Source organism: Meles meles, chromosome 17 (assembly GCF_922984935.1).
Source record: "Meles meles chromosome 17, mMelMel3.1 paternal haplotype, whole genome shotgun sequence".
In the NCBI taxonomy this organism is placed as follows: domain Eukaryota; kingdom Metazoa; phylum Chordata; class Mammalia; order Carnivora; family Mustelidae; genus Meles; species Meles meles.
This window is the reverse complement of record NC_060082.1, coordinates 13,168,725-13,240,813: the sequence shown is the minus strand read 5'-3', so window position 1 is coordinate 13,240,813 and position 72,089 is coordinate 13,168,725.

The window sequence follows — 72,089 nt, the reverse complement described above, 5'->3', positions numbered from 1 at the left end:
AGTAAATCCTCTCCCAGAGACTGAGAAAACCAGGAAAACAGCTTTCACTGCTAGATCCCCTAACCACGAAGAGAATTCTAATAAGTTTCCATGAAAAGGCACTTTGGCCTAAGATATTCAAAAGGAAGAAGCACTGTGAGAGAGTGCTGGCAAGAGTGTACACTTGAATGTGGAAAGACCTGCATTTAAATTCGAACTCTTTGGCCCTCAGTTATCCAAAAAGGAGGAAGACATTCACATTCTGTCCTCTGAAAAGGAAAATATTGTGGGTATTGAAATAAAGTGTCACTATCTTTTGTTGTTTTTGTCGTTAAAGATTTTATTTTATTTATTTGACAGAGAGAGCGCACAAGCAGGGGGAAATGCAGGCAGAGGGACAGGGAGAAACAGACTCCCTGCTGAGCAGAGAGCCCCACACAGGGCTCAATCCCAGGAACCCAGGATCATGACCTGAGCCGAAGACAGACCCTTAACTGACTGAGCCACCCAGGCACCCAATTTCTGATATTTCTAAACTGCTCATCTAAAAGTGTTATGGAGACTTTCTGTTCCTGTCAAGAGGTTTCTCCCCTTCCTCAAATCCAATCCTGAATATGCCAAAAAGTGTGAGAAAGAGGTGAAGTTGATCAATCTGAGAAAATAATCCCATGATTTTGAGAAACTCCTAGAAAGAGAGAAGATGAGTGGATTTTGAAATGGGAGAGAACAGTGGTTCAGAGAAGATGAGGGACTACGCTCTGTGCTCACTACAGCATTGCCCTGACAGGACCCTTGTCCATTCCATCATCACTGCAAAGCACCGTGTCAGGTCTGCCCAGGCTGGAAGGCAGCGTGTGTGAGATAGGGAACTAATGGCTGGAGGAAGATTAGCCAGAACATTTCTCCCCTCTCACTCCTTATTTCATGGACTCAGCTGTCACAATCAAGGAAAAGAACTCTTAGATAAGAATGGTACTAAGGGCGAAGGAACAGGATATTTTATGAAGGGGCATGTTTTACTGATTGGGAAGATGGGCAACAGGCCTAGATTTAATACCAATGTTCTCCTTTCTAAGGCAACTCTCCCTGCCCCCATTAAATGTTTCAGAAGAGGCAGAAGTCAGGACTTAGGACTTAGTTTGTCTCATTGGGCATCCAAGAAACCAGGATAGTTGATGCTGCCAGAGAAATATGAGCTCTTGGTAAAAAGAAATCTTAGGAGTTACCTGCTATAAAAGAAAAGTATTACTTTGAATAATCTTCCAGAGGGCCAGAAAGAGTGTATTACATAGAAAACTAAACCAAGCATAATAACTATGCTCAAAAAGATGTGTAAGGATAGAATAATTTGAATAGGGACAAAAGTTTTAAAAGAGAACTATTTGAGTAATTGCCAAAACTTGGAAGGAACCAAGATGTTTTTCAGTAAGTGAATTGATAAATAAATGTGGTATATCCAGACAATGGAGTATTATTCAGTGCTAAAACAAGTGAGTTATCAAGCCACGAAAAGACATGGGGAACTTTAAATGCATATTACTAAGTGAAAAAGCCAATTTGAAAAGGCTACGTAATGTATGACTCCAAATATTTGACATTCTAGAAAAGGCAAAGCTATGGAGACAGTAAAAAGATCAGGGGTATCAGGGCTTATAGTAAGGGGAAAAATACAAAATAAGAAAAAATTAAAACTTACTGAATAAGAATAAGGTCATATAGGAACAAGAATCAGATCAGGCAGCAGACATTCACTGATTGACAGACTTTCCTTTACAACACTTGAGGTAAGAAAATAAAATCGATTTTAAAATGTTTAAGAAAAATAATTCAGGGGCACCTGGGTGGCTCAGTGGATTAAGCCGCTGCCTTCGGCTCAGGTCATGATCTCAGGGTCCTGGGATCGAGCCCCGCATCAGGCTCTCTGCTCCGCAGGGAGCCTGCTTCCTCCTCTCTCTCTGCCTGCCTCTCTGCCTACTTGTGATCTCTCTCTCTGTCAAATAAATAAATAAAATCTTTAAAAAAAAAAAAAAAAAGAAAAATAATTCAAAACTATAATTGTATGTCCAGAAAAATCTCTTTCAAATGCACACCTGAAGTAAAGGGCTTTTCAGACATAGATAAAATCAGAGTGTTTCTTGCACAAAGATCCTTTTTAAGGACACTTTGGAGAAAGTAGTCTGATGAAGAAAAGAAAAAAATGTCCAGGGAGTTACAGCAAGAAAAAGCACAAAACAATTAGTAACTTTAGTAAAATTTAATGTTTACAATAATTCAGAATTGAAATTCTAGGTGAGGGGAACTGAAGGATGTGACATATTGTACTAAGTTACTTCTTTAGGGGGGAGATATAAATATATATAACTTTAAGAAAGACAATAAAATAATCATAATTATTTTAATATATTTGGAGTAACCAAGAGAAAAATTAAAATATTTGAAATGCTACCTTCAGAAAAAATTAAGAAATTAAAGCACTGAAAATATTTAAGCCAGATAACAATTTTAATATCAGAAAAAAATTAAGGTGAAAGAATAACAAAGGATGAATAAACTACATAAAACTAAAAATAATAAGGTTATAATGGCTAGGGACCATATATGTAGCCTCAAAATATATAAAGCAACACCTGTCAGAATTACAGTGAAAATTTTAAAAAAAGTAAATAATTTTAGTTGGGAAGTTAAAAATAACCACTTCAGATTTAAATGATAGGTAAAGGAGTAGAGATATAGATATAGAAAATCTGAATAGTATAAGGGGCACCTGGATTGCTCAGTCGAGTAAGAGTCTGACTCTTTATTTTGACTCAGGTCATGGTCTCATGGTCAGTGGATTAAGCCCCGAGTCAGGCTCTGTGCTCAGCAGGGAGTCTGCCTGAGATCCTCTCTCCCTCTCCCTCTACCCCTCTCAAATAAATAAATACATCTTAAAAAAAAAAAAAGAATGAAATAAAAATACACCATTTATTTGCATTATTTTTTCAAATGGTTACTAAGGTTTTAGGACATAAATATTTATTAAATTCTTTCAATATAATTACTTAATAAACATACTGCTAAGTATTTCTTTGGGTCTAGAAATGCTGTGGAAAATTATCAAGACACTAAGGGTGCTATGGACCAAGAGCTTTGATAACCTCTGTCTCTGTACTACCATAAAACAATTGAACTTGCAGGCCCTCTAAAAAGTCTCAGTACACTTCAGTGACCTACAGACTATACTTTGAGAACAATGGATTAGCTCAATTCTCTGCTTCTTAAGTGTCAATTTTTTTTAAATATATATATTTTAAGATTTTGTTTATTTATTTGTCAGAGAGAGAGAGGGAGGGGAGAGCAGGGTGTCTGCTGAGCAGAGAGCTGGATGCTGGGCTCTATCCCAAGACCCTGAGATCATAACCTGAGCCAAAGGCAGAGGCTTAACCCACTGAGCCCCCCAGGCACCCCAAGTGTCAATTTTTTTTTAATTATATGAATTATTTGTCATCAAAAAAATGGGCAATCTGTCTATCATGGCTTATTCTGTCAAATGCCTGTCTGCCTGTCCAGGATCTGGCCACAGGCTACTGGCCTAAAGTATATTTATGTGTTCATTGAACTAACATGAGATTGAGTATATACTTCGTGCCAAGCTCACTACTCTGTTTTAGAGATTATTATACACATAAGACCTTTCCTCTGTCTTCAAGTAACTTACAATATTATGGGAGAAATTGACAAAATATAGATTGCCAATAGTATTTTTAAAATGTTATCCTAGGGGCGCCTGGGTGGCTCAGTGGGTTAAAGCCTCTGCCTTCGGCTTAGGTCATGATCCCAGGATCCTGGGATGGAGCCCCACATCGGGCTCTCTGCTCTGAGGGGAGTCTGCTTCCCTTCTTCTCTCTCTGCCTGCCGCTCTGCCTACTTGTGATCTCTGTCTGTCAAATAAGTAAATTAAATCTTAAAAAAAAAAAAAAGAAAAGAAAGATGATAACCCACTCACACTCATGAAAGATCAAAGGCCTGATACAGTGATCTAGGCCTTTATCCTAGGGGATATTCTAGGATATCCCCTAGGAGTCTAAGACATTACTTTCCCTTCATTATTGGGAGGCAATTGCTATAACTGTCCATTAAAAAATGGGTCTGGAAATTAAAAAAAAAAAGATTCTCCTGAGATCCAGACATACCAATCCTCCCTGTCTAATGATATTGTGTTGTAACAAGCCAAACTTCTCATGTTTTGCCTTAATTGTTGGCAAACAATCTAACTTCTTTGTTTAAAAGAAATGAAACAACATATTTAGTAAACAATAACCTTGGAGCAGTGAGACTGACCATCAAGTGGTAAGATTCCTTAGCATCATAAAATGTGAGAATTTACCACTATCACTTCCACAACTTGCTCTTGATAAGCATGAAACTGGTGACTGGACACTGGAACCCTGACCATTGAGCTCCACATCAATGGCCTCTCGAAAGATGTGAAGCTAGGCCCTGCACCCTGTACCCGTGCTGTAGAAAGTACACACATCTCCGTGATGGTGCTTGCTAGCAGAAATCAACTCAGGTAGCAAGAACATGCCACTGGCCACACCCCTGCATGCCAAATTTGATGTCCCTGCAACACACTGGTGGAAAAAATCCTGTAGCTAATCTGCAAGGTGCAAGTACATATGGGCAATGTTACTTCTAGTACTGTAGCTTCTAAAGTATATGAAGACCAACTAGAAGGGGTGGAAATGGATGCTGATGACCACCATAATATTCAACTGGCACTTAGACAACTTAGACTCAGACGACATTATCAATCCAAACTCATTATCACTCTTTTCAAATATGGTTTTCCTCCTGTTTTCTATCTCACTCTGTGGCACTAGTTACATAGAGTTTCATGTCAAAAACTTTGAAGCTATTTTTTACTTCTCCTCTCTCTCTTTCCATATCATCTAGTATGACAAAAAATCTTTCTATGTCTTTCTGACATGTGCCCCTTCTGTTTATTTGCATGGCCGCTCTTAGATTTCATGTCTTCATTATTTTTCTCCTTGATGATTCCAATAATCTCTTACTTTAGTGTGCTTCTCTTCCATGGGCCATCCAATCTCTCTGAATAGCCAAGGAATCTCTCTGAATGCAAATGGAGGAGATCAGTCTTTCCTTCTCTTCAGACCTTCAAATGGTTAGATCAGGCCCACCTACATTAGGGATGGCAATTGAAGTCCATTAATTAATTAATTAATTAATTTAGAGACCATGTGTGAACTGGGCAGGAGGGCAAATGGGACAGGGAGAAGGAGAGGGAGAGAGAATCTTAAGTAGGCTCCACACCCAGGGCAGAGCCCAACATGGGGCTTGACCTCAGGACCCTGAGATCATGACCTGAGCTGAAATCAAGACACTTAACTGATTGAGCTACCCAGGGACCCTAAAGCCCACCAATTTAAATGTAAAGTTTACTTAGTGATATAAGCCAGATACAGAAGGACAAAAGTTTTAAAATATCACTTACATAGGTAGTCAAACTCATAGAAGGAAAGAGTAGAATGGTGGTTGCCAGGAACTGGCAGAGGAGTAAATTGTGAGTTATTAGTCAAAGGTTACTAAATTTCAGTTCTACGAGATGAATAATCCTAGAGATGGGAAAGCATACTGCCTATTATTAGCAATTTTGTACTGTGTACTTAATGTTTTGCTCAGGGTTTCTCTTATATTAAGTGTTCTTGTCACAAAAATAAAGAAAGTAAAGAGGGTGGGAGGAAACTTTTGGAAATGATGAATATATTTATAGATTGTGGTGATGGTTTCATACATGTATAGTTATCTCCAAACACATTAGGTTCTATTCATTAAACATGTATAGCTTTTTGTATGTCAATCATACTTTAATAAAGTGGTTTAAGAAAAACCCATAGTGCCTGGGTGGCTCAGTTTATTAAACATCTGCCTTTGGCTCAGGTCATGATCTCAGGGTCCAGGGATCGAGTCCCATGTTGGGCTCTTGGCTCCATGGGGAGCCTGCTTCTCCCTTTCTCTTTGTTCTCTCTCTCTTATGTGCACTCTCTGTCAAATAAATAAATAAAATCTTTAAAAAAAAATCCCCAATAAATCTCAGTAAAAAACATGCCTCATAAAAACATTCAGAAAAATATTTGACTGTTGTAATCCACAAATTTGCCACGTAAAACTAACTTTAATAAAGTTGGATTTAAACCATAGGAATAAAGGTGGACTCAAAGCTAGAAAGTCCAGTCATGAATGCCATGCTTAGGAATTTGGAGATCAGATGAAATAATCAAAGAGTTTTAAGCTGGGGTGCCTGGTTCAGGTCATGATCTCAGGGTTGTGAGATCTAACCTCATATCAGGCTCTGCACTCAGCAGGCAATCTACCTGGGACTCTTTCCCTCTCCGTTTGCCCCTCTTCCCTTTGCACATGCCTGCTTTCTCTCTCTCTCTCTCTCTCCCTCTAAAATAAATATATAAATCTTTTTTAAAAAGTTAAAAATAAACAAACAAATAAATAAGTAAGAGTTGTAAGCAGACACTCACTTGAGCAGATCCATGCTTAACAAAAAGAGCTGTGCTAGGACAGTAGACAACACAGTGCAGTGATAACAAGGGGGAAGGGAGAAAGTTATGGAGAAGGAAGAAGAAAAATTGGGAACTGGTGAGTTAAAGGCAGGAAACACTTACTGCGATACAAGTAAGGAATCATGATGTTCATATGGCTTTGTGGTATCAGCTTATAATGCGTTTTTGCCCATTGTTCTCCTGAGTAGAATGCCAAGATGATTCCAAGGAACTGTACCTTTTTATAATCCCTTGCCCTTATGTGTGGTAGGACTTGTGATTATGGCGGAATATTATTCCTGTAATTAGAATATTTTATACGGCTAAGATGAAGGGACTTTATAGCTGCAACCAGAGTCCTTAATCAGATGACTATTAATGGAAAGTTAACGGAAGGGGAGATTTTCCTGTGTGGACCTCATATAATCAGGGGGAGGACTTTAACAAAATGTCTAAATGTCAGAGATGAAAAAAAGAGTAATAAATTTTCTCCAGTTGGCCTTAAAGAAGCCAACTGCTGTGTTGTGGAGAGGGTCATGTAGCAAGGGACAGCAGGAACCTCTGGTAGCTGAGGGTCTCAGTCTTCTAATTAATTCTGCCGATAAAGTCTCAGATTAAGTTTCTGTCCTGGCCAACATCTCCTTTGAGAGGTTTCCTATAATTTACTTTTTTCCTCTAATAGGCATTAGTTAATCATCTTCCTATACCACTGCTATCTGTTGTGCATATTGATATAGTTACATTTCTATTATATCATCATGTATATTTCTATTTCTTTATATTTTCCACCAGACTCTAAGTCCTAAGAGGGCAAAGAAGATCTTTTCTGTCTATCTGGAGCCATAGCAGAGTGAGTGAAACATAGATGTTGTTCAACAAATCAGGAAGTTAAATTGATAATGATTTCAATAAATATTCCTTAAATAAAACTTAGACAATGGAATCAAATCAAGCAGTGGCTTTGTCTTTGGCCTTTTTGGCAGCTTTCTCAAACACTACAGGTAAGATCTGGATGAGGAGCACACAAGACCATCTCTGAAAGAGTTTTACAAAGTCGCAGACTTTTTTTTCTTTTTTTAAACAACAACAACAACAACAACAACAACAAACCTTCTGGAAGGACCTACCTATAATCCCTCACAGAGTCAGAGATTGACTCCGTCACTTCTAAAAAATCCCTCTCTTGCCACAAGGCATAATTTCCTCAGTATATAAATAAGATAGGAATGCGAGCTTCCTCACATTTGGTAGCAGTTTATAGAGACGTTTCCCCTTTTGAATGAGATGAGAGAGGTGGTGATGGGGACAGTGTCTGAGCAGCGTCCGGAAGAATGTGAGTAGTTGGATACGATCCGAACAACAGATAGTTGTTTGCATCCAACATTTGGACTAGGAAATGAGAGGTGTAAGCACCGACTGCCAAAAGCCATCATCTGGGGTCTGGAACTTTCACAAGCTCCTTCAGATATCATTCAAAACTCTTTTAGCTCTGTGAAGGCAGGTCACGATGGATAAATGCAGTGTGCTGGTTCTCAAGTCAAATGGAGGCAAAAGGTGACTGGGTCATCCCCTCAAATCACACTGCTTCTAAGAGTGGTAAAAGAATAATAATGACATCCCTGAGACTGAAGGGAAAGAATTGGCCCATAAATGAGTTAAATGTAAAAAACAACTATTCAGATTTTTAAATCTGACCACTGCCCTGTCCTCCCTATTGAACCACAAATATGAAGGGGGAGAAAGTTACTGTATTATACCCAGTGGCTAGATGTGTGAGTAAATGGATCGAGGGGCATTTGCACATCCAATCAGCCTGGTGTTTAAATTCTCTAGAAGCTGTAGGAGACCAGCACTCTGGTTTATACCTGTTGCCCTGAGTCCCTAGTACCAAGCGCAATGCTTGGCAAATAATGGGCACCCAAAAACTTAATGATGACTGGCTGACTTTCTGGGGAAACACATCCTGAAACCAAATAGCAAACTCTTAACCAAATGAAATCACTAACATTTACAGCTGGCAAACCTCTTCTCCCTCCCCCTTTCAGGAGATTAATTGTACTACTTAACATTTATAAAGCATTTCTGACACATCAAAATGGCCAGAGGGGAATTTGTACTGAAAATCTAATCCATTATTATTAATAAATTGCCTTGTGGTCCCAACTGTTCCCTTGGGACTTGGGGATGGGCGAGAAAGGAAAACTCACTTTCAATGTTTTTCTCAATGTCTTAATTTGGGAAAACTCGGAGGTTTTTTCAGTGGTTCATTCTGAGGTCTGGGCAAAGGTTCAAGCCCATTCCTGAGTTATCTAAACTGATTCATCCTCCCCCTGTCCAAAGCCAACAACTGCGAAGGTTTGCAGCAGTACTCTGACCTAACTGTACTTAGTGCTGAGAGGTTTTTAATCTTTTTCTTGTTGGTCTCCTTATCTTCTGGTGCTTCTCTGTCTCATCCCCTTTTCCAGAGGCTCCCAACATAATCAGCATCTCCTGCAGCTGATGACAGACACAAGAAGCAGATGAACTAAAAGGTTAATGGAAGGGGAATGGTAAGTCCAGCCTGATACAGAGGAAGAAAAGCAACTGGAAGTTTAGCTGGGTTACGCGCAAGCAGAGATAGCTAGAAAAGCCTTCAAGGAGCTCAGAAACAGGATCAGAAAAAGGCACTCAATGGGTCAGCTGGTCATTATCCCTGTCCAAAAAAATGTTACTATCTCAGCAAATGAAAAAATAAAGTATATATTTTTTTATTTCCAAAAGAGCTATTGGGTCTTTCTTTTGGCCATTGTATTCCAGTAGTTTGTCAACTCCCTCAGAAAAGTTTTCCAAGTTGTAATGATCATTTGCTAGCTTCCTGTCCAGCATCCATTGTCTCTTATTCTTGTAAGAGTACCCATAGTTGATTTCAAAGAATGATTTCTCTGCCATTGCAAGCTGTTTTAGTAATACTAAAATAAATTTAGTAATAAATTTAGTAAATTTAAAAATAAATTTAGTAATTTAGTAATACAATTTAGTAAAAATTGTAAGAGTACCCATAGTTGATTTCAAAGAATGATTTCTCTGCCATTGCAAGCTGTATTTAGTAATAGTAAAACAGTAATACTGTTTTAGTAATACTGTTTTAGTAAAAAGTTTTAGTAATACTTTAGTAAGTCAATCAGAACATTTAGGGATGAGCATGTGACCCATGTTGATTCTATTAGATTCTCTTGGGGGTTGGAGAAAGAAGGAAAACAAATAAAAAAAAAATGATTAGAGCTATCTCAACCTACTGGTGGTGCCCAGCAAAGATTAGCAGTGGTTTTTAGCCAAAGAATCTCAGTGTTGCCCTGATTTTTGTCTGTATTGATTTTGTTTTTATGGTTTTCTCTCCAGGTGTGTGTCCTCTTTCCTATCCTTCTAACAAATTTCCTTTGCTTGAGTTAGACAGACTTAGTTCCTGTTCCTTGCCACCAAAAATCCCTAACAGATAAACATGTATCCAGCTTATTCTTGTTATGTGATAATCTTGCAAGGAAATATGTAGTGAGTGACAGTGTGGGTGTATGATAAGTTCCCGGATAGCAGGGTGGAGCCCGCAGAGAGTATTAAACTAAAGTATATCATGGTGGCTCAAAATCTATTTACTGACACAGTTCTGTACCATTATGAAATGTTCAAAATGGCAGGATTACAGCAACAAAAACACTCCCATCCTACATGTGTGTTATTTGTGGTTCTAGTCAGTAAGGTGGGTTCTTTATAGATTAGTATTAAATATATTTCTAATACCAACCCTCTTTCTAGGGGAACAACAAGCTTACTTCTGAAAGGATAAGGAGCTCAAAATTTTTCATTGAGTTACAAGTTCTAGTTGCAAAGCACAATGATTTTTTATGCCTAGGTCTCGTCATCTCCCATGAGAAAACTGGGGGTGAACGATAAGGATATACGGATACTGTGAGAACAATCTTTGGGGACTGTGATGTCCTAGAAGAACTTTGAGGTCAAGGTGGGACTTTATTTGCATTTGAATGATGGATAGAATTTGAAAAGAAAGAAGTAGGAAGGCCTTCCTGGCTTTGATGGGGTGAGGGAAAGCCTTTAGGTAGAAAAACACAAGTTTCATCTGGAGGACAGTGGAGAGATCAATGAGACAGTTATAAAAGGAAAGACAGAAAAATATGTCCAGATTGGACTGAGGAGAGCCAGGAAGGTCAGGCTGAGGACTGGGTTTCATCACCTAGGCTCTTGAAAGTTCCTTGAGTACAGAATATGGGTATGGAATGAGTCTTAGAGATAAGTCCATCTAGTGTGACATACAGAAAGAAAAGCTTGGAGAAACTAAAGGTAGAGGCAGTTGAGAACGGTGGATATAGGGTAAAGATTTGGAGGAAAAAATATTATGACCCCAAAATAACTTTTGATTGACATTTATTTTGTTACCAAATTCCTGACATCAATTGTTTTTCTAATGACTCTCCCATTTCTTCTTGAAGCAAAAACTGGCAAATTACAGTTAATTGAGGATTCTAGTGGGTTAGGATCCAAATAATCAACATTTCACTTTACCTTAATTGTTTGGCCTCTTTTGAGGCGTAGATAGACTCCAGGTGCTGTAGTAAATGTCAGGCTAGTCCTGCAGAGAAATTCCTGCTGTTTAAACTGGGGATTGGGGATTCACCTTTTGCTATTCTTCACTAATCTGTTCTTTCAAAACCCAGAAGGATATTCAGTAAAATTACCAAATCTCTTCAGGCACTTGCTCCTTCTTAGATAACAGAAATTTAGGCCAACCATTCTTACTAGCCGTTACTCTTCCAATGAAGAGGAAAATAACTTTTGTCTCGTATGTGACCCTCAGTCTAAAGAAACTAACGGTGTGTCTGGGCTCAGTGGGAAAGAACTGCGTTTGATTAAGAGAGATGCCCATCATGAATGAGAAGAGGCCACTCTGACTTGAAGACGCTTGTTAGTTCAACAGAACTGCACTTACACCAAGTAAAACACGACTTTCTTCACAATATGGATAGTAGGTCCCAGGAAATACTAGAGAGCCTAGTGTTCCTGAAGACCCACTCAAGCATTCCTAGGAAATCCTACGGTTGAACCAATTCATCGAAAGCATAGAAAACTTGTATCCTTCTCCGTTCTGTGCATGGGGTGGGAGAAAAGATCCTTAGGTCTGAGGAGGAAGAGGGAATATTTATCCTGGAGACTAAAATGGAGTTTGAATTACTTTGCAAGCCAATTTTTGGTATGAAAAATAGACCAAAAAATAGAGACACAATTTTTTTAACTTAAAAATTAATTTATGTTAACCTTTTACAGAATTATAACAATTAAGTCTCATTTAGTTATTAAAATAATTAAATGATACGCAATTGAGACTGTCCATGGAAATCAAAACATCTGTTTAACAAATGACAAAGACAAACAAGATTTATTTGAAAATATAAGAGATCATGATTATTATCTGACTTGGATTTCTAAGGCACATAATGATTTTCCTGCCCATTATTTGTTATTTTCGTAGATAATCTAGTTCCTACTTTAGAATTCTGAGACCAACATGTAAAGCCTATAGTTTAAACAAAATTGCATGTAGCCAGATGGAAGTATTCACCAGTATAAGTGTGTTTAACTTCATCAAATGCAGTATCGTAAAACGGGCTGATTGGAACTGGAGATTCATATTATGAAAAGTACAAATTGTTACAAAGAGAACATTTTCATCTTTGAAGATTAAGTTACGGTCAAACAATTATTTGTTTGTTCCAGGCTTTGGAATGAGGGAGACACACAAGAGCATAGTGCACATTGGAATCAGTCAGAAATGAGGAAAAATGACCTTTACGAAGATAAAATAATCCTTTGTAAATTCTGGCTCAAGTTACAGACATCTGATGAATAAAGAACTCATGGACATCCTAATAATTCAACCACAGCAGGTAATTCAACACGAGTGACAGATGTTGTCATTGTAGCAATGCAGTTTTTTTTTTAACACTCCACTCCATAAAAAACACTGAATTTGGAAATGTTCATCACAATTATGGGAAATAATAAAATATTATACAAATTTCATTTGTATAATATTTTACATTGCAGCATCAAGAAACATTTATTGAACACCTATCATGGGTAAAAAATCCTCCACTTAAATCTTAAAATGCAGGGGGCGCCTGGGTGGCTCAGTGGGGTAAGCCACTGCCTTCGGCTCAGGTCATGATCTCGGGTTCCTGGGATCGAGTCCCGCATCGGGCTCTCTGCTCAGCAGGGAGCCTGCTTCCTCCTCTCTCTCTCTCTCTGCCTGCCTCTCTATCTGCTTGTGATCTCTGTCTGTCAAATAAATAAATAAAATCTTTAAAAAAAAATCTTAAAATGCAGATGAACAAGAATATATATATATCGATAGATAGGTAGATAGATATAGATAGATATAGATGTATATGACTTTGTATATATAAGGGCAAACATGGGTTTGTTTTTTTTTTTTAAATAAATCAGTTTGGAAATAAGAGGAAGGGGTGCAATGCCATAATATCCTAGCCAAGATTAATCCAACAGAGGGTTCACAGTAAAATGAGGTATCCTCTTCAGTCATGTTAAAGTCAGTCCAGAATATTTCTTTTCTCTGGTACAGTGGTTGGTCCACTTGGCTTTGTTTTTGGAACACTTAGCCAGGATTCCACGCCCCCCACCCTCTTCCTACTCTCCCCCCTGCCCAGCTGGCGTCTTGGGCGTGGGGCTGAGAAGAGGCTATTGCACAATGCTGCACAGCAAGAAAGGACCAGGCTCTGGCAAAAGGGCCCCCAGAGATCCAATCCAGCTGCTGTAAAAGGAATCTCATGGTATGTCCCCACCCTGTCCCTGACGAAATCACAAGTGATCTTGGAAAACTTACCAGACCACTTGCTGATTTGTACAGACACATCGAATGTAAGCAGCCCAGCCTGCAGCAAAAAAAAAGGGAACCAGGAGCTCTTAGGACCGGCTTCACTGTTCCAGTGTTCTGTGACCCTGGGCAAGGTGGGAAACCCCTTCCAATCTTTCTTAACTTAAAAGCAGACACAAAAATAATTACTTTCATTTCTAAAGAATATTATGAGAACACTCCAGGAATATGAAGATGATATTATCATGAGAGAAAAATGAGAAAAATTAAAAATGATGAATATCTCATATAGATAGATTTAAAATACCAGGAAATTTTACAAATCAAGTTTAATAGGATGAATGCGGTACCAGAAATGGGACAATGTAAAATGAAAAATTCTGTTTACTATTCTTGTGGCAACTACTTAAATAAGCATCCGGTGTGTGTATGTGTGTGTTTTTCAGCAAATTTCGGATCACGGTCTCATGCCTCTTTCGTTTGACCAACAGCAACCATGTGAGGTGAGCAGGGAAGGTAATGTAGTCACCACCTTGTATTGTGAAAATACTGTGGTTCTGAGGGTCCGGGTGATGTAGCAGAGCACAGTAATACCAGGCCTATAATTAGAGTATTTAAGGTGCCACCGGGAAAGCTATGTCAAGAACAGATTTTTATCCTGAGGAATATTCTTGAAGAATCTACCTGGCATTTCACTTTCAGGTGTGGATCTGAAAGGGAGCCAGAGCAAAGAGCCTCATTTTAGAATGACTCCTGGTTCCTTGCCGTGCTTATCAGATTGCACATGTCTGCAAACATGGATTATATAAGGGCATTGACTGAAAAAGTACTGCAGCAACATAAATTAAAAAGCTAAGGTTAATGTTTTATGTAAATCATCAAGACACTAAGTGTTTCCTCTAGGAGAGTTGAGATAAGGTGACAATGAAACCCTGGCTCACAGAAAGTTAAGGAGAAATATTTTTCCATTGAAGGCATTATTTTTCCTTGGCCTTGGTCTCTCCACTCCAATATTTTACTTTGAAATAATTTTCCAATGTATAGAGATGTTGAAAGATGAGGATCATGATTGCCACTACTCATTTGTTGAACTATTTGTAAGTTTGTGCAGATAATTACAAGGTTTTGCTTTGAAACATGTCAGCTCGTCTCTCCAAAAGAGAAGACACTTTGCTATGTAACTGCCATACCCTTTTCACATCCCTAAGAAAATTAACCATATTTCCTTGGTATCATCCAATGTTTACTTTGTGTTCAAAATTCTCAAATTGTCAACACAATATTATTTGTAGTTTTCTTTTTCCTTTTCTGAAACATAATCCAGTCAAACCTCATACCCTGGATTTGGGTATTATGTTTCTTTAGCTCTTTTTTTAAAATAAAGATTTTATTTATTTATTGGGGGATGAGAGAGAGAGAGCATGTGTGCACACAAGCGGGGGGTGGGGCAAAGGGAGAGGGAGAGAGGGAATCCCAAGCACACAACATGCTGAGCATGGAGCCCCATGCAGAGCTCGGACTCATGAGCCTGAGATGAAGACTGAGCCAAAATCAGGAGTTCAACACTAAACCAACTGGGGCCCCCGCAGGTGCTCCTCTTTATCTCTTTTATATTAGAACAGTTCCCCTACCGTTTCTTCCCCTTAACTTTGACTTTTTAAAGAGACAACATTAATGTTCTTGTAGACTGTCCCACATTCGAGATTTGTCTGCTTATTCCCTGTGGTGAGGTTTAACTTTTGACTATCCCCTCTATTTCCATTACCTGGGTGGTAGGCACACTGACTTATTAAAGTTTTTGGCAAAAATGCTCCACACATGATGCTGTGTATTTTAGAGTGTACAATGCCAAGGGGTCCTGCTATTAATGATGCTAAATTTGATCACATGATCTAACAGGACCATGAGATATTCCTATAATGAGGGCATATTTTTCCTATTGGATTGGCAAGTCACATGTGGGATGACATTGGGCACCATGAAGATGCTTTGCTCGCCGGTAGTATTCAGTCAAATACTTTTCGTAGCCTTGCTTCATCCTTGCACAATGGTGATTTTCTAATTCTATCGTTCCACTTGCAGTTATAAGTTCACATTCTTCTTTTTTTTCCATATTATTCTTTTTAAAGAAACACTTTCTTCCATCTACTATAAATAAACTTCATGTTATAAAAACAGAACAAATGCTTAATTCTTTCCTTTAATTGTTGATTTTCAGGAAGTGGTATACAGCATAATAACAAAATGTTGGAAGTTTAAAAACATCCTTTTAAAGTATTCATAAATCCTGAGTTTTTTGGTAGTCTGCAATTAGGTCAAACCAGCAGTACCACTAGAAGCATAATCAGCTCTGTTGCGAATTTTCAAGAACTAGGGAGAGGAGGCTAGTAACTATTATCTATTTGCTTTAGAGTCTGTTTGGATCTAGATGATCAAACAGTTTATCTTCTAGTCAGGAAGATATGAAGGCAAGGGGTGGTCTAAGATTATGGTTAAGAATGGTGAGGATAATACTGTTTAGATGTTGTAGGGAAGTTTGGCCAAAAGTCACTGACAGGAGTTTAACTGTATCAAGTGGCCCGGAAGCTTACTATGCATCTGGTTATTGGGGAAGGGACTGGAGAAATATTACTCTGATGGGAGAAGAAGGAAAGTGACTTGAGAACCTTTTGACTCTTTCCACTGGACTCAGTCCTCACCATCTCCTTTGTACTATTTAAGTCATTTGGACTCATGAGAACAAAAGTCCCAGAAGTTCCATTCAAGTTCCTGAAGAATGAAATAACTAGATTTATTCTCCCTCCTTTCTATTTATTTATTTTGCCATAGAACATAAAAGGCATTTATTTCAATGCAGACCATAATCCAGAGATTCCCATGCCAAGACAAAGTCACTGAGAGTTCTGAGATGCCGTAGAAGATAATCAGGGCTTTCCTTGTCCTTCTCTGCCCGTCCCACTCCCTGTTGCCTCCTCCCCCTGAAGAAGTGTACTAAAAGCATTGAGAACTCGTAAAACCTATTGAACATTCTGTCTTCTTTTGTGAGGTGCCAGGCATTGATATTGTTCAAAACACCATAGGTGGTGGCTACTCATTCCAAGCTCTTTGCCAGTCACTGGAATGGAAAATAGTGTGAGAAGTAGAGAACACAGGAGACTACAGTGGAGGGAAGAAAGGGGGGAGGGAAGGACAGAGGAGGTGGGAGTCGGTTCTTTGACTAGAATCTCATCTGCTCCATTACAAAAAAAAGGCAGCCAGAACTGTGGTTTTCAAATTTACAGTTAAAAAAAAAAAAAAGGAAAAAGAAAAAAAAAGAAAGCATGCTATGGAAAGAGTGCCATAACATTCTCTCCCTCCCTGTCTCATTTATTTTGCTTTGTCTCCCTAAAGAAATATCACACTTGAAAATATCAGTAGAAAATATCACACTATGTTGGCCCAAAGGGTCAGACCAAACCCAAGTCCCATGTATGGGGGGATGAGACAATGAAGGGGCAGTCTAGGAGAAGCTGAAGGGGGGCAGTCTGACCAAGGAAAGACCAGCTCCAAGTCTCACTGTGGCAACCCCACTCTGGAGAACAAGCAGAAAATGAATGCCAGCACAAATGTTAATGTAACAGGATAAGTGGGGGGAAGCTGCCCTTGGCAAGAGAAGTAAGCCTGTTCGTTTTTATAATATAAGAGGGAGTGTGAGAGGGAGACTGTGTACTTGCTCACCAGGTGATTTTGCAAGCCTTCCAGTTCCATTTTCATTAGTTCCTCTAATATTATTGCAAGAGGCTTCAAAACCATATATAAAGAGGCTTGCCATCTCGTTGCATTCATTTTGATTTCTGTTTGTATTTCATGGTTTGCCTACTAAAAAATACTTTTTATTATTATTTTTTTTTGGTCAGTGGAAAATAAGAAGCATCTTAGAAATTAGTGAGTTTCAGTCTGCAGGCGTTAGAGCCATAAGCAAAGTTCTGGTGACATGTTTTTAAAACCTCTTGGTAATGAACTTGCAACTTATGATCAAGAGCAACATATTGAATTTGTGGCATTTCTGTGATGTCATAGCTTTTATTTGCTATTGTTCTTAGAATTAAATAAGTTTCTTGGCAGAAGGCTTAAGAAGACATCGTAAGTTCTTTTCATTTCATAGTAGTGAGATAATACTTTTCTGTCTTATAATTTTTTTGGTCTTTTTCTTAAAGAATGTGGTTTTTCTCCAGTATTTTCTAACACCTCCCCCTCACTCTATTTACTGGCTGGCCCCCGCCCCACTCTCAACTCCATCCCAAGTCAGGCAAATAATCATCCTGCTTTTTGTTTTCTCAGGGAAGACAGGACATGAAACAAATGCAGAAAGAAAGTTCCATGACTTTTGAGTTTCAAAATAAAAATTTCAAACTCATGGCAAAATGTATAGTTTGAAAGTTCTAAAAGTTCGGGCTTGGGAGGAGGAGTATCTTAAGCAATTGCCCAAAGATTCAGGATGTAGAATAACAAGATTTAAAAGATCAGCTATTTTTTCTGGCTCTTGATGTAAATAAAGATTCCATGTACTATGAACAGAAAGGAAGAAATCAGAGGGTTTATCATAAAGTTGGAAGTTGAGCTGGGTCCCTGAGGAGTAGCTTGTGCCCTGCTTTTCCCTCTTCTCCAGCGGTTTCCACTTTGAGAGAAATGAGGATAGAGATGTGGCTTTGCCCCATCTTTAGGTAAACATACATCCAGACTCTAGGATCCTCCCACACAGTGGTTCAGGAGGCGTGAACATATGTGGTAGGTCTGAGAGGACTCAGACAGTATTAGTCTCTTCAAAAGAGTGTGGCCTAGAGACAAATATTTTCTACACACTCATATGAACATACAATCCGCTAAGACAGTTAAGACCAAGAACCCAGCACTGAACTCTGTAGACCCATGACTGGATTTAGTCAAAGCCTGATTGTATCAACAACCTATGGAGATTGATGATATGTAGAAATGTTATGTATCTCATTAAGAATCCCATCTATGAGATTTTAAAATCAGGTGGATGACAAAGAAAAAAAAACCCAAAATACTCTCAAATTGCAAGAGCTCTAGAAGTGCTTTATTTGGGTAAACACCCATTTGTACAAATTGGGATAAGGAACTAATAAAAAGGTAAACATGATTGGAAATTTTTATCCAGACTCTCATTACTCTTATAGACCCTGTGTTCATTTTTAAGACAAGTGGCTTTTGTGGCCAGCAATTGTACAATTGATATTTACATGTACTTGGAGTACCTAGTTCAGTACTTTTTTCAAGGTAGACTTCATTGCTTCTAAACCGAGAAACAAAGACTCATATCTGGGCTTCACAGAGGCAGGCCAACAAGAGAGCAATGAAAACATTTCTTCTGGAAGAAGAAAATTTTGTGGGAAGACAGTTTAGGAGAAGACATAGTCAACCTTCTAGTGAAGGCATCCAGGCATTGATTTTCATGCTGCATTTTCATTCAGAATTCAACAAGGTATCTTATCTATCTATCTATCTATCTATCTATCTATCCATCTACTGTATCTCTATCACTTATTTATTTAATAGAGCTTTAAATCAGATTACAGTCCCTTGTCAATCTGTAAAACTTGGAGCTGGCTTTCTCCACTGTTAGTTGGTGAACACACAGGAAAACTTGTTTCCCGTTAACCCGACAAATTTGGAATATAAACCCACAGCCAAAGGAGAGGGGAAACATTCAAAGCACTCCAAGAAAAAGTAGAGTTTTTTTTGTTTTTTAAAATCATCCCCTCTATCAGATTATCTGGATGATCACTTCATTTTAATAGTATAGAGAACGGGATGTCAACTTATAATAATGTTTATATTACTTCAACCCTGAGTATACAGGGTGATATAATGTGAGTGACAAAATGTTATTTTTCCAATTGTGCTGTGAACCAGGAATATGGGAATGAGATTAGATGATAGCAGGATGGTTTTAGGATAAACTCTAGGACAATCTGTAAAAACCTGGAATGCATTTTCAAACAAGGTCATGGGAATTATCAAGAAGGTAAATCTTTGAGATGGTAATGCAAATACTAAAATTTAAACAATGCTGAGAAAATGTTAGATATACAACCTTTGGGGTGATTGGAAAACCATTATTCCTGGAATAAGAGAATTGAACAAATAATACCTCAAGGCTCAAAGACTTAGGAATTTCCCAGAACTAAGATCTAGTCTCTGATGTGCTAGAACAGCCTTAGTGGACAGAAGCCAATGACCGGCTGAACCTGCAAAATCTTTCCTGTCTTCAACATCTGTGATTTATAAAACAATGCCAAATATTCTCAAAATGTTTGCAATATTTGGCTATTTTTCCATCAGTGAAACTTAAGTGTCGATCTTTTCACTAAATGAATGTCAAATCAGTTTAAGATAATTGAGAAGCTCATGTTTTTACTCACTACCATCACACAACTCCTATGAATCTGAGTTTTGAAACTGCCTTATTCTTTGATTATAGAAAAATAGGATAGAGTGAAAATTTGAAAAGGTAATATTCAAAAGCAAGCCGCCCTGAGAGAGTGAAATGCTTGTCCAAAGAACATTTCCTTTGTTTCTTTTCTTTTCTTCTTTCTGCAAACATTGCTAAAAATGAGGAGGCTCTAAGAGGCTGGAATTTATCACCAGATACAAATGTCAAATCTTGGTATTTCTAACTTCTGTATAAGAATCACCTGAAAATCTTTTTAAAAATTTAAATTCCTGGGCATCAGTATAGACCTACAATCAGAATATCTAGAAGGCGCCAGGCTCCAGCATCTGCATTTTTAACCAGATTGCCAGATGGGGTTTCATATACTAAATTTATGAATGAAATGTCTAATAAAAGCCAGGTTGGAAAATTTTTAATCAGTTTCAGATTACCTTTTAAATGAAACAGAGAGGTGATAAAATTTAGTGTTTAATGTTTCAAAGCACCTTAAAAATACTGGGTTGCTTCTGTATCGTGGCTTTTATAAATAAAACTGGAAAGAACATAGAGGTGCGTATATCTTTTTAAATTACTATTTTTGTTTTCTTTGGATAAATACCCAGTAGTGGAGCTACTGGATCCAATGGTATTTCTATTTTTAGCTTTTTGAGGAAATGCCATACAGTTTTCCACAGTGGTTGCACCAATTAACACACCCACCAGCCGTGCACAAGGATTCCTTTTCTCCACATCCTCACTAAACAATTGTTATTTCTTGTCTTTTTTATACTAGTCATTCTGACTTGTGTGAGGTGTTACCCCTTGTGGTATTAATGTGCATTTTCCTGATGATTAGTGATGTTAACTAGCTTCTCATTTATCTTCTGGTTTGAAAGTCTTCTTCGGAAAAATGTCTGTTCAGGGACTCTTCCCATCCACAGATAAATGGATACAGAAGTTGTTTTTTATATATATATATGTGTATATATATATACGTATATATATATACACATATATATATAATGAAATATTATCAACCATAAAAATGAACGACTTCTTGCCATTTGCAACAACATGGATGGACCTAGAGGAATTATGGTAAGTGAAATAAGTCAGGCAGAAATACCACATGACTTCACTTATATGTGGAAGCTAATAAAGAAAGCAAACAAATAAACAACAACAACAAATAAGCAAAACAAAATGGAAACAAACTCAAACACAGAGAACAAATTGATGGTAGCCAGAGGGGCGGGCGTGGAGGGATAGGCCAAGCAGGTAAAGGGAATTAAGAGGCACAAGCTTCCAGTTATAAAATAAATAAGTCATGGGGAGGAAAAGCACAGCATAGGGAGTATAGTCAATGATAATGTAATAACATCATATGGTGACATATGGTAGCTACGCTTGGCATGGTGAGCACTGTGTAATGTATAGAATTGCTCAATTACTACATTGTGCACCTGAAAGTAATATAACATTGTATGTCAACTATAGCTCAATAATAAAAGTTAAGAATAATACTAATAAGAAATGGTATCATAGGTATTTGTATAAATGCAAAGTTGTTTCCAAACTATGTCTATTGGGTAAGAGTTTTATATTAGATGCCCCAATCTTTATAATCATTATGCCCACATTTAATTTGACAGACTTCTCTTCTTTTTTTTTCACTCTTTTTATTACTGACTCACCTTAATGAAGTCATTCCAACGTATTTGATTTAAATTTTAAGAATGTGCAATTCCAATTTATACTTACATTTTACTGGTTTATGTAATATTTAAAGTACATAAATACCTTAAAAACACACTGGCATAGGGGCACCTGGATCTCCAACAATAGAGGAGAGGTTGTTAGAAGATAAACCAAGGCAGATTAAAGATTTCAGGAATTAACTTGGGTAAAAATCAATTCCGATCAGGTAGCACCAAACCAGAAGTCATTAGGAACATTCCTTGAGAGGAACCAAGGGCAAGACTTAGATAGGAAAGGTGTGGAAACAAAGAAAGGATATTTTTTTTTTTTTAAGGATATTATTGGTTGGCCTTAGCTTAAAATCCAGTTGGCTGTTTGTGACTGTTTGCCTTAGTTTTGATTTCGTAACCTTGAGGCATTTACAGGCTTAGATTTTGGTCTGCTAAGGTACGCCATCATTGTCATCTCAGCCTAATAGAGCCACCTCAGTCTAATGGTCTCCTTCTTTAATTAATTTAACAGAGTATATAAATTATGACTCACTTATGCAGTTAGAAACCATGCAGTCATAACGTAATGTGGTGGAAGTGTTGTTCTTGATATGGAAAGACAAAAGCAAGTTTCAAAGCCATAAGACAATATGGGTCAATCTTTATAAAAAGGACACATACGATTGTGTAAAATATATATATTTAAATGAAAATATGAGGGTAGAACCAATATATAAATACTATGTCAGATCTAGGAGGACATATATTAAAATGTTAACAGCGATTATATGTGGATGATAGGAAAATGGGTGCTTTTTTCCCTTTTGGTTTAAATGTTATTTCCCATTTTTACTATAAGAATCACAAAATGTTCAGGGGCGCCTGGGTGGCTCAGTGGGTTAAAGCCTCTGCCTTCGGCTCAGGTCATGATCCCGGGGTCCTGGGATCGAGCCCTGCATCGGGCTCTCTGCTCCGCGGGGAGCCTGCTTCCTCCTCTCTCTCTGCCTGCCTCTCTGCCTGCCTCTCTGCCTAGTTGTGATTTCTCTCTGTCAAATAAATAAAATATTTAAAAAAAAAAGAATCACAAAGTGTTCAATTCAAAAGTTATATAAGCTAAAAATAAAGAGGAGTCTCTAAAAATAAGTGGTTTTATATTAAAAATGGAGTTCTAAAAAAAAAAAAAAAAAAATGGAGTTCTGTTGTGTTCCGGTGACAGAAAATTTATATTCCAGACTTGCAAACTAGCAACTGTGTGGAAAAATACCCTTTGGATGCCCATGGGAAAGCCTAGAGAAAGGCCCAGGAGTTGGGTGATATCCCTAGTTACAACTGAATTTCACAGACTTGCTGGGCCCTGGTATCACATCGAGGCATTCACTTTCCTAGACATCATATCTTATAAGAGATGGAAACAATCGTTCTAAATTTAACCTATTGGAAAACAGGAAGAAACTTAGACAAGTCCATTGTATAAAGAACTGTAATCTATGAAAGGCACAAAAGCCCATTTCTTACAGAATGCCCACAATGGTATTTTTTTTCAGGGCACAAAAAGTATCCTTGTCACTAACCCTTTACAATACTCTGGAAAAAGTTTTTAATTTTCTCAACCTTAAAAGAATACAATCAGTGCTTTTTATCTCGATATTTAAAGAGGGGAAAAAACCTAATTAAGAAACATGAAAGAGATCTTCAATAATTTTAAAAAAATAAAGAAGCATGGAAGGGAAAAGACATCCATGCTTGTTATATATGAAGAGATTGTGGTTCCTTGGCTGTGGTCATGATGTGGTTGGTCTTTGACTTCATGAAAAAATGTGGTCATCCATAAAGTGTAAAGAAATCCTCACCTGAGAGAAGAACAATGAATAAGGGATCTAGACCGAGTTTGACTCTAATCCCAGTTCCATTTGTAAAACCTTCCTTGGAAATGCTCATCCCCTTTGGTTTTTTCAGACTTGGCCCCATCCTGACCATCAGTTCTTTGCCATTTTACTTTCTTTTTTGCCCCATCCCTGATGGCATTTCCCAAGACCGTCTCCTTAGAAACTCTTTATTCCTTTACTACTCTTTTACCTTCATAACTGCTCAAGTAATTGTCAAATTAATGTCCTTAGTCCTGGGACAGTCAGGGGAAGCTTCATGGAGGAGGCAAAAGTTTTAGAGGTAGGACAGATTTCAGCTGGGAAGATGTATACAGGAGAAAAGGAATTTCAAATAAGGGGAAGATTATGAACTAAAGTACAGAGGGAAAGAAGTCCTGGATGTGTGAGGGCGATTGCTATGTTGATAGGAAACTCTTTGAGCCATATAGGACAAATCTTGATCTTTCTCTGCTGATTACTCAGACAAGAGCTGATTTCATCCCCTCCTTGTCCCTTATTAGTTATTACAGTTTATTCTGATGCTCAATGTTCAGAGTGGGTTGTTCATATAACTTGTTTTATTTATAACATGGTCTTTTACCCACAATTTAAAAAACCTGGAGCTAGCAATGCTCCAGTGATGTGTCCTAGTTGGCTTGATACTGTACTTAGCTTATTTTAGTCCATACTTGAACCAGCAAGATACATACAGATTTCTTCTACAGTGTCGTTGTAGAATGTAATAGTCAAAGACTGAGTCAACTTAATTCGCTTGGAGTGGTATTCTGTACGACACACTGCAAAGTAGATACTTCATAGCTGCTTTTTGACAGTTTTTATAATGCATGATACAATCTTCATAAAGAACTTTCAGTTCCATGGTGAATATTTTTTATTTGACCTAGGAATCTCACACTTGGGACACACAACACACAGCAAGAGTGAGAAGCAGGGGGAGTGGGGGGATAAGTTTCCTGAATGAAGATGTTCACTAAAGAAGTTTTAAATGCCAATAAAAACAATTTTTAAAAACTAATACATAATGAGTTCTTCTTAAGTGCCAGACACTGTTTTAAATGCTATATATACATTAGCTCATTTAGTCTTTCACAATAACCCCATGACGTAAGTGGTATTACTACCATTTTACAGATGAGGTAACTGGGCACGTAAAGTTAATGTCACATGCTCAAGTTCATGCAGCTGGGAAATGTTCAACAATAGCTAAGTGAATTTTGCTACATCAGCTCAATGGAACTATTTTCAAGATCATTATAAAGACTAAAGAAGGATTAAAAAATTCTTGCAAGTTTAGTGAAAAAATACAATATTATATGTACACACACACACACACAATTAGCGATGTTTTAAAATTGTAGACCTAAACAATGTTAGTCTAGGAAGGAGAAAAAAAGTGTTTGGTATATGGATAATGTATGTGGTGTTTTTAGTTCTTTTAGTCTAGGTTATCTTTCGTGTAATTTTACGTGCTTTTAAGAAAAGTAATTATATAAAAAGTAGGATAAATGTAAGTGGCCATTAACATATTCTTGTGCTTCTGTAAGAGTTCTTGAGAATGACATGGTAGCATTCTAGATCTTTCTCTTCTTAATCACTATTTATCCACTTCTAGATACCCATGCTGTCCTGGAAATTGGAAAAAAGCAACCGAGAGGGCAAAGGTTAGATCCTAAATTTGTATTTCATTTTTCTAATGTCTCTGAAAACTGCTTTGTTTACATAGGCTAAGAGAGTCAAGATTGAGATATATTACCCAAGAAGCCAGGTTGAGGTTGATGCCCATAGGTCTTTGTCTGAAATGGACAGAAATGCTGCTTTAATCAGCATCTTCATTTTGCTCTGTAGATACATTGTTTGTTGTAATGGAGCAGAGAGAAACAACTTCGCTGTTAGAGCTCTGTTGTATGCTCCTTGGCAAGTGCTATGTAATATATTGGACATGCTTTGGGGTAGAGATAATTATGGCTTTAGTTCCCCAGTCCACCCCCTCCCCCCACACACAGCTTAAAGGGAAACATACCAACAAACAACAGTAAGGAAATCAATTTTATGTGGTCTCCGAAGTAAAATCTTCACTCATTTGTATCAGGTTGAGGCAAAATCCAAAATAGCAGAAAAGCAACACCCAGAAACTGAAATGGGCAAAAACTCTTGAAAAGATAACAGCTAGTGTATTAACCTTTAAAATAATTCAGGGGAACTGCTGTGCAAACGCAAACCCTACACCCACGGCAGCAAATCTCTGGTTCTACAGGAGAGGCAGGCACATCTGTTTCTGCACACATCTGGGCCTCGACTACCTGGCCCTCCACCCTAAGACTGACACTCACAAAACCCATGGGAATAACCTACCCATCTAATAGGGGGTACTTGTATGTAGTATGAAATCATAAATCCTACATCATTTCAGATGAGCAGTGTAAATGGAAAACTTTAAAAGTTTGTACTTTCCACAGGAAGTCTCAGTACCCCCTGAACAGATGATTTTGATTTTGGAGTACACAGTGGGCCTTTAACTTCTTCAGGTTTGGGGAGATGTTAAATTCCAAGACTCCTTCACTATCCTAAAGAAACAGCAATAAAATGTGTTTCAGGATTCAATTCTTTCAGCTTCAGAAGCTGAGACGGATGAACTAGTTTGGGGGAAATGAGACATGACCCAACCCTTCACCTAAACAAAAATGACTCCAAACTGAACTTTTCTCAAAGTTCACTGTAGTCTGTAATAGAAATTTTCTTAAAAGGAAATCCTGATTCTATGTTATGTATTATCCTCTTCCAATTGTGTCTTGAAGTAGGAGGCCTGAATCGAAGTCGAAGGAACAGGTAGATCCCTTTTCTCCTTCCAGGGCCAGTGCACAGCCCTGAAGACCAGCAAGGTATCAGAGAGGATGTTTTCCTTCTGAGCCATTGCTGAAGCCGTGACCTCCAGAAACTTTAATCAGCATTAATGTGGTTAAAAACAAATCTTCAGGGGCACCTGGATGGCTCAGTGGGTTAAGCCTCTGCCTTTGGCTCAGCTCATGGTCTCAGGGTTCTGGGATCGAGCCCCGGGTCGGGCTCTCTGCTCAGCAGGGAGTCTGCTTCCCCCTCTCTCTCTGTCGGCCTCTCTGCCTACTTGTGATCTCTCTCTCCGTCAAATAAATAAATAAAATCTTTTTAAAAACAACAACAACAAAAAAACCCCCACAAAAAAACAAATATTCAAGGAAGTTTACGAGCCCTTGTCTCAATGGATCAAAGATATGCTCTGAATCAAAATATCCTAACATCAATTCATCCTAAAATGTTCTTTTAATCAGTAAAATAAGGGGCACCTGAATGGCTCAGTCAGTTGAGCATCTGCCTTCTGCTCAGGTCATGAACCCAGGGTTCTGGGTTCGGGCCCCACCTGAGGCTCTCTGCTCTGTGGAGAGTCTGCTTCTCCCTCTTCCTCTTTGCTTCCACCCCACTCATGCTCCCTCTCTCTCTCTCTCAAATAAATAAATAAAATCTTAAAAACAATAAAATAAAATAATTCACCAAGCCTTTGAAATTGACCATATATAAATTTGAATTGACAATGTATGATCAGACAGGAATTGCCACTGTCACAAGAAAGAAATTAAATATTACATAGATTATGTCCCACAAGCTTTTCAAAGAGCAAGTGATTATTTTCATCATCCGTGCAGTCTGGCCAGTGAAATATAAGACAACTGGTCTGTGGTATTATCTTGTGGCTGTGGAAGAGGGAAAAGGTTACTGGCTCTTACCAGGAGAGAAGCTCTATATTCCACCCTTTCATTGAAACAAGACCACAGAACTGCCAGCTCCTTGGGAGTGAATGTCCCACGGCAGAAAGAACACTCAGAGGCGGCTAGAACGACTACATATATGGGAATCTGAACAAGCTCATTAATTTTTGACACTTGCTCCACCATTGACAGAATCAGGCAACCATCCCTGAACAGTAGTGTGCGTTTTTAAGAGGATACTCGAACTTAATTTTAAAAGGCCTTCCTTCCCTTGTTGTTTTTAAAGATTTTTCTTGTATGTTCTTTGGCAACAAAGAATTCAAGTATGCTTAGAAATATCAGAGATTAGAAGAAAAATGGGACCAGGGAGTGGAAGGAGACACTCTTCAGGAAAAGGTGGGTTCACTGACAACAAGAATCTGTCTGTGGGTTACAGTCTGAAGGAGGAGAGGATGATTGAGGGCCTGCAATGGGGACACAGCAAGGGAAAGCTGGGGAGGCCAGACTTAGGTAGGCGGCAGAATGGGTGGGGATGTATTATAGCTCTTAGTAGTCTTAGTGGTGACTATCTCATTACGGTGGGAGGAGGGTGTGGGAGAAGATGAGTGACTCATTTTAAGTAAAAGGAGATAGTGTTTGATGTAGGGAGGATCAAGGAGACTAAAGATGTAGTACTATCTAATTCAAAAAAGCCATTATACAGAAATCCCCAGTAAAGCTATCCTTCCTTTCCATTTAGAAAACAGAATGAACTCACATTGATTGTTTTGGAAAGAGGAAATCACAGAGAGGGCAAAAGCAGTACTGAAATATATATACATAAAGGCACCTTTTCAGGGTCTGGCACCAATAAGACACCTTCAGCAATTCTTATGTTAGATGATCTGATTATGAATTTGGCCAAAAGAAGTAATTTTTAATAAAGCTGCATAGTAACTACAATGCTGTTCAATAAATTATTCTCTGCACTTTTCTAAAAGTTTGAACTATTTCAGATGTTCTTAAATAAAAAGAAGAAAAGAAATTGTAAGTATAAAAGACACACATGGTCTTGCAAATTCAGATAATCCCACTGGGGAAGTGTTTAAGTAATTGATTTTGAGTAACTTTGGCCTGAACGTGAAGTCTTACTGCTTTCCCAAGTAATCTGGGGACTGAATGGGAATGCAGATGGTGTGATGGAAAATTTTAAAGACTTGACCCAAAATGCTCTATTCTTTTCTTTCACCTTGTTGACTTGAACAAAATAAATCTCCATGTCCGTAGTTTCAAGAAGCATCTGTTTCTTGTGGATATACAAGGTCTAAAAATGCATAGCATATGTGTAAGTTGAGCCAAGAAATATGGCCACAATGAACTCAGGTAAACCTCAGACATATCTACCCCAAAGGGCTTGTGCCTACAGGTTTGTGTGAAAAGGATTTGGGAAAGACCACGTTCACACCAGGTACCGTTAGTGTCATCATTTCTACTCAGATTTCTGTCCTATTGTCTTCTCTAGCTTTTACAAGAAACTTAGGGAAGAGGAACTCACAGCCTGCACTCAGTCAAGATTGCTGACCCACATGCCTCCCTTCCGCTTCAACCAAGAGTTTCACTGATTTCAAGTAGTTGTTTTGCTACTTTGCTGACAATATATAGTAACTTGTTTATGGTAACTCATACCTTCTTTTCCCTAACAAGTGACTTTTTGGTTCACCCATTTCTGCACCTCATAAGAGATGACTCATATTCTCCACTGGCCACATCATCAAAAAGTCTTAATCAAAACCATGTTATTGCAATGTGAGTTTTCTGGGTTAGTTAACTTTCTCAGATTTATATATCCCATTGGATGTAATTCTTACATAAGTCACCTACTGTTTGCTTATGTAGGGTTAACTGTTCCTTTACCCTAATGTCTATATTCAACTTACTTTAACCACAATTACAATTTACCTTTCCAGAAAACATATTTCCTTTCAATATCTAAATGATGAAAATGTCTCTGTATTATTTTTTTCAGAGGAAATTCTTATCTCCCCAAAGTGTTGGATGACACATTTGAAGAAAGTATTGGAAAAGTATTCTAGTAGAATCTTCATTGACATCAGATAAGTTCGGGCTTACAATTCAACTGAAAGACAGTTTGCATGTTTTAGGTCTCAAGTCATTATTTAAATCTTTAACAATAGTCATCCTTCATAATGTAGAACCAAAGGAATAACATTATTTATTTAATCTGTCTTAATATTATTTAACAATTTCAAAGCAGATTTTTAGGAATTCTTTTTTCTTCTTATGTATTGATGCTTGTGCTATCCTTAATGAGCAATCCTTGCTTGAGAGAGCTTTGAGTGAGTGGTGGACACACGTAGCATATCTTTTCTCCTTCTCCTCTCTACTTCTCACTTCCAAATGAAGATTTGCCCAGATTTCATTTCCCAAAAGAACTGAATTTTCCAAAGGCACAGGGGTTTGATCACTTTACTTGTACCACTTTCCAGAAAGAAGAAAGTGTCTAATAGAAATATTAATCTATTGCTGCTGTCACAAATTATCATAATTTCACAACTTAAAACAATACAAATTTAGTGTTTCATAGTTTTATGGGTCAGAATTCTGAGTGGTCTTGACTGGATTCTCTGCTCAAAGTCTCACAAGCCCAGAATCAAAATGTCAGCTGGCAGGGTTCTTACGAGGAAGTTCTGGGAAGAATTCACTTGCAAAATCATTCAGGTTACTGGCAGATTTCAGTGCTTTGTGGTTGTTGGACTGAGGTCCCTAACTCCTTGTGGACTGTCAGGCAGCAGTCTTTATAGAGAACAACCATATTCCTTGGTTTATGGCCCAGTTCTTCCATTTTCAAACTCAGCAGCTGTGGATGAAGACCTCCTCATGCTGTGAATCTCTGTGACCTCCCCTCTGCCCCATCGTCCCTGCATCCCTCTGGCTCTAGCAGCTTTGAAGAGCTCATGCGATTGTTTAGGCCTGCCTGGAGAATCCAGGGTAATCTCCCTATTTTAAGATCCACAGTCCTAATGACACTGGCAAAGTTCTTTTAGCCATTAAATACAACACATTCACAAGTTCTGGGGATTAGGGAGTACATATTTCGAAAGAGGGTGTTATTGAGCTCAACACATTGATATTATTTTTTTTTATTTTGTTTTGCTTTCGTTGTTTTTGTTTGTTATTGTTTTCTTTCTGTGAACAGAATGGGCATCAGGAGATAAGAACTTGAGAAAAACAGAGTATTTTCTTCTGCTGGTTTAGCTGCCAAGAAAACAAAACAAACAAAAAAGAAACCAGAAAAACCCAAAACTCTAAAACAACCAAAAACATCAGCTAGGTACATTAGTATATTTGAGGGGCCCTGTCTTCTTATGACATTTTAGGAGACAGAAGTTCACTTAGCATGTGCCTTCCTGAAATCCAAATCGTTTTGGTAGGGCTTTCTCTTAATGATACATCTTTGTATATACTGTGTTAAGACCCATCAGCCTTATTTTCCAAGTTCTTAGGAGGGATTTGAAGCAATAAAGTATGCGCGACTATAATAAAAAACTCATTCTTTTTGGTTGAGGGGGTATTTTTGATTGAAGAAAAGTCATTTTTATGTACGGTATGTGGCACTGTATAGGTGTGCTGTAAGCTAATGTCTGGGAAAACTCAGACTGGCTTTGAAGATGTAGAAAGGAAGTTTGTGCATATTGAGCATTTCTACCTCAGCTCTTGTCAAGCATCCAAGGATCTGAGTGTGTCTTGGGGGAAAGATGAAACTGAGTAAACCCTTGCCTAGTGTCCCTCATGGGGATGTGTCCCTGGTGGAGAGATTGGTCAGAAGCCAAAGGGGCAGGAATTTGCTAGTTTAGGGAAGAGTCTGGAACTAGGAGCTCCCTGGCATTTAGCTTCACCTCGTCCTATATTGGTATACCCATGCAGCATGGGCTCAGGTTCAGCCTCCAGATATTGACATCCGTATTGTTCATACTTATGGAACTTCCCTTTATCTGCAGTGCCTCCGACTTTTCTATTTATGTTTGCTTTGGGTTTCCCAAGGCACGGCTCACTATAAGTACTATTAGGAAATGGAACTAGCAATTATATGGAACCTACTAGATGCCAGGTACTCTTAACATACATTATAGAACTACATTCAGTCTTTAAAGCCATCTTATAAGTCTATGAGAAAGGTATTTTTAATTTCCTCACAATGAAATTGAGATTCAGAGGATCAGCAATCTGTTCAAGTCACATAAGGTCAGATAGAATTAGTATGATTTGAACCCAGAAATGTAAGCGGTATGAGATTGCCTGGCACCTTTTTTTTTTTTAAGAATTTTTTTTTAAAGATTTTATTTATTTATTTGACAGACGAGATCACAAGTAGGCAGAGAGGCAGACAGAGAGAGAGGAAAGGAAGCAGGCTCTCTGCTGGGCAGAGAGCCTGATGTGGGGCTCGATCCCAGGACCCTGGGATCATGACCTGAGCCGAAGGCAGAGGCCTTAACCCACTGAGCCACCCAGGTGCCCCGATTGCCTGCATCTTTGACATCTGTGATACTAGGATAAACTGTGAGCTTTAGGCAAAGAAGCCATTAAAAACATTCCTTATCTCACGCATAACTGTCATTCTTGTCAAATGGGCAGCTTATAGCAGATCTCTTCTACTTAACTGGTTCCTCAGACTTTGGTTTCTGAGGCGTTTCTAAGATTTTGAACTTATTTTTTCCTCATGAATTTTAAAACATTGATTCTAGCACTTTGCAATAATGGGGACTTCCACTACTCTAGTTGAGTTCTTTTTCTGGGCAACTTTGGAACACAAGGGGTTAATCTGCTCCTCAGTTTGCCCATAAACTGCCTTTCTGCACAGCAGAGAGTCTGCACCCCCTCCCCACAGGAGACAGGCTCAGCAGCATTGAGATTAACTGGGAGCTAGATGCAGGCAAGTAGCCACACCAGAGCCATAAGCATCCTGGTTCTGACGGAACACTTAGAGATCATTTTAACTTTTCCAGACCTAATGCAGTTAAAGATGTGGGGGAGGGCGTCTTCTCGTGGTTATACAAATAGCTTCACTCTAGCAACTTCTCTTCACCTAAGAAAGAGTTGTACTAATTGGGGAGAGGGGTTCCGGTCATATCAAACTGATTATCACATGATCTGCATTTACTCTTAAACACGGGCTCTTTTATTTGTTTGTTTTGGTGACTGCATGACTTGGCTTATGATTGTCAGTCTGTTAGAAAATACTATCTCTGTAGGTACGGTCTGCCCTGCGGACTGCACAGTCTTTGACGACTTAGTTAGGAACCATCCAGCGTCGGTCTTTCTGTTTACGTGGGGCCATGATAAGAAGTGAGGCTGACAGACTCCAGTTCGTTTCTGCAGATGAGGACGCTGAGCACATTTTAGAGGCCTTCATGACAGTGTGTGGTATTCCCAAGCCTCGAGAGTGCCCAGCAGTCCAGGTATTTCTAAGAGAATGGGTAAAGCAGGGAGGAGGGTAGAAATGGTATTCAGCTGCTACATACTAGGACAGCCACAGGCTTGTTAAAACACTGAAATGCCCCTGTAACAGCTGGAACATAATTTCCAGGATGGGTCCTCCAACTACCTTCCCTGGGCACCCTGGTTCCTCTGTGGCTCAGCCATTAGCCAGTACTGGTGTTAACTATTTTAAATATTGTCACTGGAGAAGGGGAAAGCCTTTCAAGGTTTTCCCTGGTTGTGGGCAGGGATTCGGGAAGCAGAGCCTCAACCCATTTCATCCAAAGGAAAAAGCCTGGGTCTGGGCCCTGCAGAAAACCACCACAGGGTGCCTTTCCAATGGCCCACTGAGCCACTCCCATGATAATTCCTGAATGTGTACTCACTGTGTTAGAAAGAATTCAAGGGGAACCAGGCATCTCCATGAAGTGTTTTAAACCTCTGTGACTTCTCATCACCCAGAGGTGGTTGCAGAATTCTGAGTCCTTTTATTTTATCAACAGTTGGGAAGGCCCTAGTAGGTGGATAAAGCAGGTTTCAAGGAAAATCCCGTTATGAAATTCAATCAGGTGGCCCAATATTTGGCTAACAATTCACACGTGGGCATCTGAAGTCACACACCTGGTTCAAATGTCCAGATGACTGCATAGGGTTGTTCTCTTGAGTCCAATAAGAATATGCTTCAGAATCAGGCATACTTCAGAAGAAATTTTGTTCTCTCCATCACTGGCTCTGTGATCTCTGTCAAATTATGTAATTTCTCTGAGTCTCAGCCTCAGAATATGGATAATGAGAATAATATATCACTCTTAGGGTTGTTCTGAAAATGCTGTTTTTTCCTTCTGTTCATAAGGCAAGAATCCCCTGAAAATTGGGCCATGCAACACTCTGGTACTTTATCATTGCACAGGACAAGTGACAGTACCCAAAGGTAAGGTAACTGGTCTGTCTAACCCTCCTGCCTCTTAGAGCCTTGCCCATTTTAGACCAGTCCTACTTGGATCATGTCACTCTCTCACTCCTCCTTTCTTCTTGGCACGTATATGTTTAGACTTACAGTGAGCTTGTGGCTCTACTTGATTACATGTCTATTTAGGGCTTCTTTAATCTTTCATGTGTTTGAGTTTTCTTGCCTTTTATGTCAGAAACTACTTAAGGCTAGGAGCACGAGGCTTCTAGGGAAGAACAAGAGCCCTTGGCCATCAGTGTTGGTGACTAATAGAATGACCCATGTGCTATGGTATGAATATTTGTGTCCTCCCCCGAATTCATATGTTTAAATCCTAACCTCCCACAGGATGGTATGAAGGTGAAAACGTGGGAGAGTCCTGAGTGCTTTGAGGTCTCTGCCTTTATAAGGAGGCTGTAGAGAGCTTCCTTGCCTCTTCCACCACATGAGGACAAAGCAAGACGTCAGGAGTCTGTCACCCAGAAGGTGGCCTTCACCAGACTCAACCGTGCTGGTTCCCTGATCTCCAGAATGGTGAGAAATAAATTTCTGCTGTTTATAAATTATCCAATCTATGGTATTTCTATTATAGCAGTCCAAATGGATTAAAGATTCTGTCCAGCCTAGATGTAGCTCACCATTCTCTTCCCAGAGATCATTGGATTGAGAACCAAAATTGATCAGAGCACATGGCACTTATAGATCCCCTCCTGGGGCTAGATCTCTGCTGCCTCATTTACTCCCATGCCACACTTGGAAATGGAAGGTGCCATTATCTCCATTTTGCTGTTGAAGAAATGCCACGCATCCGAGGTCGGATGGCAGAGACTTGGACCTTGTTTAGCTTGTCTCTAGACACCAGACTCATTTAAGTTTTTATCTTGCCATTTCTATAACCCCTGATATGTCCTCTTCTAAAGCTGTCCAAGTAGCAGCTCATTACTGGGATGAAGCTCTGATGGGTGAAATTATATCAATTATTAGGGCAGCATATGGTTTGAGAGGCTAATCCTGGTCATCCAGAGTATTGCAGAAGAGACGTTTGAGAAGGTAATGATTAATGCACAAGGAGTATAAGTCTAATGACACTTAGCAGGAATGGCTGGGAAATGAAAGTTACATCCAGGAAACCTTCAAATCACACTATATGTTACCATATGATGGCCTTAATCTGATTGAGACATGAGAGTAACGGATTTTTGTTAACTGATCTTTAAACTCCCTGCTGAGTGTCCTGTGTGTACAACGCACAAGTTGAATACAGACACACAGGGTTCAGAGAAGTGAGAGAAGCAGACAAAGAAAAGTCACGCTCTTTTCTTTGTAAGCGTCCATGAAATCCCTGGATCTGAAGCAACATAGTCTGAGGGAGGAGGCAAACTGGCACCGAATCCCAGCCAGGTCATTCTTTAGATGCCGGACCTTGACAGAATCACTTAAACCATCTGGGCCTCAGGTTTACTCATCTGTAAAATGAAACTAATAATAGCCAGCACCTCCCTGAGCTACTGTGTGTACCAAAAGAGGTACTATTTACAGATCGAGCAATGTCCCTGCTCTGTACTCGGCAGGTGGTTCCCCTTGCTTACTCCTCCATTCACATGTGGAAATAGAAGTGGACTGACCAAATCCTATATGGCAGATGAACAGAAGCCAAACTCAAGACGGCTGGTATCATTTTCTTTTCTTTTTTAAAAAACATTTTATTTATTTATTTGACAGAGAGAGAGGTCACAAGTAGGCAGAGAGGCAGGCAGAGAGAGAGGGAGAAACAGGCTCCCCACTGAGCAGAAAGCCCAATGCGGGGCTCAATCCCAGGACCCTGAGATCATGACCTGAGCCAAAGGCAGAGGCTTAAACCACTGAGCCACCCAGGCGCCCCTGGTATCATTTTCTTAAACATGCATACGGACAAATACACATATGGAGTGTGTGACAGGATAGGAAGCTAAGAATTGCATCCAAGGACAACAAGCCCTGGGGTGGTTTGGATCAAAAAAAAAAAAAAAAAAAAGCTACATTGTTTATTTTGGAAAGTCACTTAGGGCTAAAGTGTCACCCTTACGGTCATAATTTTGCTTTGGGTCATGGAGATCTATGCATGCATCCGAGGGATCGAATTTTCCCTAGCAGTGTTGAAAAAAGACGCACAAATAAACTTGTGTCTCTATCGCAGGCTGTAGCCTTCCGTATTCATCAAAGCAGGAATGGTAAGTGTTAAATCTCTATGTGTTTGACAACTATTTCTCAGGAACAACTGGTGAGGAGTTTGGGCCCAGAGCTGGCCTGCCCTCCAGACTTAGATACCACTCCCATTATAGGATTTCGCTGGAGCTAATCATTTACATAAAAGAAGAGGAAAACTAAGGCTTAGCCAAAAACAGCCCCCAAGTCCACCCCCACCCCTGCTACCATAAAGCTGATATAGCAACTGGGATTAACATGTAACCTGAACCAAGGGAGTTTTTGCAAATAAGATGAAAGCTGCCATTTAAGGTTTTTCAATGGCACCAACTGGATTAGATTTGCTCCCGAGCCAGGCGTCTTTTGACAATCCCTGGGAACTGTGTCTACTTACTGGAAGGCAGAGTTGATGCATGCAAAGTCAATTAAAAAGCTAAATACATAGAAGACAGTGGCTTGACACATTTCATGGTAAGCATTTTCCAAACAACCCTGGCTTTATTTATTGGAGCTTTTTAATGCAGAGAAGTGGCAGCGTGGGTAGTGATTTGATACTGAAATCTGAAAATCAAGGACTGAAAACAACTGAATGTAGAGGATCAGAGAAACCTTACACCAGCAGAGATCTTTCTATGAATCATACCTCAATCTTATGCAGGACTTTTATTTCTCTAATGAGATTCTTTATATTGATAGTCGAGTATGAGTGTGGTGTGTGGGATGTTAAAATCTTAGCTTCCTATACCTTGTGTCATTTCTTGCCAACTGCATCCCCTTTTCACAAGTGCCACATGAGTAATATCTTTGTTAGGGGAAATGCTGGTTGAGTTGAGGTTTCTGTCCACGATGCTGGTTATTTTTGTCTTGGAGGACCTGTTGCCTGCCTGTAGTGTCCTGATGGACTAAGCCCTTGGACCATGTGTCCCTGTATTCCAGACTTTAGAGATTCCTTATAGGTAAAGTTTGTTCAGCGGGAGCTGTAACAAATGCCTTTGAAAAGATGCCATTAGGTTTCAGGGAAAAAGAAGGTCTAGAATGAGTAAATTATTTACCGAGTGCCTTTTACATGTCACAGACATAGGCATACTGCTAGGTCTTCTTCACAGATATTTCATAAATGTCCTAAGAATAAAACATCAACTCTATGTGTCTAGGAACTTATAATGATCCCAATTCGTCATGTTGCTTTCAAAATACAACTTGGCAATATTTTAGTTAACACATTTCTTTTAATTTATAATCGTCTACCTTTTATAATGTTGCATATCCATCTTAAGTAGATGGTAAAATGTGTTTCCTATAAAGTCTGACTCTTAATACTAAACTCAAATTAGGTTCATTGCAACGTTGTATGAAACACTCTGATAAATCTTTGACTGATGTTTTAGGCTACTCCTGGTCAGCCCTGATTTTCTGTAAATTAGTTCTCTTATCTCAAAGCCCGCGGCTTGCCTTCATATCTCTAAACCTGGAACAATATAAAGAGTCCTGGAGAAAGATGATACTTCACTCAGTTCCTTTTTCTCTGAGTTCGAGTAAGTTCAGACTTTCTGGTTCTTTTCCTATCACTCAACACAGTTAGCAAATCTGAGATTACACAGCAACGTGGAACTATATTATCCTGAAAGCTTTTAAGAACTTCTACAGCAGACTTAACTTCATATATCCTTGGTCCAACTTTTACCATATGCTCATATCTTAGCCAATACCTGGCAAGGGGGGTGAGATTACCATCAGGTACAATTACAGGTGGGGTGGACATTCATCAGACTCAACTTTCTTTTAACAAGGAGGAAGGTGACAAATGTGTGTTGTGTGAGTAACCAACAGTGTCCGTTACAGTCTGCCTATGACTCAGGTCCAGCCAATCGAAATCTTATATTCAGGAATGTTTATCAGGTCTCTGAGCACCAGAAAAGACCATGTGATGTTGCTTAGACTTCTGGAACTCATGTGACTGTTCTTTCTCTTTAGGCATGAATCCGAAAGGGTCTAAGTTCTGAAGTTACTGCCATCATCTTGCCTCAGGTGGAAATAAACCCGTTAATTATTCTGTGCGGAGCACAAAATCCCAAGATAGACTTCTAAGTGCTTTCTGGGGCTTAACTTATTTAATCTTCATGATAATCTATCAACTATCTTCATATTGCTGGAGGACTCACTTGTCTGCGGCTCTTGGCTCTACTGGCTTTCTGAACCTATGCGATGAAAGGAAGAACCGAGAAATAGAAACCAAATTCTAACTCAATCATTTGAGTCTGACATTTGTCATGCTTAGAAATTTCCATTACATGAGGCAATAAAACATTCTACCATTTAGGCAGGGTTTGGTTGACTTTTCTATCACTTGCAACTAAAAGAGTAAATGACACAGAAAGCACTCACTGAAGCCTTTCAATGCACAACTAGGAAACTGAGGCCCATGGTTTAATGTACTTGCTGAAAATGACACAGCTAGTTTGTGAAGTGGGAACATGTATCCTAGACTTCTGGTCAAATGTTCTTTTCTCATTAACAATGATAATTGATGGGGCACCTGGGTGGCTCAGAGGGTTGGGCCTCTGCCTTGGACTCAGGTCATGATCCCAGGGTCCTGGGATCGAGCCCCGCATCCGGCTCTCCCCTCAGCGGGAGGCCTGCTTCCCCCTTCTCTCTCTGCCTGCCTCTCTGCCTACTTGAGATCTCTCTCTGTCAAATAAATAAATAAAATGTTTAAAAAAAATGATAATTGACATTTGTTGTATGCTTCCTATGGGCTGCACTCTAGGACACACTATTCCCAGTTCCCTCCTCAGCAATCCCCAGTGGCAGCCATTCTCATTTGACAGAGAAGGAATCTGAGACATAGAAAGATACATGACTTGCCTAAGGTTACTCAAATCCTGAGCGGGGATTTGGACTTAGCTGTGTGACCCAAGGGCCTGAGAACTTACTGCTGGGGCCTCTCCTGCTTCTGAAGGTACACTGCTGCTCGCAGTTGTTATCATACTCTGCGTATAAAGCAATGACCCTGACATTGATTTCGTGGGGTATCTGTAGAAGCATCTAGCCCTCATGGGTCCTTTATTTTCCATTTAGCAGAAAGGGCTATACATTCTAACCTGAAGGTTTTTTGTTTGTTTGTTTGTTTGTTTAATTACAATTCCTCTAAATCAGCATTGCTTTTTGTTGATACCCCATAATAAGTATTAATGTATCCTTTCCTGCAAAGCTTTCACTTAATTTTTTTTAAGGTTTTATGTATTTATTTGACAGAGATCACAAGTAGGCAGAGAGAGAGGGAGAGAGGAGGAAGCAGGCCCCCAGCTGAGCAGAGAGCCTGATGGGGGCTCAATCCCAGGACCCGGGGATCATGATCTGAGTTGAAGGCAGAGGCTTTAACCCATGGAGCCACCCAGGTGCCCCACACTTAATTTTTATTCATATTGTGCAAGGAGCCACATGGTTCAGAAAAAAGGTGATGGTGCTTTTAGTCAGGATATATGGGCTTTAGTCTTGGTTTTCTCAATTAACATCATTTTGATTTGATTTGATTTTTTTAAAAGATTTTATTTATTTGATAGACAGAGATCACAAGTAGGCAGAGAGGCAGGCAGAGAGAGAGGAGGAAGCAGGCTCTCCGCTGAGCAGAGAACCCGATGCGGGGCTTGATTCTAGGACCCTGGGATCATGACCTGAGCTGAAGGCAGAGGCTTTAACCCACTGAGCCACCCAGGCACCCCCATCGTTTTGATTTTAAGTTGCTACTTAAATACTAAGACTTCTATTTTTCTCCCTGAAAAATATATGTACATATATATGTACATATATGTACAAATAATATGTACATCTTATCTACTTCAGAGTTGTTGTGATTTGAAAATTTGTAAATAGTGATTTAATATAAGAGGTTATATTTTAGGGGCACCTGAGTAGCTTGGTTGGTTGAGTGTCCTACTCTTGATTTTGGCTCATGTCATGATCTCAGGGTCATGAGACTGAGCCCCATGTTGGGCTCTGTGCTGGGTTCAGGGCCTACTTGAGATTCTCTTTCTCCCTCTCCTCTCACAAGCATGCTCTCTCTCTTACTGTTGTCTCTGTAATTCCTATGAGTTGGGAAGTAGAGGCATTCCCATAAAAGGAGAAAGAGAAAAAAAAAATCCCTTATTTTTCCTAGTTGAGTGAATTGCTAGAGCTCAGAGCTTAGCATGTAACCCTGCTCATGCCAAATTGAAGGAAAAGAGAATAAACATAATCATTTGACATTTCCCATTGGCACCAACTGGATTAAGCAACTCATCCAACAGTAGATATTTTTCCCAGGAGTGGCAACTGAGTCTTCCAAATATAATATGCAAATATGGAAAGTTTCAAATGTCAGGAGGAAAAACAAATGGGGAGATAAATCCAAATGTCTTGATTGGCAATCTTGGAAACGATACTTTTCTCTTCGTTGACAAAGGAAAACCGGTTATCGGCGGGCAAGTACCTTCCACAGGTCTCTGTGCCAGACCTGGTATCCTGGCACAGCCTCTTGTTCATGATCACTTTGGCAGAGACCCAGTTGTGGAAATGGTGGTAATATCAGGGTAATATCAGTAGGAAGATGTATTCTCCCTCTCCCAGTTCCATTTCACCACCCCTTCACCTTCACCCTCGCATGCCCATATCCTTTCCCTTACGTGTACCAGCTGGCTACCATATCCAGGACTCACAGTCAGTCATGACAATCTTTAAAACACCACCACCAATGTCAATGTCATGCTCATTGTCTTCGCGCTCCTCACCAATCACTTCAGCATCGTCATCATTCCTGACACTTCCATGGAAGTGCTCCCTAGTTTACAAAGTGCTTTCCTATGAAATCTTTATAATAAACTTGCACGGTGAGTAATGTTAGGATGTCTGGCTTAATGCAAAGAGGGAACGATCTCTAGTTGAAAGACCTTTGCTCAAGCTCTGGCTCAGTTCAGGGAAGTTCAACACACGTGGGTTAAGCACCACTTCACAACAGGAGCTGTGCCTGGTGCCTGGAGTTCTCTGACCTGCAAAGCAGCTCACATCCCCAGGGAGCCCGTGCATTACCTCTCCTTCCCCTCACGATGCTGACCACTTTGTGTTAAACCAGCGACTCTCACCCTTGAGTCCTAGGGCCTCAAGATATTCAGGAACCAGGGTCCTGAAATTATGGTCAGTATTTCAAAATTATAGCCTTTACCATGGAAATGGAAACTTCACTTTGGAAAAGACTGTGCAGGCTAAGTCAAATATAAAAAAGATTGCCCCCCACCCCGCCCACACAGAGAAAAGGATTGCCCAGGCAAATTCCCATGTAGGATAGACATTTCTGAGGTCTGGTTCTGCAGGAAGCCTTTCCATCTGACCGGAATAAAGAGAGTTCACTTATCACAGGACATAAATTCAGAGCTTCCCTGAATGTGTCTGTCCAATCTGCTGCTGCTGTTCTCTCCAGCTCATTCAGTCCATACTGCTGAAAATTCCCCAAACTGCCCCAAATTGTGGTGCTCTCAGAAGCCCGCTTGCTGCACACAAGCCACATCATCCCCAATTTTGTTCTCAATTCCAACACAAATGTGTTTGCAGATCTGAATACTAGCTCTCTAGAGGCTGCCAGGGATTTCTATTTAGGGAAACTAAGAAGCTTCTGAAAACTGAAGGGTCCTTTGAAAACTTTGTTTCAGAAGTCCACCAATATCCATGCTACAAATTCCCTTTAAGTGAACAGTGTTTGATTTCTTGAAATCCATACGATGATTGGTGGGGGTGGGGGAGGACTAGAGGTGGAGATTTTTACCCAGGTTCAAATACAAGGGCCAAATACCAGCGGTGGCTCAGGGTGGAACATGGTGCCACTCCACCCCAGGTCCCAGCCCCAGCACAGACCTAAGCAAGCACCAGCCGTGGAACACACACCCATTGAAGACCGTCCCCTGCCCTGCTACTTGCTACCAGGCCTTAGGTCTTACTTACAGATGGAAGGAAATCGCTCCTGTGGAGTCCAATCCAATGTGCTGCTTGTTGGAGTAAAAAAAATTATTCCAGCCGCAAAGAAGTAAATTCCTTGTCAACTTTTAACGAGCGGTTCATAGAACTTGTAATAAATGCATCATGGGAAAAGGAGAGTCACCCTGAGGGTGGCACGTTCATGCCAACCCCCGACAGCTTATAAGGCAATGACAGCCAAGCTGTCTCACACAGCACCTGAGGAGCTTTCTTTGCCCTAGCATTGCTTGGGTGAGCGGGCAGCAGGAGCCCCTCAGTGGCCGCCCAGTCTTCAGAGCCTCGTACCTTTCTCGGACTCTGTTATTCCAATGGTCACTGCAGAACAACATCCTAAGAAAACTTGTCCGTGAGGGCTGCCTAATATAGACAGCCATAAACTCTTTAATATTAAATGCCCTCTATTGTTGGACTAAATGAGAAACAATTAGCTGGGGCCCACTGGGTCCCTGGTCCATGTCTATATATCTATGTATCTATCTATATATATATCCAAAAAAACTTGTTCTCTCTGGTAAGTGGAATGTTTTCGCCTCCATTTGGAAAAAATATTAGAAAAATCCCAATTCCATGAAAAACACTTATTTACTGCAATCAAAAATCATACCTATGAGAGCTTTTCCCCTTCCCTCCCACATGTCAACGGCATACTGATATTTTCCAAGTGCTTAAATGAATAATAGAACAATGCGTCTAATTTTTAAAGTTAAGATCAAATTTAAACAGAGAAAAAGGCATAGATTGTAAGTAAAATGTTGAGGATTATGACACGTATGCATAAACATGTAACAAATACCGCAATCAAGATACAGAACATTTTCGTCATTTCAGGAAGATCCTCATGTCTCACGCCTGCAATTCCAGTGTCGTAGATAATCACTGTTCTGCGTCAGTGTTTTCAGGCTTATCTGCCATCTTAGTGGGGTAAGTGGTATCTTACTTTTATTTTAATTTGCATTTTCCTCAAGGATAAATGGTACTGTTTTTTCATGTTGCTTATTGAGCATTTGAGTATCTTCCTTTACAATGACTCTGCTCAATCTTCCCCTGGGTATTTGAGAAATTGGGTTGTCTTTTTATTTTATGTTATTTTTTTAAATATTTTATTTATTTATTTGACAGACAGAGATCACAAGTAGGCAGAGAGGCAGGCAGAGAGAGAGGGGGAAGCAGACTCCCTGCTGAGCAGAGAGCCTGATGGGAGACTCGATCCCAGGACCCTGAGATCACGACCTGAGCTTAAGGCAGAGGCTTTAACCCACTGAGCCACCCAGGTACCCCGGGTTGTCTTTAATAACTGAATATGTAGGAGCTCTATATATACCGCGCATATAAGTTAATAGCTCAGATATAGGTATTGCAAACTTTTTCTCTCATGGGGGGTTTGCATTTCTCTTTTCAAAGACTTTTTTTTTGGATAAGCAGATTATTTCATAGATTTTGATGGAGCTCAATTTATTATTTGTCCTATAGAAATCTTTGCCCAGTCAAGGTTTCAACGATACTCTACTTTTTGTTTGTTTTCCTAGAATCTTCCAGAAGCAATTAAGTGGCATAACTCACCTCCAAAATGCCTGTCTCCAGAAGACAGCCTCTTCTAAAGGCTGAGATGCCAAATGGGGCCTTAATATACAAAACGAATGTTGAGGGTTCAGTAGCTTCGTGGGTCCTGACTATGAGGGTATCATCATTCCCAGCATGACCAGCCTGAGGAGTTTCAAGGCCCTAATTTTGGTGTTATTTTTGGAGATGACTTGGTTTTCTGTAGCTTTGGCTTTCTCTAGGATCGGAGTCATGCTTTGCAGCAAAGGCTGCCAAGCTAAACTTTTCTCTGGGTGAGAAAGCACGTGTTTACCCACGTGCAAACCTGAGCTTTAGTGTCTTTTGCTATAATTGCATCTGTAAAACCTCTTCCTCAAATATTACTCTTTGCCTCCGTGGAAAAACAGCATCTTTAGCAAAAAAGGACAAATGAGCAAAGGTTTCACCCAACACCACGAGAGAGGTAGCATTTAAACATGGAAGTGGCTTGTGTAACCTACTTTTCTTCGGTTTTAAAATAACAGCTCATAGATTTGCATTTGTTTTTCCTTCTTGACCCTGTGACCCTTGCCCCTGTTTTACTTGAAAAATCCCATCTCATCTTCCACAGGCAACCACTCAATCCTGGGCTTCTCCTTCCCGTTCCATCAAAGTGGTTTTAGGTAAGTTACAGTTCTCCAGACTGGGAATTGTTGGATTGAGAAGAAAAGGATTTGCCAGTAATACGTGATTGCTTGGATTTCTCAGTTTCAATTATTTTTATAGCTGTCTAATATTCATTACTACCCATAGTTAGATAGTATGTAGACTATAACACGTAACAGAGGCTCTGGCAATTCTCTAAAAAAAAGGGCTTGTTTTGATTTTTTGTTGTTCTTGTTTCATAGCCAACTCTTGAGTTAAAATACAATAAAAAATAAATATTGTAGACCACCTATTTGTTCACCTGTGTGTGTGTGTACACATGTGTGTGTCTACATGCACACATCTTGGGGGAAAAAAAATCACTGTCTGAAAACAAAGACGTAATTATATACATTGAGAATTATTGCCAGGAACACAAGAAGAGACATGGTTATGTTACTTGCACTAATGAGAAAAGAACAGTTCCATTAGAAAGATTTTAGCATCCCTGACAAAGTCTTGCTGGATACATGACATGTAGACAGAAATCAATGTGAGTATGTATATACCACACAAACGCTAATAAACTTATTTTGTGTTGTTTCCAAAATGACAAGATTTCATTAATATTATTATTTTTTTCTTTTTTTTTAAAGGGTTTTATTTTATTATTTATTTAAGAGAGAGAGAGAAAGAGAGGATGAGCAGGGTGAGGGGCTGAGGGAGAAGAAGACTCCCCATGGAGCAGGGAGCCCAAGGTGGGGCTCGAAACCATGACCTCAGGATCATGACCTGAGCTGAAGGCAGATGCGTAATTACCCAATTGAGCCACCCAGGTGCCCCCTATATTTTTTCTTAATTGCAAAAGTATGCAAACAATGTTTACTGTAACATTTTAAACAATACAGAAATGTGTTAAAAAATTATGACCTCTTTTCCCTAATAGTTCCATGGCTGAGGAAACCAGTCTGGTATGTATCTCTTTCTACAAACACATGAAAAGATATGCACACAGAATGTATTACGTTTTGCTGTCTTTTTCTTTGAAACAGATATTGAATCATATTACATGTATATTATCCTAAAATTTGCTTTCGTCATTTATTGATGTATTGAAGATACTTTCTAGGTACGTATTTGAATTACTCTTTGCAATGGCAGCGTAAAGATGAATTTACTCACTGTATCAGTCTGTTAGGGCCGCCATGACAAAGTGCCACCAGCGGGCAGCTTAAAGAGTACAACTATTTTCTCACAGTCATGGAGTCTGGATCTAGGTACTGGCAGGCCTGGTTTCCAGAGAAGTCTCTCATCGGGGTCCTCACATGGCTTTTCCTCTGAACCTTCACATTCTTAGTGCCTCTTCCTCTATAAAAGGGTGGTAATCCTAGTGGATTAAGGTGCCACCTTATGAACTCATTTAATCTTAATTACCTCCTTAAAGTCCCTATCTTCAACTACAGTCACATTGGGAGTTAGGGCTTCAACCTATGAATTCTGGGGAACACATTTCAGCCCATAATAGTCACCAATTCCTCCACTGGTTGACATATCTGAATTATTGACCAGTTTAGCTGTACCTTACAAAATAATCTTAATTTTTAAAAAATGGTTCACATTCATCATATAAATATATAACATTAAAACATGCAAAAGCCACCACTGGGTGGCTCAGTGGTTTAAAGCCTCTGCCTTCGGCTCAGGCCCTGATCCCAGGGTCCTGGGATGGAGCCCCGAGTCAGGCTCTCTGCTCAGCATGGAGTCTGCTTCCTCCTCTCTCTCTGCCTGCCTCTCTGCCTACTTGTGATCTCTGTCTGTCAAATAAATAAATAAAATCTTTAAAAAAGAAAAATGCAAAGGATGGGCGCCTGGGTGGCTCAGTTGGTTGAGCTGCCAACTCTTGCTTTCAGCTCAGGTCATGATCTCCGTGTCCTAAGATTGAGCCCCGCCTCGGGCTCTGTGCTCAGGGAGGTCATCTGATTGAGATTCTTTCTTTCCTTTTTCCTCTGCCCCCTACCACAACTTGCACCCACATTCTCTCTCTCTACTTCAAATACATACATACATACATACATACATACATCTTTTTAAAAATGCAAAGGATAGAGAGGAAATAAAATTACCCAAATTTCTCCATGCCAAAATAATCAGTCAACATCTGGCAAACATCATTCTAGATGTATATGTCCAAAAAGAGAGGATAGGTAGATAGTTCATTAGATGGATGGATGGATGGATGGATAGATAGAATATGATAGATAGACAATTCTATAAAATAGCCCAAGCATACTATTTTTATTGAAAATGCTAAATTTATCATTACTAAACTTACTGATAAAAGAAACATGAAAACAAAGAAAGTGCTGAACTTTTGAATGTTGTTTCTCCGAAGCACGAGTTAAAAGTTTCTAAAAAGATCACTCAGATTTTTAAAACAGTTTGAAAAACACTAAAGAGCTATGGTCATTATGTTTAATTACATATGGTAATTAAGCAGATATGTAATCTTTATCAATCTCTTACGAACGAAAAGGAGGAAGTTCTGTGCTCTTAGACTTCCAGTGCCCCTCTCATGTTCATTCAGTTATATCACTATTTTTCCATTGTCAAAATTCATAAAATTTACATCCAATTCTGAAACCAAATTTCCCATATTCATTTAGGTCCAATATTAAAAAAAAAAGACATTCATTCACTCCTCACTAACAATATTTTTGTTAGAGTTTCTCCAGTCCTGAATTACCTTGATTAATCTCTGAGGACAGGAATTTATCTCCAAGTGTGTTTATCAAGACATGCCCAGCATTCATTAAGTTCCTGCATGTCTGAGGATCTATGCTTTTGAAGAGAATTTGACTTGATGTAAACTTTCTAGGTCCCATTGTCTATTCTTTATAAATTTGTAAATATTGTTCAAGTATCTTTTGTCATCTTTAAGTCTGGTGCGGACTTTTTTCTCACTTTTATATAAACAGTTTTCTCTAAATTGTTACCCACATGCTTCTGTTTACTCTTAAAATTTGGTAACTATACCAGCTGTGTATCAGTGTTGAGTAAAACTCATTTTTCCCAGATCACACTCCTCTCATAGGTAACCATCACATTTTCTAATAGGTTATCTTTCTATTTATTTTTCCTGAAGTGTATGTGTATAAATACACACACACTCACTTTATACATATATATTTTATGTATGGATATATTAGCATATATATATATGTATATATGATTTTTATGTCTCTTCTTATCCCCCTTCTTAAAGAGAAGCATATTACATATGTGTTCTCCAACCTTGATTTTTTTTAACTTAACAATATTCCCTGGAAATCCCTTTATAATAGCATGAAGAGATACCCTTCATACCTTAAGCAATTAAACAAAACAAAAGAGTTTAGTGATGTATTATAGACATGGTAAACCACACATATATAAAGCATTCATATTCTACAGATGTATATACATAGGATCTTATATCGTGCATACTTCCCCCCCTTGACTCTCTCATTCAGAATAATTATTTTGAGAGTCATTGTGTAGCTGTGTTTATCAGTAGTCAGCTCAATTTTATTGTTGGGTATCCATTCCACTATACAGATACACCACAATTCATTTCTAAACCCACTTTTCCATAGATGACTGGGTTGCTTTCAGTTTTTAACTATCACAAATAAACATTTCTGGGTAAGTGTTTGTATGGATATATGCTTCCCTTTCTCTTGAGTAAATCCTATGAGTAGAATGGTAGGAGCAGGGTAGGTGTATTATTTCACATTTAAAGAAATTACTTAACTGTTTTTCAAAGTGGTTGTGCGGTTGTACATCCCCACCAGCAATGTGTGAGAGATCCACACAGGTTCTTTACATTCTCACCAACATGTGGCGTAGGAAATCTTTTCAATTTTAGCCTTTCTAGATAGGAATGTAATGGTTATTCGTTATGGTTTCAACTTGCATTTCCCTCCCCATCAATGATGCTGAGCATTTTCATGTACTTATTTTCCATCTATAGATCCTCCTTGAGGAAGTGTCTATTCAAGTTGTTTGCCCATTTAAAAATTGAGCTTCATTTTTCTTGTTACTGAGTTTTGGAAGTTCTTCACATATTCCAGATACAAGCCCTTTAACAGATGTAGTCTCTGCAAATATTTTCTTTATCTGTGGCTTGTTTCCTCATACTCTTAGGAGTATTTTTCAAAGAGCAGAAGTTTTACATTTTGATCAAGTGCAATTTATCATTTTTAAAAATCTTATGGATTATACTTTAGCTGTCATATCTAAGAAATGTGCCTAACCCAAGGCTACAAAGAATTTTTTTTCCATTTTCATTGAGAAATTGTTTAGATTTAGACTTTACATTTATATCTATTACCCATTTTGAGTACATTTTTGTGTATAGTGTGGTGTAGATTGGAGTTAATTTTTTGCTTATGTATATATCCGATTGTTCTAGCCTCACTTTTTGAAAAGATAATGTGTTCTTCACTGAATTGCTTTTGCACCTTTGTAAAAAATCTCTTTTCTATATGTGCTTGGGTCTATTTCTAAATTACATGCCATGTCATTGATTTAATTCCCCATCTCTCTATCTTTACACCTATGCCACACTATCTTAATTACTGTAACCTTATAATAAGTTTTGCAATCTTGTGGTGTTAGTCCTCTAACTGATCTTTTTAACCCTGTTTTGTCTATATATTTTTTGAGAGAGAGAGTATATCGTCATACACGAGTGGGGGAAGGGCAGAAGGAAAGAAAGAGTGAGATCACGCTGACCAGAAATCAAGAGCCTGATGCTTAAATGAGTCACCTAAGTGCCCCTAGGTTTTTGTGTTTTTATATGAATTGTATAATGAACTGATTACTTTCTACTCCCTAAAAAATCCCTGCTGGCATTTTCATTGGGATTTCATTACATCTACAGATCACTTTCGGGACACCTGACATCTTAAGTCTTCTGACGTAAAACCAAAGTGTGTCTCTCAGAGAAACAGAACCAGTAGAATGGTTATATGGAAAGAGATTTATTATAAGGAATTGGCTTACCTGAGTATGAAAACTGGCAAATCAAATTTGCAGGGTGGGCTGGCAGACCGAAGACCCAGAAAGAGCCCATGTTGCAGTTCTAGTCTGAAGGCAGTCTGTGGTAAAATCAGATAATATCACACATGAAGGCAGCTTTTCAAATAACTATAAGTCTGAGACATTTAATTTTTCAAAAAACTTGTTTCTAAATGGTTTTCTTAGAAATTGCACAAACAGTAACCATAGAAAATGTTAAAAATAGCTGTAATATGTACATAATCCATTCAGTAGGTTTATTTAAGGTATAGTTAATGGGAATAAATTTGTTGCAGTTATTGTCCCATTTAAACAACCACAAACTATATCATATTTTTATGAGAAAATTCATTTTGATCACCAAATTAAATGATCCCTTTAAATTCAACAAATACTTATGAAGTTTCAACTTCGTTTTAGAAATAATTTTAGATGATTTGTTTACATTCTCTAATTTAATCTTTATAATAACCATATAAGATGTAAATGGAAGATAATTATCCTTATTTCACATATAAAATATAGAAGGTTGGAGAGTTTAAATAACTTCTCCATAGTTATTCAGATTATGGCCGAGCTATGATTCAACCCCAAGCCCCATTTCCCCCCATTTTACTTTGTGGTCTCTTTCTGAAAACATACACATACATGGCCCTAAGAGCTGCACAAAGAACTCTTTTTTGCTTCAGATCCTTGCATTTCTATAGGGTAACATATATTCAAGTGACAGTACTTAGTAGAATTCTTTGTGTTTTAGCATACGGGCCCATCTCTCCGAGTAGACCATGAGTGTCTTCAAAGTGGGTTCTATGTCCTATTCACCTTTGTAAAAGTCCATGGCAAATATTGCCAGTCACATATAGAGGTTTTGTAAAGGTTTCTTGTATTTCCCTCTTAAATGGTTTTTGTTGTTTTCTTGTTAGATCTGAGAGAGTGTGTTGGGAAACTTTCTCCTCTCTTCTTCTCCCCTCACATTCTGAAATCTGATAGGGAAAGATGAAGGTCTACATTTGTTTTACAGTGAGACTTTTAGCACAAGAAGAATAAAGGTAGATTGACCTTAATTTCCAAAGCACTTGAGTTGGGAGAAAGGAGCCTAAGACCAGAAACATTACTTGAGAGACCAGCTCACAGGCTGGGGAATGAGATGAAGAATGACCACACGAAGCAGTTCACTCTCTTTCTTCCCATTTGCTTTTCTTCACTTCTGCCTGTACTGTTATTACAGATCACATCTTATTACAGACCACATGTACCTGTACTGTTATTACAGAACGAAGGATGAGAATGTGTGTATGTATGAGTGGCTGAACTTGTATCAGCTAAAAAAGAAATGCAATCAGTGCCTATGACCATTTTGTTACAAGAGTTGTTCCTGGAAATCTTTTTCATGTGGGTAACGTTATGATGAAGGAAAGATATGATGGGGCAAAGTCTGGCTTATTAGTATGAAGAGTGATAATTAGATTAAATGAAAAGAGAACTTGAGAATTGATTATGCCCACAAGGCTTGGACAGGCTAGGATATGGGGGACATGACGAGAGATGCTCCTGGCCAATTTTGATGGCCAGGCTGATCTGGAAAACTTATCCTTACAGTAGTCCCTAAAGATTCTATCAGTGGAGGAGTACAGTAATTGGCAAGATATGAGTCAAAAGCTTAATTATAGAGATGAGGACATGTACTGAGTGGAGAAGAAAGGTATGATGTTATACGTGGCCATCCAGGAAGGCCAGCAGGAACAGGAGGTATGGCTGCTTCAGGCACTGTACTGCCTTCCAATAATATGTCCACTTCCCTGGTGGAGGAATTAAGATTCCTCTTCTGCTAGAATTAAGGTAATAAGCCCTAATGAGCCCAGATATTCTACAAGTATTAAGTAAATAAATCCAGTTATAAATTTGGCAGTAACAGGGGATTAATTTAACTCTTGGCAGTTTTTTTTTTCTAGTAACCTGGCAGATAACCATACACATCAACACAATGTGAATCACTGAAGAACGAACACCAAGAGTATCTTATTTCAAGGGCAACAGAACTCTAATCCTATGCCATTAGAAACCTAAAAATGTCCCTATATAGCATATTTCTTGTAGATATAGAAAAAGCCAGAATACTGGGTGCAAATGGGGAACATTAAATCATTTTTAATTCAAAAAAATGAATCACTCATAAGAAACAGTAAAATTAGAATACAAAGTAGTCAGGTTTGTTTTCATATTTGAAGGAATAAAGTCCAAGGAGACAAATAATAATTTTTTGCAAGGTATCCAGATAAATATCAAGTCCTTCAGCTTCATCAGCTCTTAGGATTTTCTCTTAGGATAAAATGCTGCTTACTGCATTGTTCAAGTTTTTCTTCTTGGGTCATATGTAAACTATTACTTTCTAGAAAGGAAAAGGTGTTTTCAACCTCAATGATGTAGGTCTTAAAGGCAGAGAAGCTAGCTTAATCTAAAATGCACAGTAATAACCTAAAATATAAATGTGCATGAATCTATACTGATTCAAAGAAATGATTAAATAAATAAATAGGGAGAATGGACAAATTTCCCATACAAAGGGACTCAAAATATTTAATGCAGATACTCTGCTGTCAAGGAGGGGGAGCTTAACTCCTTACCCCTTGAGTGTGGGCTGCACTAGTGACTTCCTTCCAAAGACAGTAGAAGAAGAGGAGCTTTACTTGGAGAAATCTACCAAATACCACTTCAGCCAGGTGGTCAAGTTGATACCAACACTGATGACTCCTGTTAATAGTATGTGCCCTTGATGAAAATGAAACATTTTCTCTGTGATTTTAATCCCAGTCTCATCATGAGAAAAGCAACAGAGAAATCCCTATTGAGGACATTCTACAAAATACCTGAACAGTATATCTCAAAACTCTCAGGGTCATCAAAAATAAGGAAAGTTTGAGAACTGGTCACAGTCAGGAGGAACCTAAGGAAACAAAATGATATTGTATCCTGGATGAGTCCTCAAACAGAAAAAGGACAAAAAGAAAAAAAATCAGAATTAGGCATAGACTTTAGTTAACAATAATGTATCACTATTGATTCATTAGTTGTGACAAATGTGCCATATTAATGTTAGATTCTAATAATAGGTGAAATTGGACGTGGGTGTTTTACAAGAATTCTTGTGGTAGTTTCAAATTTTTTCTGTAAGTCTAAAACAGTTTTAAAATAAAAAGTTTAATTAAAAAATATGCAGAAGGTGATTAGGGAAAAATGCACACTAACTAAACTGCAAAGGGTCCTGTGAAATAATGGAGAGGATATATGTTGGCCTTTACCCTTGATTCCTGGCACAGAGCTCCTAACAGCACTGTTATCTCTTTAAAAAAAAAAAGTTTTTCATATATTTTATTAGACTTATTCTTATTTTATATTTTTTGTTGCTATTATAAATTATTTTTTTTATAATGGAGTATTAATGCCTTCATCAGAAAGGATGAATACCCAACTTTTGTATCAACATGGACAGGCCTGGAGGAGATTATGCTGAGTGAAATAAGTCAAGCAGAGAGAGTCAATTATCATATGGTTTCACTTACTTGTGTAACATAAGGAATAACATGGTGGACATTGGGAGATGGAGAGGAAAAGTGAGTTGGGGGAAATTGGACGGGGAGACAAACCATGAGAGAGGTATTCCATGAGGAATTCTGTCCTCCCATGTCTCTTCTCAAGCTCCTACCTTTCTTTTTTTTTTTTTTTAAGATTTTATTTATTTATTTGACAGAGAGAGAGATCACAAGTAGGCAGAGGGGCAGGCAGGTGGCAGGAGTGGGGGAGCAGGCTCCCTGCTGAGCAGAGAGCCCAATGCTATGTGGGGCTTGATCCCAGGCCCCTGAGACCATGAGCTGAGCCAAAAGCAGGGGCCACCCTGGGGTCCCAAGCCCCTACCTTTCTTATAAAAATTAATAATAATTAAATACTTATGTATCTGAGTCTTCATTTCCAAACATTCTGTATTGTATTTCAATACTTCACAAAAGAGCTGATTGGAAACTTCATGTGTGAAAGCAAAGGCTTTTTCAAGGGGTGAACCTAACTATATGATAAGTAAGCAGTGTTATTATTAATGGAGGGACATCCAAGTGTCACTACTGTTGGTCTAATCTCTCAGACCGTACTTTATCCCAGAGAAATTTTCTAATTTTCTACAAGGGGATCTAAGCTAAGCATTACCAGCTGAGTGGGGAGACAAGCTAGACTTTTGTCATTTTTACATAACCTTTTATTTTTGGAGTGACTCCCCAGTAGGAACACTTCCTGGATACCCTGAGTTCAGCTTCTCTCATTTGTTCAACCACTCTGGACAACCACTTAATCTCCCACCTCACTGGGAAAGGAGTAAGCTTCTTAGCTGCATAGAACTGAGAAAGGATATGATTGTTGAAGACAGTTTTATAATTTCTTTTTTTCAGTATCAAAACCAGTCCTCCTGCATTCAGACCCACTGGCACTTTTAGCTTCAAAGGTACCAGCCACCTCCGATTCTTGAGCCTTTTTAAAATAGTGTTGTGAAATCTGGCTTTATTTTTTTGGCATTGCCAACCATGTACTTAGCTTTTTTCATGATGTTAATTCAGGTACAACTTGTTTCCCTGCTTTTCAGTTTTCAAATGTTGATATATCTCCTTTGCGCTTCTCTTTTTGACTGTTACTCTTTGCTTTGGAGGGTTTTGAGGTTTCTTTTTTATCCCTTTATTGTTTTTTTGTGGTGTTTCAGGAGAGATCAGAAATAACATTGCATCTTTTCAATTTGCTCTGCCTGACTAGAAGTGTCAATTCTTTTTTTTTTTTAAGATTTTATTTATTTATTTGACAGACAGAGATCACAGGTAGGCAGAGAGGCAGCCAGAGAGAGAGGAAGGGAAACAGGCTCCCTGCCGAGCAGAGAGCCCCATGCGGGGCTCCATCCCAGGACCCTGGGATCATGACCTGAGCCGAAGGCAGAGGCTTTAAACCCTCTGAGCCACCCAGGCGCCCCTAGAAGTGTCAATTCTTTATCTCACTCTACCCACTCTCATTTTGAGCTCACACTTTTCCCAGACTTCTGTGACCACATTCATGATGATGACCTGATTCTGATCCTACAGCCTTGATCTTTACAGAGTTTCTGAGTTGATGCTTCAACTTCCTTCATCAAGGTTCCATTCCGAGTGAACGTCAGGTGCCTCAAGTTCATCTTCACCAAAATAAGACAAATTTTACTTTCCCACTGAGAAAGATCTTTCACTCTCTCAGTTTCCTCATTACTTCCCATTTCAATCCATTACCAAATCCTATGAATTCTCCCTTTACAATTTCCGGCAAATTTGACTTCTTTCTTACCATTCCTATTGTTCTGCCTTAGGTCTGGAAAATCAAAATGACCTCCTAACCTTCTGATTATTCTAAAAAAAACCGACCACATTTTGACTACTTTGACTTTACCATTATGAGTGGAATCAAATCCAAATTTCTAAGCCTGGCAATTTGAGATCCTTTTTGATTTTACTCTAGTATACTTTTCTGATCTTATATTTTATAATACTCTCTTAATTTACTAACAAGCTCCTTCCCACCACAAAACCCCTGTACAGACTGTCCTGAGTGCAAGTTACCTGTTTCCCTAATCAACTTTTATTTTGTTTGTTTTCTTCAGAGTGTACTTCCATTGTCTAGGTCAGTTTTTGTTTTTTTTGTTTTTATACAGGCTTTCCTAGAGACGGTTATTTCCCTTCCTTGAGAGTATTTGTTTCAGTTTTTTGTTTGTTTGTTTTTGTTTTTAGACTTTAGTTTGTCTGCTGGGGGGTAAGGATTGAAGAGACAGTGGTGACCCTAAGCTAGTGACAACATTCTTCTGGCAATAAATTTCTCTTCAGAGAACCAAGATTCACTGAACAAGAAAGAGATATCTTAAATTTAAGCTTCAGATGTAGCAGCATCAGTGACAAAAGAAGAGTGGTTAAAGAGAATGGCAGGTAACTAACAGATGCTGTGATTAGAAATCCCCAGCTGGTCATTGCTGCTTTAAAGCGATGTAGGAACGCAACATCTAGACCTTACGGCTAAGAAATTACCATGAGTGATCGTCTGACATGAAACTGAAAGTACTCATACCTGAGTGGGATGAAAGTTTCTGAGAGAATAATCAAAACAGGACTGGAAAATACCATATCACAAACTCGGTGTCATGATGACTTTACAATTCTTTATAGCTATAAACCATTTAACGTCCTTCAATAAAAGCTCAGAAAAGGCCGAAGAGCATGCAATTTTCTTTGGCAAAAAAGCCTGGTTTAAACACAGTGAAAAGGTTTGTATGGGTTTAATAGGGGTGACAAAGACACTATTTTTTGCTATCATTGGCCTCTGATCAACTTTTGTGTCCAAAACAAATGAATCTGGATGGAAGTAGTTAAAAGACTGAAGTGAACTTGTCCAATTCTTTTTAAGATATTACTGCTGCACTATCCTCCCTCATTTGAAATCTGTGTTGGGAGATAGAGACCACTTCAACTCAATGAGTCACTTCTACTTCCTAGCCAGAACAATTAAACTTCTTGTATAAAACATGACCTGAAGCCTGCCCTTCACCACATCATCCCACCTCAAAAACTCCCAGGGGTCAGCTCTGACATTTAACAGCTCGCAAATTCAATTTCTTAGCTGATGAAGCCAACTTCATGCTTTACAAATGAATATTAGGTTATTGCAAATTTTCTTCTTCAACATTTTGGGTAATATATAAAATGTGTTGTCAGTTCAACTGCCAGCCTGAATAATGTTATGCATGCCTCTTCATCACAATGAAGATAGTTTTTATAGGTCAGCTGTGGGGGGAATGAGAAAAAGATGAACAAATCCTCCATCTTCCACTTCCGGTTCTCCACCCACTGACTCCCCAAGGGAAGGAAGGAAGGAAGGAAAGAAGGAAGGGGGAAAAAGATCCATAAATATAACTATACGGCCAATCTAGTCAGTATTCCTACATTATGCTATCAGTTACTGAAACAGTTAATGCATTTTTGCTGCTTTTTTATTGTTAGCAGCTGAGCAGCTTTTCTCCTCCTCCTCTTTTCAATTGTTATTGATCTCTTGCCATAGTTTGCATACAATTCCCTAACAGCATTAGCTCATTTTTTACTCCAGTTTTGCAGATTAGCTCATCTGGGTTATGTTCTTTGGTGCGTTGGTGTTGAGTGTTGAATACATCTTAATTTTCATCCTTAAAGGCATTCTCAACCATAGCAGGTACTTAATGAGTTTGATCTTCTTTTACATCATGTGTTTGACCTTCTTGGTAGAAGGAACTCCCAGATTTTTTATTTATTCACTTGTTGGTATCTATAGCAGGTGGATTTATGTGGAAAGGGAGAGGGAGTTTTACATTACTTTCCTTTATTTCTCAATTATTTCTGAAGCCCCTCCTCTTCCTGGAAGTTATATTTGACATTATTGTAATTCAGGCTCTATTTTCATCCAGTTTAACATAACAAAAGCCTCTGCCATTTCATTTGAAAACAAGCAGCTTCTCCTCTATTTAAGACAATTCAATTTTATTTACACTTATTCAAATGCACTCTATACTTCCTACTCTGGAGTCAGAACTTAGTTAAAGACAAGTTAAATCAAATATATCCACCATAAATCCATGGGAATATTACTGCTTCCTACCCCCAACCCTTACAATGTACATAGTGTTCATGCAGCCTAACTCCAAGTACAAGTACTCCATTTTTTCCCCTACTTATCCCAAGTTTGGATCTCAGAGAAATTGTAAGGTCCAGTCCCATCCTGTTTCCGAACTTCTTCCCTTAGGTACTTAAGCCACTATCTCTGCATCTTTATCCCTATTGCTAGCTCTGTCTTTGTCCTGTTCTCTGTTTCCATCTGTGTCTACATGTACATCACCTCGAGTATGGATGGAGAAGTCTCTCTGTACTAGCTCTCTAAGGGACTGGGCCTAAAGGATGAGCAGGGCTCAGTTCCCTTCCTTCAGAAGCTGAGTGTAAGAGGCAGAGATGTTAAGACAGGTTTCAATTAAATGGAGTAAGAGTGGGAACAAATAAAGTAGTGTGGAGTCTGATAGGAAAGACTGTTTGTCTCTGCTTTTTGAACTGGGGAAAGTTTCATGGAGTGGGTGAAACTTCCTGACAGATGAGTAGGAGTTTGCAAAACAGAAATGAGGGTGGTAGTGTTAGAGAGAACAGAGTGTGCAAAGGTGCACTGAACTAAGTGTTTGGTCGGTTTGGGGAACAGCAAGAGCTGGGTGGCTGGAGTCTGGGTTGTGTGGGATGGAATGGCAGAAGCCCAGACTACAGGGATGGAAAAGACCTATGAGCTCATCGTCCCTTTTCTCCATTTCTTCCTTCTCTATCTCAAAGCCAAAGTGTCCATGGTGTTCTCATCCATGGCTGGCCCAGGAAAATGGATTTAATCTCTTTGAACTAAAAGAAAGGAGGTCAAGAATGGAGACAGGCTAGAAGCCAGGTCACAACCTGTCTTTTCAATGCCAAAAACACTTTGGTTTTACATGTGAAGGCCTGTGTGCTTTTTAAATTTGAGTTACTCAACGTTTAGGTAATGTGCTATTTTTAATCTGTTTGCTAAAGTCAGCCATTCCTCATCCTTAAATTCATTTCTCTAGATCTAAAAAAGGATAAAATGTCATTTGATGTACCTTCATGAAATTGCACTTGATTTACTCTTTGGATTCAGAGCTGGAATTAAGATGAGTGATGAAAAACAAATTATTTATGTAGTCTTTCCTGTTTCCCCATGCACACAGTGAAAACATTTTTCCCTCCCCCAGAGCAACCAAGCAAGGCCTACTATACCTCCACTAGGGGACAATTTAATCTCTTATTCCATTTTGCCCAGCATGACTGCATGCCTTTTAATTATAACGGGTATTCTACTGCAGTGATGGTAGTGGAAGCTACATAATTGTAATTCCAGATCATATGCACTAGATTTGTTATTGAGGAAAACTTGAAAACTGCACTTCAAGAGATAAGCCACAGCTTAGTTCACAAGAGTCTTTTACCAAAAGTACTAGAAATTATAAAGAGCCAAATGCACTTTTTTCTCCGTTTGTAAATACTAAGTTAAACGTTACATAGGTATTATGCTTCATGAAATATCAAAAAGTGAAGCCCAAGTTATCCTTGGGAATTAAGTCAAAAGCTACAGTTAGAGTTTGAAGGTATGACAGTGTTCCAGAAATAATCTAGTAGTCTGTAATGAAATAAATCCAAAATGAAAGCCGACACTCATTTCATTTTTTAGACTTTTTAGACTTTTAGAATGAGTAAGACAGTTGAAACGTCAAACATAGATCAAAATACACTAAAAAAATCTCATGCGTGTAGCATGAAGCAAACTTCCTACTATAAAGCATATATAACCAAATATGATCATTAAAATTTTGCAGAAAATTAGAAATATGAATCAGAATATAGTTTTTTAAAAAATAAAACTTACAAAGTGTTTTCATTCACAATCTTCTATATGACTTGAGATTCAATTTACTTTTCACATCAAAATGATGCTATAAATCTCAAAGGTATTTTTTCATGATATATAATTGCCTATGTTAAAGTTTTATAATGTTGAATATATACACAGTGTAATTCATCATTATTAGTGCTCATATGCAAATTATACTCTACTCTGGGACTATGTTTTAGTTATTCCTGTGTTCCTTCATTAGAGATTTTGTGTATTTATATAAGAAAAGAAGAAGGAGGAGGAAGAGGATAAGGGAGGGTGAGGAGGAAGAGGAGGGGGAGGAGAAGGAGGAGGGAGAGGGGAAGAAGAAGCAAAACATAATAGATTCATTCATTGTTAGCTTCTCACAAAGAGTGTGAGGTTTAATATACATATACAAATATATGTGTGTGCATGTGTGTGTATACACATAATTTATAATTTATATAAAAATCATTTACTGAGTTACCACATTGCGCCAGGCACTTTGTCAAGTGTATACACCCATATGTTCAATATAAGCCTTGAAACAACTTTAAGAGATAGGAAACATTAATCTTATTTACAGAAGAGAGGAGAAAATGAGCCAGACGAAGTTTTAAGCAATCAGCCGAAGTTCAAAGCAACAAAGCTTGGACCTGAACATCTCTGTAAAGGCTTACTTACGCCCAGACTCTTAATCACTACCATGTATTACCTCGCTGCCACTGAGGGCATGGGTATTTTAACTTCTAGTTGACACACATAATAGTGTTGATTTATTTTTCACTTTAAAATAAAAATGGCCATTCATTAAATGAGTTATCAAGAGTAGAAACCAGTAGAGTAAGGAACTGAGACACATTTAAATAGTCTACAAATGCAGTAATTTTCTTTCATGATTACTTTCTTTGAAAAAGAGAAAAGACTACCATCTTTATTGCTTGTTCTAAAAAACTGCCAATCCAGAACTCTTTATTTTTATGTTCCTAATCAACGTCACTCTTGCTGTCATTTAAATATCTTTCCTTTCCCCTCCATCTTTTTCAGAAGGAAACCAGGAACAGCTGATATCTTCATTGTACATGACTTAATTTTAATTCTGGAGTCCTTCTTTAATAGTGGTTGTGAAATTCTGTATTATATCATCATTTTTTAAAAGGAAGAGGTCATGAGATACAGAGTTTGATAGCTCTTCAAAATATACATTGGAAAACGAAGTGTTTCAACTGGTTAGCTATCGAGTTCATACATCAAAATGTAAAAACAGTAATTATTTGGCTAGAAGCCCTTTTTAAGTGAACGACATATTTCTCTGTCTTTAGGAAGAAGGTATTTTGGACATAAATGAACATTTTTTTATTCAGACCCATTACAATGACATTATAACAATATGATATCATCAGAAATAAGGCTATTTCTTATGTTTTGATAGTCTTAGATTTTTTTCACTTTTTACATTTTAGTGTTTCTTCATTGTTCTCATGCCATGGGCATTCTGTCTTGCTGTCACTGACTATCTACTAAAGAGATGAATACTCCCACTTCCAAAGCCCTCTTAACCTATTTTATCTACTTATTCATCAACAGATTATGAGGAAAAAAAATCCTTAAAAGTACTTCTGATGTCCTACCTACCACGTTAGCCAAATGACATGTGTTATTCCATATGGTCCTAATTACTATCTAGGAAGTAAGCGTATTAGCTCTAATTATCCAGTGAGCAAACAGAGGCTCAGGTAGCTAAGTCATCTGCATATGTTCATTTATGACCCTGTTTGGGTGGTATCTAAAGTAAATAAATGCATTTGTGGTTCTCCTCTGTGTAAAGCATATGAATGCTATTAATGTTCTCAAGACCTTTATTTTGCATTCTTCATGCTTCTCCCACTATGATCTGGATGAACGATGTTGCTGGACATGCAAATATTTCTCCCATAATGTGGCATACACAGTTTAGAAAACTACCTCTGGTCTTATAAAATTGCTCCCTTTTTGAGAAAATAGGGATGCACTGTCAAAACCCATGTGCCCTCCTAACAGATTACTAACAAAAACAATCATGATACGAATACAATAGAAGCACAGTTTTTAAATAAATTTGAATTAAATAAATATCATGGGAAATACTGAACTTCAGAAACAAGGTAAAAGGGAGAGAGCTTGATGGAGGGAAGACGAAAGAAAAGATTGTAAGGAAGACGGGTGACGAGCTATAGAGACAAGGGTGAAATGCATGAAAAGTAGGAACAACCACCCAGAGGGCATTTCTTAGGCAGATTAGGGCCAAAGTGAGTCAGGAGGAATTATATGTGATGACTGGGCATTACAAATCATGCTGTACTCCTTTTGCTACATCCAGCTGGTGTAGAGTGCTTTGCATTCTGTTGATGTGACTATATGGCATGAAACATTAACATATGGACAGCCATTCTTCTATAGTATCCTGATATCATTCCCTTATTCCCCAATTCTCTATCACTAATGTACACATTGGAAACATTTATGGTAATGACTGAGACTGCATTGCCTTCCTAAGTGAATGACATGACATTATTTTTTTTTAAATTTTTAATCAAGTATCTGGTAGTATGACTGTGTGGCCATCCCAAAACATACAAGGCAACGAACACACTGGGAGAATAAATCAGTAAGTCCTATTATTTGATAAAATATCTATTTTTCAAACAATGATATTGATACTCTTTTGCCCCAAAGGGTTAGACTATTAAGAATATTCCTATGGTGCTAGAAACAAAAATCCTGTGTGCACATCATGCTGATTCCTTGGGCTTTCAGGAGGATGTAGGGATCAGTGCACACATCACATGGGCTCCCAGGAAGGGACTTCATTCAAATCCTGCCATTAGTGGAGAAACACCTTTCTGTGTTGCATCATTACTAAACATTTGGTGAATATTCATTGCATTGTAGGCCCTTCTTCCTTGACTCCTGGTCTTGCTCTTGCCCCATGCTCTAATCATAACAGCACCATATTTTAGTGGAGAACAGATGTAGTGGATAGAGCAGAACTCATTTATATCCTACCATGGGGATGATGAGAGCATGGTTAGTTTTTTCAGACTGTGTGATTTTAGGCAAATTATTATATAGCTCTAAGACTTACTTACCCCAATTGCAACATGGGAACAAATAATTCCCTGTAATCTCTCATAATTATGTCCAAGTTAATTTGTGAAAAGTAATATAAAGTGTTCAGTGAAAAAAATTCACAACTTCAACTTATGCAATGCAAAGTGACAATGTTGATTACTACTAGAAGAGTTGCTGGTTGTTATATGGATTCTATACACCTTCTGTGCAACCATGTGCCCTCCCTCAGAGCTAATTCCCCCACAGCCTAACAAATCACACTTAGCCAAAGCAGAGTTTTTCAACCTGTTTGTGACACCAAGATCATAAACTTATTTCAACAAACTTCTCAAACATCTATCAGGTGCTAGCCATTTTTGTTAAACACTGCATAGAGAATAATGAAATCTGTTTTTTTATTCTGAAGGAGTTGAGCGATGAGTGGAAAACATAATGTAGAAATTGGTGCTATGTACCCACAGAAGTGAAAATGGCAGAAAGAACACTCATTGGGGTGTCTGGATACCTCAGTGGGTTAAGCGTCCACTCTCGGTTCAGGTCATGATCTGACCTGAATCTGTCCTGGGATTGAACCCCACATGGCACTCCCTGCTTGGCTGGAAGCCTGCTTCTCCCTCTCCCTCTGCCACTCCCTCTGCTTGTGCTCTATCAAATAAATAAATGAAATCTTAAAAAAAAATAAAATTAGGGATGCCTGGGTGGCTCAGTTGGCCAAGCCGCTGCCTTCATCTCAGGTCATGATCACAGGATCCTGGGATCGAGTCCCACATGGGGATCCTTGCTTGGCGGGGAGCCTGCTTCTCTCTCCACCTCTGCCTGCTTGTGCATACTTGCTCTCTCTGACAAAGAAATAAATAAAATCTTTTTAAAAATTTAAATAAAATTTAAAAAAAAAAAGAAAGAACACCGATTATAGAATTCGACAAATCTGGGTTTGAAATCTCCTTGACTGTTAACCATTGGAGGAGTTGACTCAACTCTAGGTTTCAGTTTCTTTGACATCGGATAACAAGGATGACCTACCTTTGAAGGACTGAAAGTAATTTTTCACCTACAGAAAAGGTAGGCACTTTCGTGCTACCTAACACGCAGCATCGTTCAATGAACGTAACGATTACGTAGAAGATGATGCAGGTAATTTTGATGGGAACTGATTCAGGAAGAATTTCTGTGCAGAAGACCAGGTTTGAACCAGGCCTTTAGTTATAAACCATTCTTGGGTCATCTGCCTATTACACTATTTTTTTTTAATTTGCATTAGATAGCTTTTACATCATTCTAGATTACTTAAAAGGTCACAGGTAAGTTCATCAAGGTTCAAAAAGTTCAGGTTGAAAATTTAAGGTAATAACTTTTAAAAAAAAGAATCAAATAAATATGAGATGTATAAAGAGTCAGTTTAGATACTTGTAATTCTCAAGTGCACTTCAGGAGGCCTTAGCTCATACGTGAGGGGAGTTACTTCCTCAGCTCCCTGGGAACCACATGCTTGCCCAGCTCCCTCTGGCTGTGTTCAGAGCGGTTGGCCACGGGCAGACCACAGTGCTGCCTCCGTGGCAAAGAGACAACAGGACAGGAGTTAACAGGAATTCTGTGATTGATTTCTCCTTTTCCCCCCCTTGCTTTTAGGGAGAAAAAAAAAGTGTTCTAAGAGAGACACAAGGCTCAACAAGTAGAATTTGGGATTTATTCCTGGTATTACTTGGATTTTCAAGAATTTTTGGACATCTTGCCTTTCGGCCACAGTATCCCAGCAATATGAATTATTTGCCAACTTCATTTCAAGCTCTTGAATTTACAGTTAAAAGAGAAATAAAAAAAGTCTTTCATTTGTTCCTAAGCTATTTATTTTGCTTGTAAAACCAATCATAATGTCTACCCAATAAAAAGAGAAATGCATGAAAGTTCTAACTCCAGAAAAGTTAACTATTGAGCCTGAACTTCTCCCTAGGCAAAGCCAGAAGACATTTTAATGAGACAGAGTTTTCTCTTTGAACTTGGGAGGGCACAAGCAACAAACTTGCTAAGAAAATTCTCCCTTTATCCTCTATAATTCTCCCCTTTAATACAAACTGTGTGGCTCAGCTTGGGACTGGAAATTGCTAGTCTTTTAAGGCCTGAGCAGCAGAAAGCTCGTAGCGGTCTTATACTCCTTTGTGGCACTGGGAAATTGCTCAGTGTCGTGACTTGCTGTAGTGTGTGTGGCATTAACTGTGGGTGTGCCCGGGACCTCCCTTACCCACCTCTGCCCTGTCCTATGGTTACGACCTCTCACTGTTGCACACACACACACACATACATGACCCTGCACAGCAGAATTCAGTGACAGCCAGCCTGACCATCTGTGAGTTTGGAACCACAGATACTAAAAATATTATGAAATGGACCTCCCCCCCGCCCCAAGATGCTTAGAGCAAGGTTGATATGCATACTGAGCGGCATAATCCTAACAGAAATGAGGGGAAACACAAAAGCCAAACCTAAAAGGGGCATCACCCTATTGGTTTCAGACCTACTAAGACCAGCACTGGCCATGTGGGATCCTGTTTTGCAGAAAATCTGGACGTGAATCAAGGGTTTTGTTTCTTTGGGTTTAGAAACTTTTCATCACTTTTTCCTTCTAGCATGAAAATACACTAACTACTTTACCAGGAGAAGCAAAGGGTTTGAAAAATAATTTCACCCCCCTGCCAGTGCCTGCTATTGAGATCAGTGTCGTTTCCAATTTGTCCCTGACTCTCAATATATATATATATATATATATATATATTATTTTTTTTTTTTTCCCCCTCATTAGGAATTTTCTGCTTAGGTGAATACCAAAGTGTAACAGCTGCGGCACAAATAAATAAGTAAATAAATTCACTTTATATGCAGAAGCTATGTTCTTGAAGAGTGCTTTCCCTCTGGGCTTTCTAATATCCTCCTTGGGGTGATTCATTGCAGTCAGTGAGAGAGCCCCCGTAGAAAGCAGCTGGCAGCTCAGTGACTGGGCTTTCCCCAGATGGGGGAGACCAGACTTTTGGCTCTATCATGAAATAACACACATTAAGTAGATTCTTTTCATCTTCAAAACACAAATGTAAGTCTTCAGCCCTTCATTCTTCTTATGGGGGGGTTATCGTCATTACTGATCCCTCTTTTCTCTTTGTATTTTTTTTTTAAGATTTTATTTATTTATTTGACAGAGAGAGCGATCACAAGTAGGCAGAGAGGCAGGCAGAGAGAGAGGAGGAAGCAGGCTCCCTGCTGAGCAGAGAACCCGATGCGGGGCTCGATCCCAGGACCTGAGATCATGAGCAGCTTAATCCACTGAGCCACCCAGGCGCCCCCTCTCTTTGTATTTCTTTTTCCAACATACTGGTCACTTGTCTCCTCACCCCTTTTACTGAAATTGAGGCATCAAGTTCCAAAACAAAAACAGAAACAAAATAAAACCAAAACCCAAAACCAAAACCAAGGAGGGAATGCAGTCAATGCTTTGACATGTTCTTCCAGGCCTTCTGTGTTGTGGGGGCCCCTGAGCCCCTCAAATGCTGTCCCACAGGTAGAAAGCATATTTGTTGCTCACTCTGAAACAGAAAAGAGAAAAGCTCTTGGAATGAGGAGGATGTAGTTCTTCGGATAACAATTTGGGGAAATATTTATGAATAGTACTGTGACTCAAGTGTGGCAGAGGGTATATAATTCCAGGCTTTGGTATCTTTTCAGATCTGAGTCAACCTCTTATTAAGTGTGTCTTTGAGAAAAGGTGGTTCACTACTCTACACCGCACTTTCCTTGTGTGAAAATGGGCACAATAACACCTGCTATTTCTTAGGCTGGTTGAGAAAACTTCATGAGATCAAAGATGCAGAATGCTTAGCACCATGCTAAGCATTAGCATAGAGTCCAGTAGACATGAGCTGAGATTGGACTATGAATTCACCTACTGGGTGGCGTTTTTTTTTTTTCAAAATAACCCTGATGTTCTTGAAGATCAGTTTGCGCTTTAAAACAAGGCAGCGGGATAGCGTGCCCAGAGCATGAGTTTCACAGAACTGGATTTAATATTTTTCCTTCACTTACAAGCTTTGCCAGCAGCACATATAAGCTTTGTCCACCTCCAGCAAGAAATATGGCTTTGTGGGGCTTGTACTTTCTTCCAGGGTTATTTGGGGGCTGGTTGTGATAACAATTAAATTGCTCAGCTCACAATAGGTCCACAGTTAAGTGTGGTTTTTCCTCCCTACCCTTTTTATTCTTACAAGCAGTGATCATTTAGAAAATCCATGACTCAAAAAGTTCTTTTACATGTTTGCTTTGTGTCATCTTTTTAATGAGCCCTTTCAAGAAACCAGAGGATCACATGGTAGAAAGTGTCTTCAACTACAATCACTTGGTCAACAATAGATGCATAAGCTATCTTGTCACTGTGTTTTGCAAGGTGGGGACAAGACTTACACAATCAGGTTGCCATGAGTATTAAATGGGATAGTACATGACAGATGCTTAGAACACTGCTTGATACATATTAAATGTTATCGTAAGTGCTATTGTTTTTATGATTAAATTAAATCTAATTAAATTTAAATTTAAATTAAATTAAATTTTTATGATTAAATTAAAATTTCAAAAACTTTGTTTCATTGCCTTGTTCAACATATCACTCTTTCAGAGAAGTACTTTGGCACCTATTAGATATAGTTCGTGCTCTGTAATTAAATAATTTCTCTGTCTGCACTCACTTTACCACATGTGCTTTGATAGTTAATTTTATGTGTTACCTTGCCTAGGCTATGACCCCCAGTAGTTTGGCCAGACACTAGTCTAGATACTGCTGTGATGGTCTGTTTTTCTTAGATCTGATTAACATTTGCCATTAGTTGACTTTAAATAAAGTAGATTATCCTCCATATGGGGGATGGGGAGCTAATCCAACCCACTGAAGGCCTTAAGAACAAAACCTGAGGTTTCCCAGAGAAGAAGAAATTTGACCTCAAGGTTGCAGTTTAACTTCCTGCTTGAATTTCCAGCCTTCAGGCCTGTTATATGGATTTTGGACTCAAGACCAAGACCTCAACCATTACCTGAGTTTGTAGCTTGCCAGCCCACCCACATTTACAAAACCCTACTGTCATATGAGTCGATTCTTTAAAGTTTCTCTCTCTCTCTATTTCTATATCTATCATGTATCTATCTATCTATCTTTCCACCATCAGTTCTGTTTCTCTGGAAAACTCTAACTAACACATACACATTCCCCATTTCTTTGTTTCTTCAATTACATCAGGGTTGGCTAACTATGGCCCATCTACCAAATCCACTCTGCTAGCTATATTTGTAAATAAGGTTTTATTGGAACATAGCCATGTTCATTCATTTATGATTTATCTGTGGCTGCTTCTGTTCTATAATTGATCAACAGAATTAAATAGTTGCAACAGATCATAATACCTAAAATATTTATTATCTGGACCTTTACAGAAAAAGCAAAGACACCTGAATTAGAGTAAATCTCATGACATTGAGGGGTATGTTATCCTTTTGTAAGGTAAACTTTGTAGGCCTCAAGGATTGGTAAAATGCTGCTACAGGAACTGAGGAAGTTAAAGGATCTTGTTTCTGGAGAGAAACAGAATGAACTATTTTATCTTTTTTTTTTAAAGATTTATTTATTTTAGAGAGAGAGGGGGAGAGAGCATCAATGGGAGAGGGGCAGAGGAAGAAGGAGAGAGAGAATTTCAAGCAGACTCCCTCTGAGCATGAGGCCTGATGTGGTGCTTCATCTCATGATCCTGAGACCATGACCTCAGCTGAAACCAAGAGTCAGACACTCAACCTACTGAGTCACCCAGATGCCCCATATTTTATTTCTTCTTAATACCTCTCAAGACGTTTACCTGCCTGTGGACAAGGCAACTACAGAAAATATTCTGTTGAATGAATGATCGTATTATTTTTTTTGACATATGTCTTCCTCTGGAACCTATAGCAATATCCTAGACTACTAAAAATAGAATTACCATTTGACCCTATGTTTCACTCCTAAAAAGTAATCCTAAGGCAATAAACCTAAAATAAATTGTAATAGTTCTCATCAGTATGACAGGCTGAGATGATAAAAAGATTTGTTGGATAAACTGCAACAAAATTTTTATATATATATATATATATATATATATATATATAATTTTATATGTGATATAATATTATAGATAATAATAGATGTACATAGATATAGGTATCCCCAAGCTTTAAAACCAGAAAGAAAAATCCCCAGATATAGAAAGAAAAATCTCAAAATCAGCACTGAATTAAAGAAGAGCAGTGAGCTAAAGCTGAGTGATCCTCAGGGATCTCAAACCTAGGCTGGGTTTTAACTCCCACTTGCAAGAAGGTACAGAGTTGAGTCTCTGAACCAATGTTCTTTGAGGAACTCTACCTGAGTCCTCTCTATAAAGCTGAGTTGGAAGGGTCCATTAAAGCTCCACAGAAAGTCTCTAAAAGGTGTTTGAGAACTGGCCACTGGCCCTTGGTCATGGGTTGAAAAAGAATTACCCCAAATTAGTCAGAATTTTAACCCTAACCTGTGCAAATGTCTCAAATTCCAGTAACCAAGTAAAGGTAGGAATGGCCTTACCTTAAAGGTAAGAAATTAACATTCACATTGTTTTGTAACAGGAACAGGTTCCTGGTGGGAACCATTAAGAATCTTCACAGAGATTTTTTTCAAAGATTATTTCAAAAGGATAGATGTACAAAAGTGAAAACACTGGAATTTCAATGGCAAGCTCTCCTCTCTGCCTAGGAAAAATTATATTGATCCTTCAAAGTCCAATTCAAATGTCATTCTATGACTTTTTGTCAAAGGAAAACCCCCCTTCCACTCCCAACACCCCTTACCTACATTAACTTTCGTTCTCACAGACCTATATTCATCTCTTTAGCCCAGAACTTTTATACTGCATTATATTTACTATTGTACTTTTTCATCTTCCTTCTAGATGTAAATGGTTTGAAGGCAGGAGTCATGTTTTATTAACCTTTGTGTACTCTGTAGGGAACTTTAAGATGTTTCCTGAAAGAAATTATCATTTCCCTTAACCCTTGTGTGGGATACAAGGAAGCAAACAACATTGATATTAATTATTTTATGAATAATCAATTCAATGACAAACATTTAAGGTATTTGGGCATTTAGCTTAAGGCCTGGGGTGACAACTGAAGGCTGAACGTTCGATTAATGATAAGAAGAAATTGTATAGATAGTAAGTTCTGTAGAAGTTCAGGGAACTAGTTTGGCTGGCTCACAGTTGAAGAGTGTTTAAAAGTAAGACTAGAGAGTTTGGAAGATTGGGTGAGGCCAGATTATGGATAACTCAGGAATCTGGACTTTATCCTGTAGTTAGTTAATGGGATCCATGGATGCTTTCTGTGCACAATCAAAGATCTGGTTTAGGATTATTAGTAATCCAATGGCTGCAATGTGTAGAACGAATTGGATACGTAAAGCAAGCGAAGGCAGGAGAATGACTTGTGAGACTATTAGATATATTGCCAATTCTTTAGTTGTGGGTCAGAGTATTCAGATGACCACATGATGATTAAAGTTCATATTTTCTGCTAAAATTCTTAGGAGGAAATCGAAAGAAATTTTCTTAATGATCTGGATAAACATCTATCTTCCCCAGTGCATCTCCCACTTAGAATAGTTATTTTCCCCACACTGCTCCACTTAATGTAGAACTGACTGAACAGGAGTCTTTATTTATAAGGAAAGTGACCTGAACTTTAAAAGCTCTAATAAATTAGATTTTGTCAATATTCTAAGGATAGCGTTTTAGTGACAGTTTCAGCAAATGTGTCATTACACATTGTGTTTCCACAAATCATGTAATAAGCCCTAGGTTGAGAGGTAGAGAGACAGTCCTCTTTGAGAAGGGTAGAATAGTTAAAAAGTGTTGTCATTATTACTTTTATATAGAGCATCTGTATTTTGAGAACTTGAAGTATTTGTAATGAAGATCAGCTTCACGTTTAAGATCAGCAAATATTCTTGAATGTTACGTAGCAAATATTTTCTCTAAGTGCATGATTGCCTACTTGACATGGATTTCTCTTCTTTAGGACTGTCCGATGTTGCAGATGCAACTTCATAACCATTTAAGGAATCTGCAGATTGCCGCAGCAAGTGTAAAATGCCTCTGGTCCCACTCAGTCATGCTTTGAGGGCAACTAGTTCTTTGCCTCCTACTACAGAAGTTCTCTTCATTGAGGTCTATTTAAAAAACCCACCAGCTTAGTGATTTCTCATCATTCACTTTATAAATCATATGGACTGATAGCTGTAGTTCACAGTTTTGGGTTCTCTCCAACATTTCTGTTTGTCTCATTGCTTTGCATGCTTATTCAAAGTCAGTCATGCTTGCTCCCAACTATGTTTGTGCCAACTATGTTTCTGTAACTAAGTGGTGTATAACACAATAAAATACAATCCCCAAAGGAGAGTTACAGTTTCTCTGAAAACTGCACTGAATATTTTGGAAAGCCTTGAAAAGGAGGGTCTCCAAATATTTCTGATAAATTATGTGTGGGCAAGATCATTGTCAAAGATTGGGAGAAATGTTAAACATGTAGAAGAACTCTGGGTTCAGAATACTTTGCATGTCTCTATAATTTTGGCCTCACTTTAAAGGAACTAAAATTGAGAAATCACAGATGATGAATTATGGGTGTGAGTTTATGAGAAAGGCTACATGGAATTTTAGTCAGGTGGCCCATACACAAAGAAAAGGCATGGTGTACATGAAAAAGATTGGAGAATAAATGCACATTTGTTAGAATGAAATAAACAGTTCAAGGTGTGCACAAATCACTTTTGTGATTCTCTTTTTAATAAAGCTCTTACAATTAGCCAAAGAACAACAGACCCAATTACTTTCACAGTAAGATGTAGAAATGCCTGAAGGAAGTCTATGGTATACACAGCAAAAACCACACTGGTTTATATTCTCACTTCAGCCACTTTGAACAAGACACCTGTTCTCTCAAAATTTTGATTTCTTGTTTATGAAAATGGAAAAAAAAAACTTATCAGGTTTACTTCACAGTTTTTTTTTTTTAGAATCAAGTGAAGTAACAAATGAAAATATTTTATAAATTTCAAAATGCTAAAAAGAAATGCAGATCTACCTTAACTTTAAACTCCTAATGGTGAGAGTTATGTCTTGTATAACTCTGTATTCTGAAAGAGCCCTTAGAATGGAGTTTGCAGAGAGTAAAACAATAAGTCTTTAACGAATGAGTTAATGGATAAATGTACCTGTTCCTCTGCCCCAGTGATGAGCGGCATGTGGAAATACTACATTCTGGCCATTTTGACATGGTGTCAGGTTGACCTGACGGACATCGTAGGTTCTGTCCTCATTGTGGCCATGTTTGGCAATGTCTTTAGAGAAGATATGCCAGCCCTCTTGTATAGGTGTATGTGGTGCATGATAGATATTTATAAAATAGTATTTATTGCATGAGTCAACAAATGAATGAGTGAATGACTGCAGATATTCAGACTCTTATGTAACTCTTTTTTATTGCTCACAACTTCCTGTCAAAGCAATAGGAACTGGTGGTTGTTCAGTTAACTGGGTAGGCATTCAGTAAATATTAATATTTATATATATTTATATTTATTTATATTTAATATAAATATTAAATGAATAAACGAATGTGTAAATGCAATGAATGGACATGGAGTTAAACTTGTTCCTTATTTTTCAGCTTCACCGAGATTTAACTGACATACAAAATCATGTAAATTTAAGGTGTAAACATGTTGATTTGATATGCACATATATATAACATATATATAAGTATATATATATAATGTATATTGCATATTGCAATATGCAAATATACATTCACATAATGCAATATGATTACCAGCATAGCATTAGTTAACTCCTCCATCATGTCATATAATTATCATTTATTTTTTGGTGAGAACATTTAAGATCTGTTTTCTTAGCAACTTTCAAGTGTATGATACAGTACTGTTAACTACAATCATGACAGTGTGCATTAGATCCCTGGAACTTACTCACTTTCTAAGTTTGTACTTTTTAACTGACATCTCCCCATTTCTACCACCCCCAGGCTTTAGTAAACCATCATTCTTATCTGTTTCTATGAGTCTGGCTTTCGTAGGTTCCACATTTAAGTGATATACAGTGTTTGTCTCTCTTTGTCTGATATACTTCATTTAGCATAATGCCCTCAATGTCAATCCAAGTTTTGGCAAATGGCAGGATTTCCTTCTTAATACATCTATGTATATGTTTAACAGTGCACAAGCCTTCCCCTTTCTCTACATCCTTACCAACACTTTTTAATCTTTTGTCTTTTTGGTGACAGCCATTCTAACTGGTGATTTATCATTGTGGTTTTGACTTGCATTTCCCTAATGATTAGTGATGTTGAGCATTTTTACATGACCTACTGGTCACCTGTTTGTCTTTTTTGGGAAAATGTCTATTC